We start from the raw sequence: 55,942 nt of genomic DNA on the forward strand, positions 1-55,942 counted from the left end.
GAGAGAATTCTAGTTCATAGGATAAAGAAAAAAGCTAATTTCTCAGCTCACCCTGCTGTAACCAGTAAATAATATGCGTCAACCGATTACCAAAAATAATAATAATAATAATAATAATAATAATAATAATAATATGCGTCAACCAATTAAATCACCTGTAGGGATTGGTTTCACTTGCCTTGTAGAAGCACATTGCATTTGCATGATGACAACGAAACGCTGTCTTCAAAGTTCAAAGTCGTCTTCAACTGTTCATGCCTTCAAGGGTAGGAAGTAGGATCACTTGGGTTGATGTGCATGGAATCGATTCAAACGCTGAATGGTTCAAATAAATACATGAATCTGCTTGTTCCGTGCCCCGAAAGCCTGGCAAAGCCCATTGATTAGATTGTTTGGAATGAAAAAGACAAAGAAACAAGCTGATTCCAACTCTTGATTCTTGAATGGTTGATTGGCGGTTGACCCCTTGTGCCCTTCCGGTTCTTCTCTCCTTCCTCGAAACTCGAAAGCTCAAACGCGGTTTAAATCAAACCCCACAGTACTGAGACTCGAGAGAGAGAGAGGGAGAGAAACCACTCGATTGGTAGTTTAGCTCTCTGCAAGCAAGACTGCAACTAGTCATCCACCCTTGGAGTGTGGAATTGAGAGATTACCTCTCCAACGGAGCACAAATCAATATGTCTCCGATTGCCGGATTCTGACCCACATGCCTTGTCGTCGTCTTCAATCTTCATCTCATTCACTCCCATCTGCCATAAAATGACTTCCAATGCTGGTATTCCGGCTGCCGCGCTTGAATCAATCCACCATTCTCTCTCCGAAATCTGTCTCCCCGACGAAAGTTACTCCTGGGAGAACGCTCGGCGCTTTTCGTCTTACGCCAAGCGGCTTCAGTTAGCGATTAACCAGTTCCTCAGGTTATCGCCTGATAATTGGTCTCCGTCCGTACAAACAGCTCTGAAAGGCATCGCCGGAGACCTGAGTAAAGCGGAAGAGACGTTATCGGTTTATCGTAACAAAAGCAAAATCTATGTTTTGATCAGTTGCCGAACACTTTGTGCAGCTCTGCAAGATTGCTCTGTGGCCATAGGTGGATGGCTGGCATTGCTGGATTCGACTCTTCAAGACAATCCGGATCTTCGCAAGAAGACCGCGGATCTCTCCAGGGATATGAAGCAGCCCCAGTTTAGAGTAAGTTCAGTTCTCAATCTCCTGCATTTCTTATTGTTCTTCTTCTGATTCAGCAGTTTTAAGATTTCTTTTTCTGGGGCTTTGGTTTGATGTAGGTGACACAGAATGAAGAGAGGATCTATTGTACTCTACAGAGAGAGGGCCAAGGTAGGCCAACCACTAAAGCAGTTCGGAGCGCCATGATCATGGACTTGGCTCGAGCGCTGGGGACTGACTCTGAGAACCGCGCCGAACTGGCAGAGCAAATAGGGATGTTGAAGAAGGAATTCGCACACTCCAATTCTGTTCAGGAGAGGCGAATTCTGATGTCACTTGAGAAAACTTTTGATAGTTGGACTGTTGAACCTAGCAACGCAGCTCGATGCTTGGATTTTGAGATTGAAGAGGACACCCAGATTTCACCTTTCAAGAACTTCATTTGTCCCTTGACCAAGGAGGTCATGAAGGACCCTGTTGTGCTGGAATCTTCTCAGACTTATGAGCGCTCTGCGATTGAGTACTGGTTTGAGCGGTGTATAGAGGACGGTCGCGATCCGACTTGCCCAGTAACTGGACAGGTGCTCAAGTCCTTGGAACAGAAACCGAACATTAGCCTCGCTGGGGCAATCGACGAGTGGCTTAACCGGAATATTGATAGTCAGATTAAGTCTGCTGTGCAGTATCTTAGTGAGGATTTGGTTCCTACGCCAGAATGCATTGAACGAATCTTGGATAACATATGTTTGATATGTGAGGAACATCCATCAAGCAGATACAGAGTAAGGAATGCAGGGGTAGTTGTTCTCATTGTAAAGTTGCTGAAGAATGCTTCCAAGAGTATTGGATCAAATTTGAGAAGTAAAGCTCTTATGGTTTTGTTTAGCATGGCCAAGGATGAAGAGAGCAAGGTATGGCTGTCCTATCCATCCCTGTTTTCATCATAATTGTGCATCATTTATAATTGTTTCATAATAAAATTCTAATATTTAAATATGCCGCTTTGCTTTTTGGAATTTCTAAGTTATTTGATATGGATCCCCGACCTAAACTATCCATATTAGACAATGACATGATATTTTTAAGTGGAACAAGAAATAGTAGAAATATTTGACCCAATAAAGCACTTACTTGAAGTTATTATTTACTTGAGACACTAGTATCAGCATTCATAACTTGAGTATATTCTCTCTTATCCTCCTTTCCAAGAGGGCATGATGCAATACTTGCCTACTTGGGCACTAGCAGTAGTGGCAACAGAAGAAGAAGAAGTAGTAGTTGTTTCTGAAATTTCAGATAATTTTTAGTTTCTTTAGGAAACATATTCTTACTTTACTATGGAGCTTATTTAGTCGATATTATGTTGGCTTCTTTTCCTATTTTGGTTATATGTATGTAGCCCAGTTCAGGCCTCTATAAGTCCAGTCCTGTTATGAGTTGATTTTCTTTCCTTCTGTCGAGTCCCAGTTAGTATAGGATTCCAAAAACTCAGCTGGAGGCTCTGAAGTCAGTAAGGAGTTGTTTTAAGTCTTTTATTGGTCAATTAAGTACCCAGTTTGTTTACTATTTGGCTTGAACTATTAGCCTATTTTGAATTCAACTAGTTCACTTCTAGGATTTCAAGCCTGATTCCACTCTGCTTTGAAGGCTTACAGCGGACAACTTATTATGCTTTCGTGCTTCAGTATCTGTTAGTTTCAGATTACTGGCTGTTGAATGCAGTTGATGCCTGTTGGGATGTTAGGTGGGCCTGTGAAATGCTGATCAAGGCTTGGATATGAAGCTCTCATGTCCTTAGAACTGCTTCTTCTAATCTTCCTTATCATTACTGAACTCCCGTAACCAGGCCTTTAACAACCCACATATTCTGTATCAAAGTTAACATGTGGCTAATTCCAGCACCTCACCATACTATTGAATATACTGTTCAAGTGATTGAGATGGTCAAATAGTTAACACATGACAAATGATGGTGCAACATTTGATTCTGCATCATGCCCTCCCTAGGACTGATATTATTAAAAGAAGGTAGGGGTAGAGAATGAGGGTACGGTTGATTGGGATGATCTGTAGTTCATTAGGACCAGCTGATTCCCAGTGTGAAGGTAAAAGATGGTGCAAGCTGAATGAAGTAAAAGGACAAGAACATGGTCAAAAGATTGGGGCCACAAGTGAGGAAGAATATTAATTTTTGAGTTAAATTTGTTGAATGTAGTTAAAACCTTTTGATTCTGAATCCTACATTTTAGATCTAACTTCACATATACGCCCCTCTCAAGTCTTGTCACTCAAAACTTTATCTTGTTACTATACTGAGGGATTCTTATTGTTCATCTTCAGCTAACATGTAAAATATATAAATACATATATCATTATTTTATTTATTTATTTATTTTTTATTTTTATGAAACATTAATTTTCTGTTGTGTTGGTCAGGCTCTTTGCTGCCCATAAGTTGAGACAAAATTTATAGGCTGCTTCTCTCCCTGTATCCATAATTTGGTCAGTGCTAGAACCATGATAACATTTCCTAAGATATTGTGCTTATAATAAATTATATTTGGGTGTTTCATGGAAATCCGTTGCACAATTTTAATGAAAGGGATATGGTTTCTATGGTTTACTCTGCAGTTAACTTTGTAGTCATCTTTAATTCCTCCTGAATTATTAAATCATGTTAGTTTTGTAAGATTACTGTTTTTCATTGAGAACTTCTGATAAAGTATGCATGGTGTTTAGGAAAAAATGCTTCAAGAAGGTGCCACTAGGTTGGCTATACATAGTCTTATTGGGAGCTCAGAGAAAGAGAGAGAGTATGCTGTGAAGTTATTACTTGAGTTCTCCATTGACGAAGCTTACTGTGCAAAGATGGCATCGGAAAAAGGAGCATTGGTTCTTCTCTTGAGCATGGCTGGAAATCTAGAATATCCTGCAATATCTAATCTAGCCGAGGAGATCATAAAGAGGATGGAAAAGGTGGAGGAAAATGTTCAGCATTTAGTAGAGGCAGGAAGATTTCAGCCTTTACTTACTCGACTATGTCATGGTAAGTTTTCTGCTAGTTTTTGGATATTTATGTATTAGAAAATACGTTTGCACATATAAGTTGTTGTTTCATGCACAATTCTAGCAATCTAAGTAAATCTGCTCCCTATGAATGTTGGGCTCGAGATTGTGACCCAAGTGCTAGAAAGCTTCCCCCTTCCCATCTTGACATAGCTGGGAGATTTTTTTGTTTTTTTTTTATTTTTTAAATGGAAAGACAAGAGGAAAGTCCTAGAAAGTATAAATCAGAAAGGAATAGTCTTACATAACATTGACTGATAGACCTTTTTCTGCTGCCTGTAAAATTACAGGTGTCAAAACACATCCAAACATAAGTTCTAGTTATAGTATTGATTATCCTATGGTGAGGCATCAATAAGACCCTTTTGCTCATTCCAATCCTCTTTTGCTATTTGTCCAGCTAGATAACCTTGAGACAAAAATTCACACCCCACCCCCACCCCAACCAAAAAAAATAAAAAAAGTAAAAAAGAAAAAGAACCTTAGACAGAAAATTATGTTAGGAACAAGGATGCTGGTATATGACTATGTCACTATGTGAAACAGAAGTATGTGCGGGAGCAAAAATAGGACTAAAAGTGGAGTGACAAGAATTGACAATAAGGAAATTTCGGTCGAAACTGGACAATTTTTTCTGAAAATTGGAATTTCAATTTCGGGCCTCATATGGACTCAAAATGATTTTGATTCTTGCATACTACCTATTTCAAGCATAATAAACACAATGTAACTAGTTATTTGCCAAAGAAAAAAAAAACCCATTGAAAATTTATCATTCAAGTATACTAACAAATGATTGGTTCCGACAAATGCAAACAATATTGCATACAGGCATAAAATCATCCACATACATGAATTGTTTGATAGAATGGTTACATATACAACAAGTCAACAAAATAAAATGATTGACTAGATCAAGTGATGGTGTCTCACATATATTAAGTTAAAGCCTATATATCATATATACAATAAGAAAAATACATAATTTTAGAAAATGTAAATATGGTAGCAAATAATTAAAAGATAAGTTTAACAAAACACAATCATAGATCATAGTCCTAGGCTAAACATATATTACTTTCAAGACAATACAAGATCATTTAAGGCATGAACAAAACAAAAATAAAAAAATGGGAAGTTTGGAACTGTTGGGTATGGCTCATGCTTCACATTCTATTGTTGCCAGAGTTTTCTTTATAGCTGTTGTGGCTTAGGAGGTGTTTGGAGGCAAAAAAATGAGCAAGAGAGGTGTTTAAAGGCAAATAAGTCATGGAAATTAGGTGAAAATGGGATAGAAATCAACAAAAACTAAGGAAAAACAAGTTAGAATGTTAAAATGGTTTAAATTTCGGTCAAAACCTCTAAAATGGTCGAAATTTGACATTTTTCCAAAATAATTGGAATTTCGTTTCGTTTTTGAAAAATGCAGACATTTCAACCGAAATTGTCGAAATTTCGGTTGAATTTTCTTCTATGATGCTATGACACCTTATAGTGTTGCTTTGGATGGTCCCACAGTTCTATAGACATGATATGGGCTCCTACTATTACAAATAAATGAATCATAAGATTGGTGGGAGTGAGGTGAAACTGCAATTATTGCCACAACTTTGGGCCACTTTATAGAACTGAAGGAGCTTGACATTCTGTTAGATTTTGAAATAGTGAAAGTTGAAGACACTATCAGGCATCAGAGGAAATTCTATGGCCATGAGATTCAAGTATATGTCTAATTTAGAAGTTGAGCATATAAGGTTCCAGAGTTTTGTTATGGTCTTAAACAGGACAGTCATCTTACAAATGTGGAAGAGAAGATGGACATGCCACCATATGGTCAGCTCATTGAGAAGCAACACATCCTGGCCACAGACAGCACAAGCCCAAGCGTAAATGGTTTTTATGGGTCAGATATAGGCCCAAGACTACATATTGATTAGTCTGTGGTGGGGATCTCTTTACTAGTTTTGGCTTCGCTGTGATTTTCTTCATGTTAGTAGTAGTTTTTTCTACTTTGTAATGTCCCTAGAACTTGGATTTCATTCTAGGATTGCTTCCCATTTATTTGGTTATTATTTTTGTGAGGATTCTGTTCTCTATGCAAGGAAGGAGATTTTGACTGCTGTATATATAGCAAGCATCAATGAAAGAGGTGGCTGCCAAAGTCCAGCATATGATTTTGAAGTTAAAAGATAAATTGAGTTCTGCAATTGATAATCTTCATACTTATACTGCTGATCCTATCTATTGCTATATGCTCTCCTGCTGGTTCTTTCCATGGTTTGTGATCGAGTCCACATTATGAAGCCCAGAGGATAAAGATATTACGTATTGAATTTGACCTTGGCAGATAAGTGATGAGGTGCGTATGGGGGTTGTTTTGTTGAAACATGCCATGAAAACTCAGTGCAAAATTTTTCTTAGGACAGTTATAGGCCCATCAATTACAATGGGGTTAAATGATGGAACCTCTTGTAATTGCAAAATGCCAATTCAGTGGCCAAATGATGGAACCTCTTGTAATTTCCTGTTTAAGAATGTTTTATTCATCAAGTTGGAACTAAAGATAATAACAATAATAAAATTTCAAAGTGGTAGTATGACCTTAGGTTGCTTGGTGGAAGCTGTAGCTACCATGTCCTTTTCCTTATGTAGTCTATTCTATGCATAATTTTGTTTAAAGCTACAAAATTCAATAAAAATAATAGAAATGTACAATAAGAATGAAGAACTATAAAATTGGCAAGCATTAGACCAGGGCAACCATTTGATGACCCCATTTAGTTGGGACAAGGCTTCTTGTTGTTGTACATCAGTTCAACCATTTCAAGCAAATGTGGGGTTTTATATCAGACATATCACCATGTCATTTTATATAAATCAACTGTGAGAATGTTGCTTGAGGTGGTATAGCCTTGTCCAATGGTGACCTGTGGATTCCCCATTAGGGAGTAGTAATCTGACTCCAATTGAAGTAGCTAAAGGAGCTACAGCCAGGCGTAAAATGACCAAATGGGAGGTTCTGAGGAATGGTATGCATAGTTTGGGTGTTGTGATAAGTGTGAAATCAGATAGAGCCAATTGGAGGGCAAGGATCCATGTTGCCAACTCCATCTAGCTGAAGATTTCCTGACTTCCTGGTCTATGCTTATTTCCTCTTACTTTTGTTTTCATTTTCTGATCTCACAACTCTCATCCTCGTGTCTTTTTATACTTTCTTCTTCTTCATTTTTCTCCTTCCCTCTTTCTTTTTTTTTAATAAATTTTGCTTACTTTCATTCAGTCTTCCCAACTCTGTTATGCAAGAATCCGTTTAGCCGACTCCATTCAGTTGGGATAAGGCTGAGATTGTTGGAGTACCTTGTTAGTTTTGATTATTTCATTGGAATTTTGACTAAAACTTTGTAAAACTGTCAAGAAATTTTGGTAATTCAGACTGTGAAGTATGCTAGAAGTAGAAAGTCAGTGATGCTTGCGTTGGAAGTATCTTGTTGCCATAGGTTGCATCCTTTTTAGCTCTTCAAAGTTTGCATTCACTACATTGTCCTCCAAAATCCTTTACAGAGCCTGCATTTTTATGACATAGGTGCGGATGATGTTAGAATGGAGATGGCATCATTGGTGGGGAGGATGACTTTGACAAATAGTGGTAAAGAACAAATTGCAAGGCAAGGTGCTAAGATTCTTGTTGGGATGCTATCTAAGCCAGAGGAAAGAGCACCAAGCTTGAGTGCATTGTATAATTTGTCAACCTTGGATGATAATGCTACCATCCTCGTTGATTCTGCTGTATTTCCTGCTCTTACAGATATTCTTTTCAGCGTTGCCCCAGCAGATTTGAAAGAATTGGCGGCAATGACATTAGCAAATGTAGTCTCACAACCAGGGCACTGGGAATTGGCATCTGCTGACAAAGAAGGGGATTCAATGCAGTCAGAAACCATTGTCTCTAGTCTTCTGGAGCTTCTTTCTGTTGGATCCCCGAAATGTCAAGTTGCAATTCTTCAAATCCTTAATGGAATTGCATCCTCTCCTCAAGCTTCAGGTATGGTTCTTGGTTCTTTATTAACTATTTAATTACTTTTTCACAGACAGTTGATTAAGAAGAGTGCTGTACATATGAATAGTCTGATTGGGGGAACCAAGAATAGTGAACTTGGCAATGCTGTTTTCTCAATGTATTTGAATTGCCTTTTAATGTTTTTTAGCCTTTGAACTTGGAATCTGGCAAACACCACCGCCAACACCCCCAACACAACCTCTGCCCCTCCCCTCTCATTAAGAAAAATAGCTTTAGAATTCACCAGAATTCTGTTCTTATGCTTTTTTTTCCCCTTTCTGTTTCATTCTCAATAGTTTTAACCAGATGCTTTAACTGTCATTGACTACAGTTATAATGATTAGAAACTGTGACTAGTGACACTGAAATGATGGAATTTTCTTGTTAATTTTTTGATAACTTGTAATCTGTATGGTAAAATCCATTCCAGTTTGGCAATGTATAAATTTTCATATGGGAGGCAAAAACTTAATTGTTTGTCTTGTTGCTGCTATCTAGCTCTCTTAATTCTTGGATCCCCAAGAATCTCTTAGAAAGATGTCTAATTTTATATTCTCCTACAGTTCCTAATAATTTGGCATCACATATACAGCGGTAGCAATCTTCAGCCTAAATGTTAGCCCAGAAAAACAAAAACAAAAAATTACTAAATTCTCTCGATTGTACCTCATTATGTTGTTTAGTGGGTGAGAGTCAGTTGGTGGTTGAGGATAAGAGGGACTCTGGGGCAGTTCTAGTGGAGACAATTCTTATTTAGCCTTGGTGATGTCCCCTTATCTCGATTCTCTTATCATCGAAAAACCAATTCTCAAAATTTTCAACAAATACTTCAAATAAATGAAGACTTTCTTAACCACATGAATAGGGACCAATATCAAAGCCCAGAATTAACTAGTGTTTTATGCATACAGTTGCAATAACTTGACCATCATAACTGTTGAAGCTTCCTACTTAAAAGCTTAAGTGATTAGAGGAACTACCTCCCAAGTGTGGGTACAACACTTAGGTCCCAATGAACCAGCCAGATCTACCTACTTATGATGTGTCCATAGCTGATACAAAGCATTATTGTTTGTTTGTTTGCTTTTTTTTTTTTTTTTTTGGATGAATAAATAATTATATTAAAGAACCGAAACTAGAGAGAAATACAAAGAGGGGAAAAGAGCCGGGGAGGGGGGGCAAGCAACCAGTCAAAAGGGAGACTAGAAAGAGGATCTAAGACTCCAGGAACTAACAATCAACCTATTCCTTGGAGAGTCAGAAACAGGGGGGTGGAGGATAGTAGTGAGCCTAGAATAAACATCAAAATAGATGGCATTCCAAATCAAGAGTCGGGATCGGGATTTGGAAGTCCATCTTCTCATGTTGTGCTCCCACCATAAATAATGAATAGTTGCAGCAAAGACGAGCTTACCCACATGATCGCAAATCATGGAGCCAGAAAAAGTTCTCAAGATCCAATTCTAATCTTGAGCAAAACCATAAGAACGTCTCAATCTAGGCCAAATAGAAGCAAGGGCTAAACTCCAGATAGGACTGGAAAAGGCGCATAAGAAGAAAAGGTGGTCAATGTCCTCTACATCGTTCCAATAGAGGATACAGCTAGGATTGGCAGGGATGTGGCGACTAATGAGGAAAGATTGTGTAGGGAGGGCTAGGTTAAGGGATCTCCAGAGGGTGAGAGAGTGGTGGGGGATGTGGCTTTTGAACCAAACTAGAGGAGCCCAAGGGACGGGGGGAGGTGGACCTAAGGAGGTTCCAAGCAGAGGTGGTAGTGAAGGTTTTAGTGTGGGATGGGGACCAGATAGTAGAGAAGCATTATTGTTAGTACTTCCTGATATTCTATGCAGCTACTAAATACTGAGATAATATTCTTTACCCATAAAATAAGCAATTCAAGAATCATTTTTCATAGTACTCTCCTCTAGTACACTTACAAACTAGAACTTCTTATTGCAGAGTCTGTGGCTTCTCATATAAAATCAGTCGATGGCATTTCAGTTATTGTATCATTTCTTGGGCACCCAGAAGCTGGCCATAGGATTTATGCTTTCAGGCTAACAAGAATACTCTCCGAAAAGGTGGGCCTAGTTCTAGCTAATGAGATGAGACGTTCCAACAAGCTTCAGTTTCTCAAAGACAAGCTTTTAGACAACCAGTGCAGTGATGCAGAGAGATCAGAGGTAGCATGTGTACTTGCTAACTTACCCCTCTCAGATGATGAGGTTAGAACAGTCTTGGGACCCAGTCTCGTGAGATGGACAGTCACTGCTCTCAAAGAGCAGCTTCATAACTCTGGTGGGAGGACCTCTCGGCCTGCATCAAGTATGATGGAGGGATTTCTTGGCCTTCTGTTGCATTTTGCAAGAAGCCATGATCCAGCAATCCTAAATATGGTTCGAGAGTATCGACTTTTGACCATATTCCGTGAGCAGCTTGGCTATCCTTCACTGCCAAGAGTGAAGCAGAGAGCTGCCCTTGGGTTGAAGTACTTGTCTCAGTCTAGAAGGATGCTTGTGGCGGCCAGTGATTTGGAACCTCCACCTCCCAATGGGTTTTATTTATGTTTTGCATCAATTTTCAGGAGGAGACCTAAGGTCCCTGTAGACTGTCCAATTCATAGTGTCCTATGTGAAGAGGACAGTCAGTTTTGCTTGCTCAAGGGAAATTGCATCAAGCCTCTGTTAGATACTTTGGCAGATGAAGATACCAACAGTCAGATTGCAGCAGTGGAAGCTCTTTCCACCCTGGTTCCAGATAATTCACACGGTCTACAGAGGGCAGTTGATGAACTTGAGCAGCTAGGCGTCATCGATGCTGTGATCACTTTGTTCACGGAGGTCCGACGCGGTGAACTTCAAGAAAGAACACTTTGGATGGTAGAGAGAGCCTTGAGAGTGGACAGTCACTCCCAGAGACACTCTCTCAATCAGGCACTTGTTCGGGCCCTGGTGGAAGCCTTCAAGTATGGGAATGGCAATGCAAAGAGGCATGCTCAAGATGCTCTAACCAGCTTAAGACAGATATCCGGGGTCAGCGGAAAGAACTCGAATCAATCTCGAGGACACAGATGAGTTTACCCTACCATTAATCTTCTGTAGCCATGTATGTTGTATCATTCAAATTTGTATAAAGTAAAGTTTAACGCTTAAGTTTTCAGTTATCTGTGAAAAAAAAAAAATCTAACCAAAAGAAAATAAAATGGTTAAAGGGCAACAGATCAATGTAACTATGGTGAACTGATGGGAAATTTTATTTATTTATTTATTTTTATTTTTTGGCTTTGTATTGTGATCCTAGAGTAAAATAGAAGCAGCACAGAGTGATTAGTTGGCACAATATAGATTTTCAGGGAACGCATTAGGGACTTTGTACAAGTCTGGGCTTTGGACCTGGTACATGTAACTCAACAACTATTTTCCTACGCTAAGTCTTAACTGATAATTTATTTTTTTTTTGGTAAATATCAGTTACCTCCTCTCTTAGTTGGACAAATAGCACTTACACCCCCTCTTAGTTGAATAATATCATTTACCTTCCCTCTTACTTAGCAAATATATCAAACACTTCTCCTCTGTTAACTTTCTCGGTTAAATTTAACTTTTACCATTAAATATTTTTCTAAAACTCAAACTACCCTTGGCTATATATATATATATATATATATATATATATTTTAAATCCTAAATTACCGTAATCACCCTAACAGTTAAAATTCTAAATTAACCTCAATTAAAATAATTCTTATAAACCAAAACACCATAGTTAAAACCCAAATTATCTTTAAATATTAAAACTCAAAAATACCCTTCTTTTCTCAAAAAAAAAAAAACCCAAGATAGTAGGGGTGTCAATTTTCAACCCAAACCGTTAAAACCGGACCGAACCAGACTGTTATAGCCCGAACCGATCCTTAATGGGCCGTAATTGGGCTGAGGGTCCTCAGCCCGAACGGTTTCGGGCTGGCCCGGCCCAGCCCGTGTGCGGCCCGTCAGCCCGTTAGTCTTTACATAAATAAAATTAAAATATTAAATGTAATTAAATTTTGTTTGGAATTGTTTAAATGTAATTAATGATCCATGAATTTCGGTGTTTGAGACGTTGAGACTTGAGTTTGAGTAGTTGAGACTTGCTTAAGTTTTAAGCTTTAAGTTTTTAATTTTCAAATTTCATTTAGTTTTATTATTTTAAAATTTAAAAGTCTTAATTGATAACTCTTAACTCTTAAGTCTTAATCTTAATCGTTAACTTTTTAATTTTCAAATTTCATTTAGTTTTATTATTTTAAAATTTAAAAGTCTTAATTGATAACTCTTAAGTCTTAATATTAATCGTTAACTTTTTAATTTTCAAATTTCATTTAGTTTTATTATTTTAAAATTTAAAAGTCTTAATTGATAACTCTTAACTCTTAAGTCTTAATCTTAATCGTTAACGTTGTTTCAGTTTCAGACTTTCAGTCTTTAACATTTTCGCTTTTGTGAAATCAGGCATCAGGGTTTCAAATTTCATTTTCACCGTTTCATTTCCAAACCGTTAGTCAACCCGATCCCAAACCGCACCAAACCGAAACCGCACCGAAACCGTTATCTTTTAAATGGGCTGGTTTGGGCTGGGGGTTTTTCCCGGCCCGAAACCGTTCCAAACCGCACCGTTGACACCCCTACAAGATAGTAGTACGTGTTTAAATTTATCAACATACTTTTTTTTTTAATTGCATTTTTTATTTTACTTGATAGTAGTACGTGTTTTTTTAATTGTTTGATAAATTTTTTTTTTAAAGGGTATGTTGGGTTTTTAAAAATTAAAGATAATTTAGGTTTTAAGTATGGTATTTTGGTTTTTAATAATTATTTTAATTGAGGGCAATTTAGTAGTTTAACTACTGTTAAGGTGATTACGGTATTTTAGGGTTTAAAATAAAAAAATATATATTTTTAGCCAAGGGTAGTTTGGGGTTTTAGAAAAATATTTAACGGTAAAAGTTAAATTTAACCGAGAAAGTTAATAGAGGGGAGGTGTTTGATATATTTGCTAGGTAAAAAGGGAGGTAAGTGATATTATCCAATTAAGAGGGGGTGTAAGTGCTATTTGTCCAAGTAAGAGGGGAGGTAAGTGATATTTACCCTTTTTTTTTTTGTAGAAGTCTTAACCGATAATACAAGTGAACTTTCTAAAGTAAAATTCCAATTTAACATTTGTTAATGATCAAAATATCTAAAGTTGGACCGACCACGGTTTGGTCCGACCAATGCATAATTCGATGAACCGGTCAAATATAATTGTCTAGCGGTCTGACCATAACGGATAAATTACGAAGATCGGTCATCAAAGAACGAGAGTTCTATTTGCAACAAACCACCGAACAGATGAGGTCAAAAGACTCTTTGGATAAGAGTCTGGAATGAACTCATCAGCAAGACCCTGAGCAGGACTCAAGAGTTCGAGCAGGGACTTAGGCATCAGCAAGAGATTGAGTGGAACTCAATCACTAAAGAATAGGTTAACATCTTAGAGCCTATATAAACAGATTGAAAGTTGAGAGAAAGGTAAGCAATAGTGAATACATCATTCCTATTCATTGAGAAAGGTAAGCAATAATGAATACATCATTCCTATTCATTCTTTTGAGTTGATCCTTGCTAACTTGCTTGTCAGAGACGTTCCTCGACCAACCCGGTCGAGCACGTTTATTTGTAGGTTGTTTGCTTGTGCTGCCGGACAAGATTCTGCAACAACAACACTCAAGAGCCACAACACTCAAGAGCCACACTTGAATCAGACGGTTCTTCATAAGAAGAGATCACACGCAACAGAGGTTGCTAGCATTGAGATCATAAATGGATGATTTTATTTTTTTAGTTTTATTTTTTTTTCTTTTTCATTTTTTTCATTTTGTGAACATGGATGAACTATTCCTATCGTTGCTTTCTCGCATTAGCAGCTTGATACTGACCCTTTATCTGCACTGGGATTAATGAGAAGGATCATCATTTTTTAAATTTCTTCTTTTTCTGGTGAAATAATGATCATCCAATGTGGCCATACATTTCTGTAACCATCAACTCAAAAATAGTCTTTTTCCAATTAAGTTTGATGAGATTGGCCTCCTAAACCAAAACGGAATTACTAAAACGAATGGAATGACAACAACTGAAGAGATTATAAATCCATCAAGAAACTATTTATCATTTTCTCAAACAATAATTAATTCAAGAAAATTGAGTTTCACAATTTGAACTGATTACGTACAATGCATGTTTACTGGGATGGAAATGCAATCTATAAATTGGTTGCCATTTTGAACTGATCATCATTTGACAATCACTTTTATGCTAAACTGAGAGGAGATTTGGAAGATTGGCAGTTCAGGTACTCTGTTTAAACCTCTTATACTGTATATCTGTTTCATTGTTTTTTATTTACAGAGCTAGTGGTAAGGTTATACTCAATTGAGAGATAATTCTTCCACATTCAAATTCGTGAGTGGGACATGCATGCAAAATCTGATTTGATAAAGGAAAGTCCAAGGAACACGCGAGAAATTTGCGGATTTGTTTAAAGCGTAAAAACCTTCTTGATCATCAGGATCTTCTGCAAATTTGTTTTGCAGGGATACCCATTGCTCATCTCTTGTCCATTTATTTTTTTCTGGGCTGTTATGAATACATATTCCGAAAGGAGATGGCTGATAGATCTCCATCTGTGATGAATTGTGTATTCTGAACAGTGACGTTTGGAGTTCCTTGTTGGATTAGAATTACTTCTATTTAATTTAGAAGATCAAAATCTATCTTGCATTTTCTAGGGACAAATATATTCCATTTTTTTCTAGTAAACAATGAAGATCACTTTTAATTTTAAGTACCTTACATGTTTTTCATTTTGGGGGGTAAAATGTCTTTCATTCAACAATACAAAAAGACACCTAATCTTGGGCATACATAATTCCTGAAGTTGGGGAGTAGACCAAAATATCCTTCTTGAAACCGACACGGCCTTCCGAACCAGCTGTCAACTACACTGTTATCACTGAAAACTTACAATAACGGATACAATATTTATTATATGTTTCAGATCTAAAGATGCTTAATGAAGAATTTGATAGTGATAATATGCCAAATTTTTTTTACAATGATAGATATTTCTTATTATTTAATACTTGTTATTATTTTATAATAAATGGGATCAATCCATTGTTTATTTACACATGAAAAGCTACATGGAGAATATTTTGAAAAATATATACTAGAACCCATAAGGCTTGTGAACTTCAAGATCCTTCAAAAGCGTGGTGTCAGATATATATATTTTTTTCATTTACATTAATAAATCTGATCTTTTCCTCTTAACAACTTCTATTACCAATGTATAAGCATATGTTAAAATCATTTGTTAATTTGGAGTGGAGACATGCACTGTACTAACTTTTTATTTTATTTAAATCCATTAGCATTTACTTTTTTTTTATTATTATTAAAATTCATAAATATTTAAATAACATGAGCCATATGCGTGGGGAAACATGGTCTCTAAACTTAGAGAACCAGTGGTAATACATATAAAAAGATCCTCTGTTTTTTGGTTGGTAATAACATATAGAAAGATCTTCCTACCCAAAAAAAATTAAATATGAAAACATTTTTTTGTTTTTGTTCTTGGGAAACTCATATAGAAAGATTAAGAGTTAGATATTTGCTTTTCTTTGAGAGTAGAGTGGGACTTTTTTCCTATTTCTATATGAGTTGAAAATTTTATGAACAGCTGGTATAGATGCTTAGATCCATTCCTTGTGACTTCTCCAATTGAGAGGGGTTGAGAAAAGTGGAGCTTGGATCTTCTATTTACATGGTTTGGAAAGAATTTTAATATATTCTTCTAGTTCTGTGATATGTGTTTAATCCACTCATCTAGTTGTTTTAGATTGATTACCGAAAAATAGAAGAATCGCCAATGCAAGATTGGTTGAATGGTAAGATTCATGCTTTTTAGTAGAGAAGTCGTGGGTTCGACTGACCCCTCATATATAAAAAGCCCCTATTCCAAAACGAAGAAACTTGTACCCGAAAAGAAACCTCTTGACCTTGCAATGTTTTTGTCTCATTTAGTTATTTATTTCTCTTGTTTCCCTTCCCTCTGTCTTTCTATTTAAAATTCTTAGGAGTTAGAATCTTATTACCAAAAAAACATAAATTAGGATCCACATGATATTAGATTTAATCGATTTTTTAAATGTTATTTTTTTCCTTTTCTGTACATTATTGTCTTTTCTATAAAGTATTGCATTTCTTCAAATATATATGTTCTTTAAAAAAACACACATATAATACAAGCTGCATACTTAACATATCAAACATAGTATTCATTATTTAATCTATTATATTTATTAGTAACTAAACGATTATTATTTATAATTCATAACTTATTATCATAATCAATTATTCATTAATAAGAGATAATTTTTTTTTTCGATAATAAAACAACGGAGTCAAGGACTCAAAGAGAAACTACAAGGAAGCAGCATCACAATCCGCCTCCTGAAGGATCTCCTCCAACCCGTGGGGAACATCCTAAAAGAACATCCAAGAGCTAAGTATAGGCAACTTAGCTAAGCTTTTAAAACCTCTTCAAAATTCTAGCCGCATATAACTCTATCATCGATTGATCTTATCTCCAACCGATCAAAAAGAGTTTGAGATATAGTTAAAGTGTCAACAAAAGTTGCAGAGTTTGATTGTAAACAAGTTGTAATTTAAATTCAAATAATATTAATATACATCTCCCACTCACTAATTTGACTGTGGAAGAATTCTCTCTCAAATGAAATTCGAACTCTAATTTATATTGAGATAAAATCAAGTTATATCATTCAACCTTGATTTTGTCCCATTAAAGTGAGTTTTTGCATTGAATTTTTTTTTTTATTTTATTTTATTATTATTTTTTTTTTTTTAGGGATCAAATCAGGTTGAATTATTTAACCCTGGTTTTATACCGTTAAAATGAGTTTTATCCGAAAAGTTTCTAGTTTGTTTTGAGATTAAACCAAATTATATTATTCAACCCTAACTTTGTCCCATTAAACTGTGTTTTTGCTTGGAATTTTTTACAATCTATATTGGGATTAAATCAGTTTATTTAACTAACTCTAAAGTTGTTTTAGTGCCTCTTTCATTGCAGGTGAAGGTCTCCTAATTCAATGATAAACAATATTTGCCATTTTTAGTTTAAATTGTGGTAAAGGTTGTATATAACCAAGGATATGTGAGTTTTTTTTTTTTTTCTTCGATAAACAACAATCTTATTCAAAGCCTGTGGGAGGTGGGGAGAGTGAACATAATTCCACTAACCACTTAACTTAAGAGATCTGCAATTACATTAAAACTCTGAGGCATATAGACAAGGATATAGTGTACAAAGTTATCCACCAAACCATGGATAGATGAGTTACAAACAAACAAACTGTAGATGAAAACAACCCTATTTTTCACATGCACTCAAAATGAAGTATATCATATGCATGCAAAATATGTAAAACACCAAATCCACCAATAGGAATACAATGCATGTGTGTTTTGATTTTGCTACTTGATGGATTTTATAGCGTACGATGGTAGGTACAGAGTGTGATAGGATCGAAAGTTTCAACCATTAACAATAATGGAACATGACTTGTTTGTGGAAATTAAGAGACATCATAGTCTCCAACTTTGAAAATTAAGAGACATCATAGTCTCCAACTTTGAAAATTAAGAGACATCATTGAGATTTCAATATCGACTGTTCGTCTTGCTTTCAACCATTTGCGAGCAGACGGGGGACAGTCGAGATTTGAATCTCCACCATTGGCAGAAGTTGTTGCGCATAATTTAACTTAAAATTTGTTTTAATACCTCTTTTATTGCTGGTGAAAGTTCGTAATTCAATGATAAACAATATTTGCCTAGAGTTTAAAATCTGTGGTAATTATTTCCTACTTTTGAAGTTGTATACAACCAAGGGATACATGAGTTACAAATAAACCATAGATGAAAACAAACCTATTTATCACCTGCACTGAAAATGAAGTATAGCATATGCATGCAAAATATGTAAAACACCAAATCCACCAATGGGCATACATTGCATTTGTATTTTGATTTTGCTACTTGATGGGTTTTATAGCGTAGGATGATAGAATAGGATATGATAGGATAGGATAGAAAGTTTCAACAATAATGGCACATGACTTGTTTGTGGGAGTTAAGAGAGACATTAGCATCTCTAACTTTGGAGGTTCAACTACAATGCCGCGTATTTAATATGCAGCACTGTGCTGTCAACGGTTGAAATCAAAACCTAGAAGTTGGCAGTAAATGTTGCGCATTAAATGCGGTGCAGCATTCAAATCTATTCACCAATATTGTCGATGTTTAATTTACCATAAAAATTATGTTCCAACTTTTTCATGATTAGTACCTACTAACTTTTTTTTTGTTAACGGTAGTTTTGTTTATCAATTACAACACTCTGGCTTTAAAACAAGATTAGTTCACAAGATCGGCCTAGTCATGGCAGAGTCATATTTTTTTCTTATAAATTATTAATACTTACATATGTATAACTCATAATAAAAAAAATTAAAATAACAAAATAAAGACATAACATATGAATGTATTTTGAGTCTGTCTTAAAACAAACATTTTGAAGTTGAGGAATTGATGGGTTTTGTTTTTTTAAATTTCTTTTTTGAAATAAGGATTTATTGTTTTGTTCAACTCTGATATTTTAAGAACCGGATCGTTCGCAGTTAATTGTTTATGCTTCTTTCCTTCATACCCAGAAAAAGAAAAGAGAAGAGAGAGCCCTTAACGCCTCTCTCTCTCTCTCTTTCCTCTGCCCTACTTCCTAAATATGTTTGAAACCTGAGGACCTCCCAGTCTCTCTCTTACTCACTCCTTCCCTTCCCAGTGGAGTAAAGCTATAGGTTTTCTCCACCTTGGGTTCTGGGTATTTAATGGTGAGTTGGGTTCTCTCAGAAATCAGAATGTGGTATAAGATGCCTTTCGTAACCCTTTAAGACCTAAGAAAGGGTGCTTCTTTAACAACCTCATTTAGAGTTTCCGAATGAGAGGGCGGAGCTCTTGTTCGACCAACAGATCTCAATCGCGTTCCGATCTGTGTTTCAGGTGCTTCCAGAGGTAGAGATTGGGGAACCGAGGTGAGTGAGTACTCCAATGGCAGTCCCATCCATTGATGAAGCGGACAAAGGAGCCATGAATATGGTCACCAATGGTCTCAATGTGGTTAATCATGAGGAGATTGCCAAAAACAACGAAGACGATATCGATTTCGATCCAGGTGCTCCACCTCCGTTCCGAATAGCCGACGTCCGTGCCGCCATTCCCAAACATTGCTGGGTTAAGAATCCATGGCGCTCTATGGGCTACGTCTTCAGAGATGTGGTTGTGGTCTTTGCCTTGGTTGCTACTGCAACTTACTTGAACAACTGGGTTGTATGGCCTCTCTACTGGATTGCCCAGGGGACCATGTTCTGGGCTATATTTGTTCTTGGCCATGACTGGTAGTTCCACCCTTTTCTTTTATTTCATTTCATTTTTGTTTCTTGTTTGGAATGGATTGGAATCCCCTGCTCTTGATTTCCACCTTGTTGACATAGTTTTGTGTTTTTATTTTTTACTTTTTATGATTATGTTGCTGGTGCAGCGGCCATGGAAGCTTTTCCAACAATCCTCGGCTAAATAATGTGGTTGGGCATATTCTCCATTCCTCAATCCTCGTCCCTTACCATGGATGGTATGTGTTGTTAAAGAGTACCCTGTCTTGTCTTTTTCCTATACTTGTAGGAATAATGGATCTCAATCTAAATTTTGATGAATGCTGCAGGAGAATTAGCCACCGGACACATCATCAGAATCATGGGCATGTCGAGAATGATGAATCGTGGCATCCAGTTAGTTGTTCCCTTTGTTTGTTTCTTGGTTGCTTTCTCATTAGTTTCTCAATCATATTTATTTTCTCAACTTGTCCATCGATTCTACAGTTGACCGAGGGGATCTACAAAGGGTTGGATGACTCCACCAAAAAGCTGAGATTTACTCTGCCTTACCCATTGTTGGCATACCCAATCTATCTGGTGAGTATTGTGTCTTGTTTGGCATTGAATGCAACAACCCCGAGAGCGTTTTTTTTCCCCCCCCCCTAAATACAGAAATTCTGATGCTAGCTTTTCTCTCTTGGTGGGCTGGTTAATAGTGGTACAGAAGTCCTGGAAAGGAAGGATCCCATTTCGACCCAAACTGTAGCCTCTTCACTCCCAGCGAAAGGAAGGATGTGCTCACCTCTACAATGTGTTGGTTGGCAATGGCGACATTGCTAGTTGGGTTGTGCTTTGTTTTTGGACCATTTCAAATGCTTAAGCTCTATGGGATTCCCTACTGGGTACAAGTGTTACCCTAATTTGCTGAAATTTCAACCATTAATTTTCAATCCACTCTCTGTTTTGTTTTCTTATAAAATGTTGATTATTTTATTTTGCTTTTGAAATCTAGATTTTTGTGATGTGGCTGGATTTTGTGACCTACTTGCATCACCATGGGCATGAGCAAAAGCTTCCTTGGTACCGCGGAAAGGTTGGACTGGATGAATTTTCAATTCTTCAAATTCATTGAATATACAAATTAAATGCAACCTGCTGCAGTTGTGGGACTCTAAATTAACTTTCTCAATTTAATATTTCTACTTGTTCTTCTGCACTGGACAGGAATGGAGTTACTTAAGGGGAGGGTTAACCACTGTGGACCGTGATTATGGATTGGTTAACAACATCCACCATGACATTGGAACCCATGTGATACATCATCTCTTCCCACAAATACCACATTATCATCTAAAAGAAGCAGTGAGTAGTATCCCATTAATTTAATTATGAGAAAGAAGCATCAAAGCATGCAGTGATGTGAAATTAATTTTTGTTTTCTGTGGTGACAATGCATGCAGACTGAAGCAGCTAGGCATGTTCTTGGGAAATACTACCGGGAGCCAAAGAAATCTGGGCCTATACCATTTCACTTGATGGGGAATTTGTTAACTAGTATGAGAGAAGACCATTTTGTTAGCGATACAGGGGATGTTATATACTACCAGACCGACCCTCAACTGTTTAAATCTTCAAAGAAGAAGTCCGAGTAGAATCCTGATCATCGTACGTGAAAGCATTATAAGCTGAAACATGTTGGTGGAAGGAAGGAGGGAGGGTTAACTGATTAATGATGGTATTTATAATAATTATTCTAATTTCAAGCTGAGATAGCCTGGCGATGATGTCAAGGAGAGGCGACGTGCTTGTTCTGTTGACAAAGAAGATGGTGCATGGCCCCTAGATATAAAGCAAATATAGGTATTTTTCAGTTTAGTTTGTATGGAAGCATCTGTAATGGGGTTTATTATCTATCTCTGCTGAAACAAGCAGATTTCTTGAATTGTTTTTCAGCATAAGCTTATGTATGATGAATTAGTTCTTCTTCATGTAATGATAGGCTAGAAATAGAAAGAAAGGAAGGAAGGAATTGAAGTATTTTAATTTCTATTTAGACTTGCTTGCTTTGTTGGTGCTTTGCTTGATGCTGTTACTAGTTTTCTTTTCCACATCTCAGAGGCCAGAGGCCCAGAGCCAGCAGCAGCTTCAACCCATAATGTCATATGTGGTCCACTCCTAAATTGTATTTTTTTTTTTTTTGATTTGTATTGTCAATTCAGATTCAGAACCCTATAATCTTCTCTCATAGCTTACTTGTTTGATACAGACCACCTTGGTCCACTTATGTCGGCTGTGACTGAGAAACCTTTTTTTTGGGGAGCCTTGATTGGTTTGGTGATGTGTTTGTTTGGAGAGAGACCCATATGCGCTTTTTGGGCTTTATTGGTTTTAGGGTTTGGGGGGACAAGCAATCAACCATGCACCGCCCTACCCCATTCTATTAAATCCCTTTTAAATCTGTCGTACACTTTTACCAATCAATCTTGGAGCCAAGCCAAGGCAACACTGCACAACAGGCATCGTCCATCCACCAGATCCACTTTGTCTTTAATTGGTAGCTATCCACCCTTCTTTACATTATCAAAGCTAACCGTTGCTTGCGCTGGCTTAGACAGATAAAGACCAGACAGAGAGAGAGAGAGATAAGGTAGGCAGTAGCACTAGTACGACACACCCCCTCTAGTCACTTTCCTTTTTTTAAGGCTGTCAACACTCCACAGAGATCCCAAATTGGATATGGCCACTTCTACCAAAACAAAAGATATGGCCACGGGCAAAGTATAAAGTATCGGTATGTATCCATGTTAGATGCAGATGATACAATATATTACATAATACAATACAATACTTGAGACAAGACGATACGTGTCTTGAATCACATGACCTACTTTAAACCTTACCTGTAATGTCTTCATAATGGAACAGTTGGTTGGACACAATTTATTTACTGAATTTGAAAAATAGAAATAAAATTTAAAAAATAAATTTTTCTATAAAATTTCAGTGTAGTTTGTTTGATTCACTAGAATTAGAATTGACAATTAAGAAAATTTGTCTACATGCTAATCTTCTCACTCTATTTCTTTTCAAAATTCTAATAAATTGGTAAAATTTGTATAAACTTATAAAAAAACAATAAAGTAATTCTCACTTTTAAAACTTTTCTACAAATTTTTTTTTTTCTCTCACCTTATTATATATAAGACAACTTTTTCAGCAAGTATCCGGCATTGCTAGAGGAGTGCCTCTTTTGCGTTGCCTCTTTTGTTGGGCTGTGTCGGAGGATATTTTTGTTTGTTGCCCACACAATCAGTGAGTGACAGTCACAAGAGTTTTGTTTCAGCACAAAGCCAGCAGGTATTGCTCCAAGAGTAACAACTTTTCCACGCACAATGAGATTCCTTTCATCATTTCGCCGGACTCATTACTCATAACTTTCATGAATTTTCACCCCCAAAACAAGAAAATTTTACTTTCGTAAATAGAGAGGAAACTAGTTAAATAGTGTTACGCACCTTACCTCAAAAGAAAAAAGAAAAAAGAATAGGATTAATTACCATTACGCCAAGTAACAACTTGTTCATGAACATTTTCAGGATTATTGATCCCTCGATCCTGCTAACAATCAATCATCCATGACCGACACTACTCTTGACTCTTCAAATGGGCTTTGTCTTGTCCTCCACCAAAGCTGAGTGTCGTCTCATTGCCCCCTGCTAGCTCCAATTCAGATTGTATGGCTGTGATCTCATCTTCGCGAACCATGTGTTTTCTTTTTCACTCCCCAGGGAAAATGGAAAAGATCCCAAGGAGATAAAAAGAAAGCCTCAACAAGGCATCAAATTCAATAGCAAAATTTGATTACCCTTTTTTTTTCTGGCAGAAAGTAGCAGAACTAGATAACAGGAAACAGCAACAAGTCCTCTCATCTCGAAAAGAACAGATACATAAACAATCCCCCAAAATTGAGATCCCTTACCCCAGCGCCAAAGGCAAACCCAGATGATTCAAGAGAAGTGAATGCCTGCCTCGTTAAACAGGGAAAGCAAATACAGGAAATCCACTTGCGTGAGCTTGGAAGACCTCTTCTCCTCAAAATCTCCTTGTTTCAACACACCCAGCACCTTTTCTTTGAAATCACACCCCTCCACGACTGCATCCCCATCATCCATCTCCATGTCATCATCATCATCATCTCTTCCATCCTCCATGTCCATATTGAGGTCCTCATTAGCCTATGCCATAGTAGAGACGTCCACAGCCATATCTGGATCCTCTGAAGACCCTTTATGTGAGAGCTGTAGCGACTGTAAAGTCTTGTAGTTCTTTTCGAGCAAAGAGAGGACAGATTTCTGCCTAGAAATGGAACCCAGAGTTTTATTCTTTCGGTTGAAACAAAGCCTGACTAATCCATCCCACTCCTTGAAATTCACTGGGGGAAGTGGTTTCCTTGGCTCAATTCTGACAACAGAAGAATCCACTTTAGGCGGAGGACGGAAGTTGTTTTTACCCACTTTAAGGAGATGGGAAACACGGGCCAGGAGTTGAGTGTTCACTGAAAGGCGGCAATAAAGAGTATCTCCTGGCTGAGCAACAAGTCTCATGGCGAATTCCCTTTGAAACATGATGACGGCACACCTGAAGGCTGGACGATGTGACAACAATTTGAAAGTGAGGGGAGAAGAAATTTGGTAAGGTATGTTTGCCACACAGATATCAAAGTAAGGAAGATCACACTTGAGCACATCTCCTTGGATCACCTGCAGAAAGTAGAAACCAAGGTTTCGCAAAGAATGGTAAACTTTGATTAGTTAAGCAGTAGACAAACAGGTACACTAGTATTGTAGAACAAGCAACAGAGAAAAGTACGTTCAGGGAGATATGAGGACGACACCCCTATAAACGTAATTTCACTTTGTCACAAACAGACGAGCAAAAATTAAATACACCATGTTGTGAAGAGAAAATTTGGTTGCCTCTATGGTATTTTCTTAGTCTCCATGACACCCCTGAGAACGGAATACTGTTTGTGTCCAAAGGTGAACAAAGCCCCCATTCAATATTTTTTCAGTTAGATGGGACTTCAAAAAATGAATATTTTGACGAAAAACGAACAATCATGACAAAACCAAACAAGATAGTGATAAGTAAGCAATATACAAGAAACAAACTAAGAGCCTGCTGATAATCTCTAGTGGCATTCTTTGAGTGGAAATTACATTGCCCATCCTTAAAGAGACAGTTTGTGGGTCATGGACCAGGTATCAGCAAACCTCAAATGCCTGCTAATGGAGGTTAAACAAATCTACAAGAGGCAATTAGAGGATGAGGAAATAAATAACATGAAAACAACTCTTCAGAACACATGTATGGAGAAACAATTCATCAGAATGACATCTTTATGGAGAAATCATTCAACAAAAAGTGAATACATGATCATGGAATGAGGGCTGCAATCCTTGTCAACTCCAAACAACCCCCTCCCCTCTTTTTCCAGAAACAAAGAAAAAATCCAGTGAACAGATAAAAAGGAATGTAGCCTAAAAATATATTTATGAGACCTGAATTGATACCTTCAATCGATTGGAATGAGTCCCCTGAAAGCGACGCTGCAACTCAAGAACCATGCGAGGATCCAATTCAACGGCGATCACTGACTTACCAGCCTCAAGTAATTTCTTTGTAAGGTTACCTGTACCAGGACCAATTTCAAGGATAACATCCGTGCTCTTGATTCCTGCTTTCTGAACTATAGAGTCGACAAGCAGAGGGTTCTTGAGGATATGCTGTCCTTTTGATTTGTGGAAAGGAATGCCTCCCTGGAAAATTGCAACTCGCGCAGGTTTTTCCTTCCTGATCTTTCCACCCGCCATGATTAAGCAGTGATTTGAGTGTGGACGGGAAAGAGTTGAGAAGATAAAAGAGCTTTTACTTTCCAGGCATTCTCAGCTCGCTGCTACCTACAAAGCCCAGGCCATTATTGACAACCAAATGCATATGGTATGTTTTGAGTATTAACCAATTTGACTTGAAATTCAGTAATACTTTTAAAAAGTTTGGCTCAAAGTTGAAACTGATAAGTTTATGTACTTGATATTCAGTACATAATAGGTGCATAATCCAATTAGGGCAAATAATATCAATTTATAGAAAGGAAGCATAGCCAAGTCAATTAAGCAGTTATATACTCTATACTAAATGTCCCCCCCTCTACCCTGGAAAAAAAATGCCATAAAATTGATAGATAAAATAAATCCTTATATTAACTCAAAATTTTGAATCTTTACATCCACAAAATGATGCAATTTAGATTGAAGCAATTAGAAGAACTAGGGGCAAACCTAAAATAACCTTAAGAGAAAATGTGAGAAAAGCTATGATTTACTTAGGCCTTGTATCTAGTATGGCCTCAAATGGAGCTGATTGAAAGGCAAGGATCCATGTAACTAACCCCATTTAGTTGGAAAAAGCTTGTTGTTGTTGTTGTTCCATCCACAAAATGATGATTACATTCTTCTAATGGAATCACAATTTGCATAATGAAGAAAGATATGCAAGTGTTTACCCAAAAAAAAAAAAAAAAAGATATGCAAGTAACAAAAATAAGATTAATAAATCCTTTGGTAATTATTGCCTGCTCCATTATTAGGGGGCTTAGTAATGGCTAAGCTTGTTGAAGAAATTAGTAAATAAATACGGAATGCCCAGCACATGGGATGGAAGCAGTAGGTTCTCCATGGACAGTAGAGGAGTTTGGAAGGGCACTCTGCAAATCCTTTTACATCTAACCATTATTTATTTTTATTTTTTTTCTTTCGGTAAGATTCTATCTTACTTGATAGGCCTGTTTAGAAGTGGGGGAGAGCAACAAGTGGGGTTCTGAAACCCCATTTTTTGTTTCCTAACAACAATCCCACCACTGATGGTACAGCTCTTGTGATTATCTGAGTACCGATTCATGGGATAGGATAGGGCAGATTCAGACGAAAACTTAATGGAACCACACTTGGCAGTTAGGTGAGTGATTGTGAGAGGATTCTCTACCTTGCATTCAGCAAAGAACAATGCTCGAGTCTTTTAAGGTTGCAAAGCGAGTGACAGAGTTCTGGGCTTTCTAGTTAAATTAAGAGAGTATGAACATTGAAAGGAGAACTGGATTCAGGCAAAAAAAGTTAGGATGTGGAGATGTTCAGCAAAAACTAAATCAAGAAAAAGAAAAGGGATCCAATTTGTTAGAAAAAAATTCTTCCAAAAAAAATATATATACTGACAATTTTCAGATTGTATATGTAAAACCAGGAAAGCTCCTCCCTGCCCACCACCAAACAATTTGAAAAAGTTACAGAGTTTTGGATTTTCAGCAGTGAGCTGTTGTGGATTCAGCAGAGATGATGTGAATTCAGAAGCGAACCTGGTGAACTTCACATACTGGTTAGGCAAAATAGACTTTTATCTTCTATGTCAAACAATAGGTGAGATGTAAATTTTTTTTATACCTGGTGGTTATTCTGTTCCTCTGATAATTCCCAGATTTGATACTGTTTGCATATTCTGCCATACAGTGTTAAGTTTTGACAACTTCAGTAACTTCCATAGTTGTCATGGCAACTGAGGCAAATTTGGCCAGTTGGGCGGTGAGGCAATGAAGTGCCTCAGCTTCAAGGCGGTTAAGGCATTTGAAGTTATATTTTTAGTGTACGTCCAGTACACTCTTATTCATCATAAATATACATATATATATATATATATATATATATATATATATGAAAAAACTAACATTAGGCTACCTTAAGTCATCCAACAGACCAAAAACAATATATAGTAATTCACTAGGTCCTAACTCCTGAATAAATTGTAAGTAATTAAGTAGTATTAGATTTACAGGGGGGGGGGGGGACCCAGTAATTCATAATTTATATAAAGTAGCATATTATCATCAACTGTTCAGTTCAAGATATTAATAAATTTAAAAAGAATCAGTAATTCATATCAGCAGGAGTCTACACTATACCACAACCAAATTATAGCAGGAGTAAAACAAATACAACTGGAGAATAGCAATTAACAAACTACAGCAGGATGACTGAAACTGGATATTGCATTAAAAAAAATGACTATTGGAGTTGCAGACTCGCAGAAAAAAAAATTACCTATTCGGCTGAGAAGAAGTTGCCGGAGCCGGATAAGAGAATTGCCGGAGTTTTTTAGAATTTAACCTTCTCGAAATTGGACTGTTAGGATGTTAGTGTTTCAAGAAAGGCGGAAATCTGGAAGTAGGATTTTTAGGTTTCAGATTGGGATGAAACCTGGTTATAGATTTATAGTGCGCGAGAAGTTCAGATTTCAGAGAAGGGTTCAATCCAAAATTGGGCCAATTTGGATGGCTGAGCCTCAATTCCTAAAATTTTGGACAGTTCAGTACGGGAGTTGGAGGCTGGGTTTTGGGTCTAGTCTAGGGATTGTGATGGAGATGTCCTCAAACTATTGACGAGTTTTTGTGACTAGAATGGCTGGGGAAATTTAAGTTGCAGGGTTTAGGGTTTTAGAAGGAAGTCAGGGTTCTAATAGATAGATGAGTCTGTAACATGGATCTATATGTTCCGGAATTTAGGTTGAACAGGTTTGTTCAGAAAAGAGGGGCTAATTTCTAAGGTTTAAACAGAAGGAGGTTCTTGGCTCAATCATTCAGCAGGTCAGGATTGAAGGGAAAACCAAAAAATTCTAAGGGCAAGAAAAGGGAAGATGAATTGTCCTGATTCTCCTGAAGGCTTGCTTCACTTCACTGTTGATATGATCTTAAATGCTGCAACTTGTAGGGACGATGACAGAAGACCGATTCCAGTAGTCGGTTCAGAGAACTGGATTTTAAAGGCCAAAACTCTCCTTAAAAACACCAAGAGCTTGCAGCCTGGGTTGGGTTTAAACACCAAGCTTCAGCAAAGAGTTTGAATAAACTTGACAAGCCTAGATTAGATTATAAACACCAGACAAATCCAATGCAGAGAGGACAGCGGCGGCAGTGCCGAGCAATTGGGGATTTTTATTTGCTGCACTAGAGCAGCCTGCACCCATGGTTCAAACTTTTGCCACGCGTAGAGAAAAGAATACAACGGCTAGAAGGGAAAATCCTGGAATATGAACGTAAATATGATTTTCTTTTTTCACGTTCAAAGGTTTGCTATTATAGAAATTTACACAAGAAAACCCTTACTTCCTTCTCCTGAGCCGACGACTCTACCACGGCAAAGCTGCGAGCATGCAATTGAGAAATCGAGGCAACGTTCGCTATTTCGTCAAAGGCTGAGAATACTTCTTCGCCCACCTCAAATCCCCATCTCAAGCTTTTTTTCGTTCATAAACTTTTTAGTCTTTGATTTGTCGAGTCCCCTAATTAAGGTTTTTCCTCTTGATTCGGCTGTGGACAGAAAACTCGCGAGTGGAGGTATGAAAACGATTTTTCTCTATCTCTCTCTTTGTGCTAAAACCAACTCTCTCTCTCTTTGTGTGTGCTAAAAACAATCTCTCTCTCACGGATCTTCTCTTCTTCATGGATCTGTTTCGAATTTCCCTTTCGTGCTACCGATTTTCAAAAATCTCTCCATTGCACGGCTTGAGAATTTTCTAGGCTGAACTTCACTGCCTTGACCAAATGTGAGTGGTGAAGTCAGGTAGATTGATTCGGGTGCACATAGGATTTGGGAAATTGAAGATTGAGTCGAATAGAGTTAGGTACTTAATTTTGTAAATTTAAAAATTTTAAACCTTAGATGTAAAGATAAAATTTTATACCTACATATATATACCCTACAATTTTTCTTAGAACTGTGGGATTTTTTTCTTTTTTACGATGTAGCCAAATCTTGGCTTGCTGCTGCCCGTAAGTAAAAATTCAGCAATTGGTTTCTATAAATCTCTGAAGTTCTTAACAAATAAATATTTGAACTACTAATTTTACCTTTATTAATTTATTTTTTTATAATAATTTTATTTTCATGCCTTCATTCTATTGTTTCTTCTCTCTAAGTTGAGCTCCAAATGATCCGAACCTATGCTTTGCAAAATGGTATACCAAGCTGTCTAAGCTCTCTGGGTGACACAAATATGAAGACAAGAAATTTCTCAACCTTTGCTCATTAATGAAGAGGCAAGAAATATTTCTTATTTGTTGTATTTTTTTTTTTTAGTAAATTATTTGTTTGTTGGTACTTGTGACTAGCAATAAATGATTTGGTGTTTAAAAGAAGACTTTGGACCCTTGTTGATGTAGCCCAGCGAGCCTTTGAAGCCCATATGGAATTTTGGTCATCAAAGAAGCCCACAGAAAAAGTTAAGCCCTGCCCACCAAGGTCAAAATATCAAATACTTTGGAGGCCAGTTGGACACCATCGAGCCCAGGTACTTTCAAAATTAATTGTGACACGGCCTATTCAAAAGAAAAGCAATTGTTAGGTTTGGGCTTAATCATTAGAGACCATATGGTAAACATCATCTATGTGGTCTCAGAGCCTGTAATTGGATCATCGGCATTTCAAAGGAAAGCTCTAGCACTTTGATCATCTCTCTTATATGGCCTAAGTGAAAACCTTTAACACATTGTGGTGGAATCAGACTGTCAAGAGCTCATCAATCTACTTCAAAACCCTCAAATTAAGACCAAGACCTTTGTCTGTTGACCCCATAATTGCAGATATTCTACACTTGCAATCCCTATTTTGATAATGTGCTTGAAGCTTGAAGCCAATCGGGATTGCTAGATGTTGGCGAGATCCTGGGTTATGTCTAATTTGCAAGTGAATTGAGATTGTCTAGTAGTAACGGTTAATGCCCTTCAGGGACTTAGAACATCCTTAGATACAAGAGTAGGCGTCTAATAGTTGAAATTTCTAAGCTTTTTGTTTTGTTTAATGTTGTGTTGTTTAAGTTTATTTCTAGATCATATAATATATTTTTAGAGTGTCTAAGACTCTAACCGAGGCGCCAGTCGTTTAAATCTTTGAAGACATACGGTTAACAAGGACAAACCCAAAGTCAAATGCCCCTTTCAAATGCTCTTTGAAAACTACTACTACAATTATGTTTGGGCCAATTTTGTTAGTTGTGGGCTTGTAGCCTCGCCTTCCCTTTAGAGAAAACTTGCAAAGTAGAGGAGCTCCATTATAGACCATGAAAACAGAATCGTCTACTCAAGGGAGGGAGATTCTTATTCTGACCGTACCAAGTAATCTAATTAATGGGTACCGTTAAGTGGGGCTTTTTTCCCACGTCCAACATTAACATCAACTTTTAAACATGGAGCCCGCTCACTCGACCATTTCTAAGCTTTATCTGCTGCTGCACATTAAGTTGTTAACTGTGATGTGTACAGTCGAGATCGAAATGAGACTCGATCTTAGTTTCTAGTTTCGATCTCAACCGTACGAACATAATACTTGCATTTAATGTGCAGCACCGAAGCAATTTAACCCCTGCCATTTATTCCCTCGCTTAACATTCAAATTTTCCCTTTTGGCTTTTCCTACGGTTCTTTGATTCCTCTCTTTCTGTGCTGTGCTGCTTTCCATTACTCTGCTTTTCAGTTCAAATTCACATCTCTCCTTCACAATTCTCAGAAACAACACTGTTTCCTGAATCGTCTCGTTTCTACGCTCCATCCATGAAGTTCTCGTTCTGTTTTTCTTCTTCGGACTCTTCTCCCACCTCTCCCTCTGATGGAAATCTGCAAGCTACTTCCCGAATTCGGAAGACCAAGTCCCGGTGTATCTTACGCCGTCTCCTCTGCGGAGGTAGTCTCCCTACCCACCCGTGTGACCAGATCAAAGAGTCCTCCCAGTGCGAGGAGGAGGAGGAGCTTCTTCAACATCAAGATTCTTCAGAGGTTGACAAGATCGAAGCTCCTCCTCCTCCACCACCACCACCACCACCACCAGCAGGGATCGTTGCCAGATTAATGGGTCTCGAATCAACGCCGGAGCTCAACTGTATTCCACCAGGAAAGCCCCCAAATTCTATCGGCCGTAGCAGGTCGTTGAATGCAGCGGAATTCTCATCTAAATTCGACAAACGGAAGCATCGTATGGTCGGGAAGTCTGTGTCGTTTCGTGACCCTCCCACTTTCATACTGCTTGAGACTGCTGATTTCTTTCTGCTTAGCTTTGAGAACGTTTCAGAAAAATTCAAGGATTTGGGATCCAAGGGGGGGAAGAAATCCGATATGGGTTCCGAACATTTGAAGCAGAGGAAGGTGGAGACGAATGAAAAGGAAAGCAAAACAGAGACAGTTCTGGCGAGGAATAATAAGAATAAGCAGAACAAGAAACAAGACAAAAAGAATGATGACAGGAAACAGAGGAGGAGAATCTCGGATCCGTGTTTGGCTTCTCCTGGCAATAATATTGACGTTTACAGAAAGTTTCCCAACTTAGCGAAGACGACAAGTCCACCAAAGCATAAACAATACAAGGAATTACTCACAGCTCCAAAGAAGCAGCACCGCTTGCCGCCTCTCATGAAATTCGAATCCGAATCTGACTCAGAAAACTCGAGCCCAGTCTCTGTTCTTGATGTGGGTGATTTCTTAATTGATACCAGAACTCCTTTACCAGGTTTGTTTCCTCCATCCAATGCACCTTCGCATAATTCAGATTAACGTTCAAAGTTCTTATGAGAGTCTCGAAATGATCTTCTTTTTACTCATTCATCTTAATTTCTGCCTTGTCCTACATAAACGTCCACGACAGAGAAAGAAGTGAAGCCTGGAGGGTCAAGAGGGATCGATGTGGAACTATGGAGATGGATCTGCAAATTGGCAAAAGACGAGGTGGTGCATTCAAGTAAGATTTCAAGAAAGATACCAAAGCAAGAGGAGGTGGCAGAGATAGGAACCGAGTTTGGTCTACACATAGTTGACCAACTTTTGAATGAGATCATATATGAGCTCCATGACTGCTCTGCTCATGAAGAAATTGAATCGAGCTGCTCCTCTGCTTCTGTTTCTTCTCATTCCATCGTAGTTTGTGAGTACATTACCTCAGGTCCTCAACAAATGTATCTTCTACCCAATAATTGGGAGCCAACTTCCATTGGTGTGAGTGAGTGTCAAATTTGAACTTTAAATCTATATACTTGTTTGAGGTGAAGTACCCAGAAGACGAGCTACGAGCTTGATCTTGGAGAATCTGTAATGTCCCTTATACCAAAATAGAGTTGTAATATGCTAGGAATGTTATGGATATATCATATGAAAACACCTTGTTTTTTTTGGTATTTATTTTCGTTCTCATATTTAAATCGAGATATTCAGTTCTATGTATATTTGGTATTTTCATGATTCATAATACACAACCTGTATTTTGGGGGAGAATGCGTGGCTCTTTTTGGGATTTTGCTTAGGTTTAGTGTATTAAATGACACAATATGGGCTGTCGGATCGAGATCTTGATTAGAATCTCGGTCCGATGATGGTTCAACGCATTTATGGCATTGAACTCAATCAAAATCCCTCTTTTTAGGCTAATTTTAATATTCAGCTGCCCTAGTCATTACAAGTTGAGGCTATGATGGGAAAGATTCAATATTTTTAGAAATAAAATATTTAACCTAGGTTTAAAGTATCGGTATCGAGTATTGTATCCGTCAAATAATTTTAAGAGACGTATTGTCCAATATCGTCTATTTATTGCTTTGACTAATGTATTTGAGTGCAATTCAATGGAGAGACGAATCAAGATATATCGTATCGGTTGGGTCAAATATGAATACGTATAGGCTAGGTCAAATATGGATACGTATCGGCTAGTATCATGGGATACTTTAAACCTTGCATTTGACACATATTTCTTCCAAACCCTACTAGTCTATTCTCACCTTTATCTCACAATCTCTCCTCTTTTTGTTTCTTTTTAATTTCTTGGAATCAAAGTGCAAGTCTACTCTTGTCTCTCCCTTTCTATTCCCTCTTCTATGGCTAAGACTGAAATTCATTCTCGTCGTTCTCTCTTTGTTTTGTTTTCTTTGGATAATTTACAAATCAAAACAAAGGGGGTTTTCAAGATGGAGAAAAAGAGGAGAAGAAATCAAGGGAGAACAATATGTTGCACTAACGGTTTTAAACCACATAGTAAAGGGGTGGTAGGCCCACCTGCAAATATTAAAAAAAGAACAAGAATAAAAATCTCAATAGGCCCCATGTAGTGAAGGGAGCGCAGTGTTCTCCTCTAATAGAGAGCTGATCGGGACTTGAAGAGAAGAGACCGTTAGGTTTGAAAAAAGCCTTTTTGGAATCAATTTTCATTAACCTTTTCAAACAACTTTTTATTTTGATAAAACTTATTTTTTTGTTTTATAACTAATTTTGAACAATAGTTATCAAATAATCTCATTTTTTTTACCAAAATATTAATTTCTTTTAAATAGGGAAAAATGAAAGAGTCAAAAGACCCTAAGAAAGCTTGTCCATTGTCTTTCTTATTATATATTTTTTTTCTTTTTCTTTTTAATATAGATTTTGGGAGAAGGTTTCTTAGTCTGCCATACAAATTAGATGGGTTAAATTTTATAGATTTGAGATCCTACAGTAACTCTTTACCCCAAAAAACCTAAAAAGATCATACAGTATCTCGGTTAGATGTGAAGCTTTAAAAACCAAAAACTGCTTCAAACCAATCCAAACTACCAACTACCAACTACCAAATGACAAAACAAAGGTACCGTACACCATAAAAGCTTTGGAAATTGTTCTCACCATAAAAACATTGAATGGATTGGATTGGATACACCAACCATCCACCTCATTTTTAATGACTAAAAATGACTACTAACCGTCTGGTTTAATTAATAAATAATAATCAAGGTCTTTCATAAAAATAAAATTTATAATTAAGGTCATCAACAGTAGGAGTAGGACACACACCTGCAGTTATGTTAATTGCAAGACGGAAAAAAAGAGTTCTACCTATTGAACAAGGTTTGAAGGGGTGGGTCTTCTTCATACCTTCTTAATACCAATTAAACCAAAACGTTTGGTCATCTTAAAACAGAGAGAGAGAGAGAGAGAAAGAAGAAAGAAACCACATCGTTGGTGGTGGTACAAATCAATGGTTATAGACTCATGCATCACTATTAGAGATATTTCCACTGAAAGGCCAATTATATTGAAGGGATGAAAATGTTAAAATAATTAATAATTACCATTGAAGGGTTGTTCAGTTGCGTAGTTGATTTAGAATAATCGACTTCTCGTGGTGAAGAGGTAAGGAGTTCAATATTCTTTATGGTGTATATATATATATATATATATATATATATATATATGTAATAGTCCCCACCCTTGATGCTAAGTTACCAACCTAAAGGACCCTGACCTCGATTATGAGAGGGCATTTATGGAAAGCAACTATTAGATTCTGGTGAGCATGATTTTGAATCAGATTCCAACCGTTATTTGGCAAGTCAAATGAGCTCAATTAAGAATAAATGCAAAAGTGATCAGAGTATGAAACCCCAACATCCTCATCAGAATCAAGGAATCTGGGAGGGGAAGGACCCTTTCGAATCAAATCTGGCTTAATTTTAAGGCATTTTGGCTTGTTTCCTCCCCCAGAAGGGCACCAGGATAATCACGGCTGTTCTCAACCACTGGGCTCGTTCCTATTTTTCTCTTTGAAACCCGTGTATCTCTCTTCTTTCCCCACCAGCTCTCATATCAACACAGCCAAAGATCACACAAGATAAGCAGACTTCATAATCCGAATAAGTAGTGACATTCATATGCAACAAAGTTATAATTCGATTAAGTAGTGACATTCATATGCAACAACGTACAGTTAAAAAAAATAATAAAAAATTACAGTCATTCAAATGATATTATGAACAGTGTCAGTGACGGAGTTGACTAAAACCAACTCTCACAACCAATTTCTTCCATGTTTTATACACCCTCTTCAACTTTCATCTGCTACGCATCTCTTTCTGTTGGTCTTCTCAGCAAAACCTACAAAAGAATGATTACCCTTGCTTCCACAACCACCCCCCACCAGAAAACCAAAAAACACACCTTTCAGAGTATGACAATCCCAGAACCGGAGGAAAAAATAAAAGAGAACCACGAATGTAAAGAATCCCTTTCTTGGGGTAAACCCAAGTTCCAACAGAAACACCTTCTTTAAACCTAGAACTAAGATTATACCAGTTTAATTCTGACGCAGTGCTCACTGTTCTTCCTGCACCAATTTTTCTGTGTTCCCCGCGCTAATCACATGTAAAGAATGTTAATAGAAATAATCATAACAAAAAGGAGCAGACGAAGGTTATCAAGTGTCACTAGCGGCAGGCTTCAATAAACCACCATCTGCTCCTGATCCATGTAAAGTTGCTCCACCCAGGGAGATGTTGTCTCTGAACTGACCCCGTTGTTGCGATGATACTGCTCCTGCTCCTGCTCCTGCTCCTGCTCCTGCTCCTGCTCCAAATCAAATGTCTCCGCCCCCACAGACTGGGGATCTTTCATCAGGGGCTCCACCCAAGAGAAGTCTGGCTCCATTGAGTCTGCACTGTTATTGCGGTTACCGTTTCTGAACCCAAATGATGCTGATTTCCTCAGCTTGTCCAGTTCCTCTCCTTGAACACCCCAGTCCAACTTCCCACCTGGTGAACCCCAATCAGAAAATGTTGAAATTGGACTTGGAGCACTGGAAAACCCAGCATGGCGACTAGCTGGACTGAAACTCTGGCTCCGGTTTGCAAAGGCAGCTGATCTCAAATTCATTACACCAGCAGCTGTGGCTGCTGCTGCTGCTGTTGCTGATGGGTCAAACCCAAACGATGAAGCCATCCTCACTGGAGAGGAAGGCACATTGGTTGAATAGCTAGATCGAAGCTGCTGGTTCATGTTCTGGCGCATCTGGACTCCAGATGGAGATTGCAATGGCGCTTGCAATGGAGGAGAACTAGCAGCTTGCAGCGACAACCCATGTAATTGAGACAACATTGAAGGATCAAGAGATCCAAAAACATCACCAAGATTAGCAGGATTCACCACACCAAGCCGACTGTACTCCATGGTTCCTCTACCAGGTGATGCAGCAAAGGAAGCTGCAGCTGCCATGGAATTGTTCCAGCTGGATTGAGAAGACAGGGTAGACATGTCGTCCATCAATTGTTTCCGCTGTCGTGAATGCTGATTATCAAAAGCAAGCAATTCTAGCTCCAAATCCGAATCTCTCGCACTCGATGTAGTCTTCAACCGGCTCCCAGGGAGCTGTAGGATTGGCGGCACAAGACCAGGTTGGTTCTGCCACAGTGCACCCCCGTTGGGAGAGGAACAAGTTGCAGATGGTGACATTGGTGGCGTGGTAGTAGGATGCATCATGCCAGATGGACAACCAAGCGCCAGAGGGCTCATTGAGCTCATGTCCATGGAAGAGAAGCAAGCGCCAGATGACCTGGGTGATGGCACAGCTGACCCCGTTGAGGCATACAAGGGACGTAGCTCCTCACGCTTGTGAGCAAAGAAGCACACCCTTCGATTGCAGTTAGTTTCATCATTGCACAGCCTGGTCCGGTACTGTGCTGGATGGAGCCAACACTCAAACACGCCATGTGCATATTCACAGGCATCCCCGTGCCTGCAAGATCCCTTGCGGAATTCCGGACATGGGACACAGCTGTAGTGATACTTCCTTGGGTCACGGCGCCTTGCGTTCTCCCCTGGATGAACAAATGGGCACTCAGTCCAGTCATGGGAATAAGCCCTCGAACAGGGCTTCACCTTAAAGGTGTACATCCTAAACTCATCGGTCCCGTACATCCCATTCTTTATGTCTGGGAGGGATAGGTCAATTGGGTACTCTTTCTTCTCGGGCTGATCTTTATCTTTTGGAGCCTGTAGCGTCTGCAGCAACTGTTGTTGCTGCTCTTCTTTCTGTTTATCAGTCTCATCGGTAGAAACCCATCCCTCCTCAATATTGCTACTTCCTTCCAACATCATCTCCAACACCTTCCTCCTTGAATAATGGGAGCACTTCAAAACTGGAGGAATTAAGTCACGGGGGCGATTCCCATTTGCATCAACGGAATTAGCATCCGCAGATACATCTAGCAATTGCTTGACAACTTCAGGCGATGCAGCAGAACCACCAGCAACAGCACAGTGGAGGGCAGTTGCACCATCGGAACCACAAGCCCGATTGACATCAACACGGCCTGTTTCAATGATATATGCCAAAATCTCAGTACTTGCGTACATGGCAGCGATCATGAGTGGAGTTCTTTCCTCAAACCCCATCTTCTTTGATCCAATACACCTTCCGTACCAGAAGCTGGTCTCGTCCACATTGCAACCTTCTTCTTCCACTGCACTTCTGAAAGTAATCAGATCATCTAAAGCCGATGCTTCGAGCAAAACAGAGATCGAGCTAACAGAAAGAAATCCATCCTTTTGCCTCTGAGATTCTTCTCCTTCCATGAAAAACGCAGGCATATTGGCTTTCCTCTTAGAACCACTGCACATGGAAATTGTTGTTCTTCTCCGTTTACCTTCTCTCAGCAGGAACTACAGGAGCAAAATTTTCACACCCGTAAAATAGATTCATCCAAAAGAAAGAAAGAAAGAAACAGAAAAGAAAAGAAAAGAAACCGACTGTGGTAGCAGTAGCTGTTAAGAATTTGAAAGAAAAAAGGATCCCTTTTAGGGAGGGGGGTTTGATCAGGACCGAAAGAATGCTTTCCCATTGTTAAAAGTATAGGATACCATCGATGACCCATTATCAAATATGTACTAATACTATGAAGCAGAGAAGAAAATTCGTTTTAGGGTTTGAAAGAATTTAAGGTTGTATACGAAATAGTCAATTTAGTCGAGAGAAAAATATCAAACCCTTTGGCATCATTCAAAAATCAATCCCTAGTGACCAAATTATCTCAAAAGAAAGCCAAAGATAGTCAAAGAGATGAATATAATTAAGGTGTTTTCACTTGAGAAATCTCTGCAAGTTAGACCCGAAGGAGGACCAACAATCAAGAAGATCAGCATACCTTGGCACAGAGACTATGTAGTTGACGGAAGACCTCGATCTATGTTTGCAGAGGAGCCTCTCACACTTTCATCCCTCTGAAGCCCTCCTCTCTTATATATTTGAAGGAGGAGAAGATGGATGAAGCAAGAAAACAGACAAGAATCCAAGAACTCTTTATCTTGAGTTGGGTACCTTCCGTTGCTCCGTTGAGTTGGGTCAAAAAGGCAACGAAGCTACCGCTCCCCTCTTCTTCTTCTCTCTCTTCCAAGTCCAACCCCTTTCCCTCTAAATGAAACTCAAATTCAACCCAAATTCAATCCAAATGAGACTCACCCTCACCCGTCTATCGCAAAAATTTAACGGTCGCAGTCAAGCTTGAACGACACGTGTGGGTGAAGCATCTAAAAAGACTGATTTGGTTGACCGGGTGACGAGAAGAGTTTCTTCCACGTGTGACGTGGCAGTATCTTGGCCGTCTAGCTCAACTCGGTCTTCTCTACAGCTACGACGGTTTCAGAATGTGTTCGAAGAAGGAGAAGTAGCTTTGAAAGCTTTTCGGAATTTGGTCAAAATGAATACGCGTTTATAGAGGATAAATGGATAAAATGAAGACCGGTGTTGTATCGTATAGATCCGATCCTACCGTTTAGAAATGTACACACACTAAGACTCGCGTTAGATTAGAATCTTTTTAACGTCGATGAAGCACCAAGAGCCATTCCCCGTGGCGGTTCGTAACCACTAACCATACCACTAGTGTGACTGGACAGCTGCATTAGGCACTAATCTTAATCTTAATGTAAATCTAAATCTAAATCTAAATCTAAATCTAAATCTAAATCTAAAATATTAAAATAAATAAACAGCTGCTAAATGGATTAATGTCTATTATAATTCCTTTGGATCTTAGAGGAATTACACTAAGATTCCATTTGATTGGCAATCATTTGGATTTAGAGATTCTTAATCGGACGGTAGAGAGTCGTACTCTTTTCACATTTTTTTCACTATATACATTTAAGATGGAAATTCATTTCTCTTGTAAATAAAAAATCTAAACTCAATCATTTTAACTAACCTATGTAAAATTGAAGGGATTTGAGATGAAAAAAAGTCCGAGAAGAATTTTTTTTTATTAAAATGACTCATTTTCTGACGATTGTGCTGACATATCCAACACAAAGATATGGTTTCAACTCAACTATTTGATTGAATCGGAAAAAAAAAACAGTCAACTATTGCATGCATCCTAAAGATGCACCAATAGTAAAGAGGATTTTTCTATCATTATATATTATATAGTATATAAATCAATAGTTTTCGGTCTTTGTTTTTGAGTAACAAAATCTTTTGATAATCAGATTAAATAAAATTATAAATTAATACATCGTAAATATCATGATTAATTTGTGGATGTGCTTTTCGTATAGAGTTAAGACAATTTCTTATCTAGACTCAATAATATCAAATGAGTCTTAGATTTAAAGCTCACCTTTCATATTTTTTTCCCACCCTCCCCGGCCCCTCCTATCCTTTTGTTAAGGATAATGGATGTACAACTATGAACAGAGAAGAATACAAGCAAAGCATACAAGAGAAATTTAACGTGGTTCGGCAAAATCCTGTCTACGTCCACCAGAGAGAAAATAAGTTTCAATATTTCTAATAAACCACATACAACTCTTACACCTACAAAGTATTACCCTTTGCTTACCATTAATCCTTATCATCAAGATGGGTTCTCCAATCCTCTACAGGGATTGATTTCTCAATCTCCTACAAAGATTGATGCTTATAGGTTATCTTAAAGAGACTATTTATAGAGAAACCTAAAACTCTAATCCTAATGTAATTATAATTTTATTCCAGTATTAGTAATTGACCTAAATCTTGTTTTAATTACAAATACAATCAAAACCATAATTACATGAACCCGTAGAATACAAGACGTTCAACCCAACACCTCTAGGGTTATAGGACTAGTTCTCGTGACAGTTTTGATGATTGAAAAAAAACACTATCATTGATCCAATATATTCTAATATTGCATTGGACGGTTTTGTTATTAATTCTCTTTGCACAAAGCACCCTATCCTCTGCGACATTTTGAAAGGTCAGGTCAAGAATGATGTGATGTACTTGTTTGGTGTCCTTTCATTTAGCATGTCTTAATTGCTCTTCTTTACCTAAAAAATAGATGTCTTAATAGCTCGTTATGGTTATTAAAATGTCACAATTCACAAAAGGTGTTAGGCAAAGAGTGCAAGTAGCAGAAGAAGAGAAGATTACTGTGCAACATGGACAAACTGCAGGTTGCTTTAATGGTTTTTGCCTTCCTGATCGGATGGAGATCACTGGCCTTATTACTTGGCTTTCATTTTGTTGTCTCTGGTTCAGAAGTTGTCTAAAGTATATTTTGGTAGTTGTCTCTTGCCCTACTTGTATAAGTTGTTGAAGTCTTATATCCTCTGTGAAGTACAACAGTTGCCTTAGTTGCTGTTGTGGTCCAGGAGATTTGCATGTTTATATACTGTTTGCCTACTTATAATATAGAAAGGTTTGTTGTTCTCATCTAGGGGTGTCAACGGTGCGGTTTGGGGTGGTTTCAGGCTGAAAAACACTAGTCCAAACACGGCCCATTAGCAAAATAACTGTTTCGGACCGGTTTCGATTGGTGCGGCTTAGGTTCGACTAACTAACCAGTTTGGGCTAACGGTTTAGGTTCGGGTTAACTAACGGTTTATGGTGTGTAAGAAAAACAACAAGAAGAAACAATTGAGCATCCTACAACAAAAGCGAAAATTAAATGAAAAGCAAAGTTGCATGCTATTGGTCATTTTCCATTAAAAAAATATCCACCCATTCTATAGAAATCAAGAACCTAGATATTAAGTAGTAAAATGACTATTTGATCTTTGAATTCATGCTTAATTTTTTTAATTGTCTATACCGACTACCTAATGGTAATACAATGATTCAAATACTATTTAATGTAAAATTACAAAACATGTTATAACGGGTTGCGGTTCGGTTTCGGGTTGGTGCGGGCTCCACAACCCTCAGCCCAATTACAGCCCATTAAAGTTCGGTTCAGGCTATAACGGGCCAGTGCGGTTCGATTTTAACGATTCGGGCTATAAATTGACACCCCTAATCTCATCAAGTAAAAGAAAATAAATAAATAAATGATAGTAGGACACTTTTGTAAGATTCAATTGGACATGAGGTTCATTAATTAGACTAGTTTAAGTGTATCTTGAATATATTCTTAGGGAGATTTATCTAAATAATAGCAGCAAGGCTTTGCCATTGGCCCGTAAGAATTCAAACTCTGACCTCCTATGTGAAAGTGTTGATCTTCTCTGCCAACTTAGCCATCATTGGAGTTTCGACCCAAATAATTTTATTAATGAATTAATTCAGTTTGCAATTTTCATGCATTTTTCTTTTTTCGAACAAATATGTCAAAAAAACTATACATAAACACAATGGAGTTGTTCCCTCATTTTAAAATATATATTGAGAATGAGACAACATGGAGTGGATGGAAAGAGACGGGTACCAAATCATACAAAGTAGAATCTTTTCTTCTTATTATGTTTCGAATTTGTCATTATTGAAAGAAGACAATTACAAACTTGAAACAATTTATTTGAGTGCTGGCTTTAATTTATATACCAATTTCACCTTTTTTTAGGTTGTAAAGTTAATTTACAGCATACCTATATATTTTGCGTGATTAAATGGTGTTCTTGGCATTAAGCACCCACATGAACATTTGAAAAGTCCAGAAGAATGCCAATCTCCACCAAACTAAATAAATCTCTATTGAAAAGCATTACCTAATGTTCTATCTATTGTCATCTTCTGGATTATAAACATAGAATATATAGAGATGATCTTCTTCAAATGGTTTTCCATAGAAAATTATTGTAGCATTCTGCCCTGGCTAGGAAGCCCTTCAAAGGTGGGTTGTGCTTCAGTGCTACGCATTTAATGCCCAGCACGGTGAAGCCAACGGTTAAGATCGAAATTTCAGTCGAGATTTCGATCTCGACGTTCGCTGCATATGCTGCGCATTAAATGCGCAGCATACAAGTCACAGCGTCCAAAGATATTGTTTAAGGAAGTACATGATGTTGCTTACAAAAATTAATAAATATTTTTTAAAATATGTTTCATTAAAAAATGTTTTAAGAACATAAAAATCTCAAACACAAGAAAATTACAAACAATCAAACAACACAATTTTTTTTTTTTAACCTAATCAAGCTGATTGTATTTCGATTTGTATTTAATAAGGGCTTGTTTGGTTATATGAATCCAAAGATTTAAAATCTCTAGATTCATGAATCTGAGAATTATACCTGTTTGGTTGTAAAATCTGTAGATTTATGGGTAAGGGGTGAAATCCAGATATTTCAAAAAAGCTATACATTTACACATTCATAAAAATCACGTCGAATTGGTGTTTTGCTGCATGAGATGGTGAGTACGCGATGCGTATATGTTGGACGTGTTGCTAATAAGGCTGCTGATTGGATGTCTAAGTTTCCACTCGATTTAGAGTGCTCTTGGATGTTCTTTCAGGATGTTCCCCACGGGTTGGAGGAGATCCTTCAGGCGAATTGTGATGCTGCTTCCTTTTAGTTTCTCTTTGAGTCCTTGACTCCGTTGTTTTATTATCGGAAAAAAAAAAATCACGTCGATTAAATAGTTTTTTAGGATGAATCCACAGATTTCATTCCACAACTAAACATTTAATTTTATAAATTATGACTCCACAGATTTGAAATCTCCAGACTCATGTTACCAAACAGACCCTTAAGATATTTTTTTTCTCTCATTCTTTAAAAATGAAAATTTATATTGGAACTGGTTTCATTCTTTATTTTACATCTAACTTTGGTGATTGGTACACCTTGACCGAAAAAACTATGATCTGAAAATATAAAAAGATAAAATTATTAACTCTTACATTTTTAAAAGTTAATATTCCTTGCAAGTTGTTCTAATATACCTTAGACCTTAAGAATCTCTTGTTTTTTTGTAAAATATATCAAATGCTTTTGGTAATAAAAACTAAGAATCTAAGATGCGCCATCCTACCTGATATGAATCAGATGCTTTCTCTACTTCTCACCATCAAAGCATGTATTGAGAAGCTTATACTTAATCATGTATCACTAATTTTAAGGGGGTACAGAGTTATTTAATAGAGATTAATTAAGTGCCATCCATAAAGAAATTGATTCATTTTTAATTGTGTTTAAAAGATTAGTTAAGGGTCATCTTATGGCTTAAGGCACTAGCTATGTCATTTTTTTACAACTACAAAATGATATTCCCACCCGAAAAGAGGGACAAGAAAAATATTCAATAAAGATTTGATTGATATATAAAGTTGTAAAGGAAACTTATCCTTATAAGAATTTGTATAAAAGATAGTTATGCTAGATTCCCTCCTCATTTCTTGGTTTCCTCTAGATCTTTGTTACATCATTAGGTGAGCTTTATGAGCTTTCAAACTCTTGGTTATCTTGTGGATTAAGTATTCTTTTAATTGCGTACAAGAAGATGAATCTCTTTCTACTAGAAATGTGATTGTGTGATTAGACATTTGATGGTAACTAGACCGTAAATGGATCAGATTCGAATCAGATACATCAGTATTGAGATCTGAATTCGATTAGCAAAACAACTATCCGCTATCCGAATCTGGCAGAAATGTAGAGAAGCCATCCGAATTTGAATCTGAAATTTTATCGAATATCCGACGATAATCCGATTCGATAAGCTGTCCGATTTATTGATTGGTGATAATCATTTTTTTGTTCCAACTTCCAATTTCCGATTATTAATTACCAATTTTTGAATCCGACTATTAGCTTCTTTTTTAGAGAAAGCGTTTAATACAAACGGGGGTTGGTCCAAGTGGTAAGCAGCTTGGTTCACTTAAGCAAGGTTCCGATATCGAATTCTTGTGGATGTAAAAAATTTCCGCTGCGAGACTCACCCACCACAGTCAGGTGTGCGACGCTGATCGAACAGGTAGATACAGAGATTCTTTATTCACTTATGCAGTGATCTTTCAATTTCTTTTGTGGCGTCCTCATAGTTTATATACTTTTCAGTAATTAAGTCACTTGTAACCTTTTATTATATATTATGTTAGTTATTTGGAAATGGGTTGGTGAACTAAATCTCTTAGTTGTTTGACCTCTTGTTACACATTCTCTCTTTTTTTTTTTGGAAAGGGCAAAAAATGGCGAGTGCATATATCATTGTCATTATTGATAGGTCTTAATTATAAAATCCATCATCTATGAATCAAACAATGACAACAACAATCATAATCTTATCCGATAATAAGATTACTTTTGACCACAATTTCTCATAATTAATAATTTTTGCATGGTATTTTTGTTAATTTAGAATTAGATATATGAATGGATTATTTTAATATTATTTCATCATCACTTTCTTTTTCTTTCTAGAATTTGCACCTAAAAAAAAACAGCATTACAATCCCATAAATTTGTTGTTTAAATTTACGTATACGTGCATGTCTCAGACTCTCAATTAATCTTTAAATTAAAATTAATATATGTTTAACAAGAAACTTAACAATTAGAAGCAAAATTAATCTTTTTTTTTTTTTTTGGTATAACAAGGGATTACCATCCATAAAATGGAAAGTATATCATGTTACTTTTTAAGTTCTTACGTTCAAAAAAAGAAAATAAAGGTTGTTTTAAAGAAAATTGAGCGAAACTTATGATTGAGGTGTGTACAAAATATTGTTTAATTAAAATATCTTAAAATGAAAATCGATGAAGTTTGGTGTAGTATCATTACACGATCGATCACCAAAGTGAGATGTGCTGGACAAGTTTCAGACCTTAATCATATATGACATTTATGTGAATTCATTGGTTTGTAGTTTCTTAAGGTTTTAGACAAGAAGATATCCATTCGTTCTTTGTTTTATACATATCAAGCACTTGGTTGTGGTTCTCCTCTGATTCTTGGGGTTTCTCCAAACCCATAATGCTCTCGGCAAAGGTGTTCTTGGCTTCAGTTTTAACAATATGATGCGTGAGTATTCTTGCCTTGTTGAGACCGTGTCATTCACAGGTGCCTTTTGAGTTGTTTGATCTATATTGATGTTAGATCTTTGTGTTTGAGTTCTTAGTGTTGGTGAGGGGTTCCTAAGTGTTCTTGTACTATCTTTGATATTGTTTTAGTTGTGCATTGTGCTTTTGAGTCCTTTGGACTCGTCCTTGATGTAGGTCACTGACTGAACTGAGTAAAAACCTGTGTGTTTCTTGCAAGTGGTTTGTGAGATTATTCGCCGCGCTATTATTACAATCTCTAGCAAAGCTCTAACTGACTTTCCAACTTCCATGGTTGAGATCTCCATGAGGAATGAGAGTATAGAATAACATCTCCCAAAGAAAACTGGTGATTGTCTTGTCTTCTTATGTCCATTACTTCTTTGCTATTGTCATCAATCCATTCTTTTAGCCTTTGTAATGTCTCTAGCAACGTGATTGGTAGATTGTAGAAAATAGGCTTAAACCTTACTTGGAGACTCTCATTTCCCCAGTACAGTCTGCATTCATTCCAGGTAGATTTATTTCTGAAAACGTTTTGGTAGATCATGAAGCATTTCATTATATTTCTCACAAGAAGGGGAAGAAGTTATTTATGGCGCTATTAAATTGGACATACAAAAACGCTTATGATCGGATGGAATGGAAGTTTATTGAGAAAGCATTAGTGGCTTTTGGGTTTTTGAAAAAGTGGATTGGTATGATTATGTCATGTCTCACTTTTGTCTCATATCAGATTCTAGTGAATGGAGTCCCTCAAGAACCAATTACTCCCACTAGAGGCATAAGGCAAGGAGATCCTTTCTCTCCTGCTTTGTTTGTCTTGTGCTCTCAGGTCCTAAGTGCCACGTTGATGGAGGCTAGAGATGCGGGAATTATTTGTGGCATGAAGATAAGAAATAGAACTAATCCTATTACTCATTTATTGTTTGCAAATGATAGTATTATTTTCATGGAGGTACGGTTGAAAGAGGTGCATAATCTTAAATCATGCTTAGAGTTATAATGCAAGGCAAGTGGTCAATGTATTAACTTTCAGAAGTCTAGAGTCGCTTTCTCTCCTAACACTCCCAAGATGTTCAAAAGATGGTTTGCAAACATTCTGAGGATTCCCCTCTCTGCTGGTCCTAAAATGTATCAAAGTCTACCTACAGAATTCAGGATTTCAAAGGTGGAATTATTCAAGGAAATCAATGAAAGGGTGCATAATAAACTTTAAGGATGGAGGAAGACATTATTATTTAAGGCAGGAAAGGAGGTGATGATTAAATCAATGGTTCTATCTATGCAAAATTATGCCGCATTGCATTTCAAGTTGCTAGAAGCAAATTAAAAAAGGCAACCACTCAATTCTATTGGGGGTAGGGGGAAGGTGGATAAAGCAACGATGTGTTGGGTTTAATGGGATCAGATGTGTAGAGCAAAGGATGAAGGGGGATTGGGGTTCAGAGACCCGTCTCTCCATAATAGAGCTATGTCAGGAAGGTTAGCTTGGAGGATTTGGTCCAATCCAGAGGAGTACTAGTCAAAACTTTTTAAAGCTCTTTATTTCCCTCACTATGACTTCTTAGAAGTTTCTTTGGGTTCATAGCCATCATGGACTTGGAGAGGCATTTTAGTTGGGAGAGAATTTTTAAAAAATGGTTAATGTGGAAGGTTGGTTCAAGTGAGCATATTCACATTTGGGAAGACTCTTGGTTTAGTTTTACATGGAATTTCAAGGTGCAACCAAGGTCCGACATGTCGGCCCGTGTCGCCTTGTCGGACCCTGGCAACACGGCGACTCGGGCGACATGTCGCCAAAAGTCGGTCGACTTTTGGCAAGGGTTCGATGAAAAATTGAACCCCTGTTTCGAAGGGTATTTCAGGTCATTTTGACCTGAAATTTGACGTATAACCTAATTTGAGGTCAATAAACACTTTGGGAGTGTTATTTTGACCTAAAACATCACCTAACCTAAAGTTTATAGTTAGCACATGTCCGGCTATATGCAAGCAAAACTGGAAGTTTGGAAAATTCATATAAACTAATGTAAATATGCAAAGAGAACACAAATACACAATTAGTAAAGAGATGTACTAAAAGTTTACAATTCATTATACAATTATGTTGAGTATGGCTCATGCTTCACATATTGTTGCTGACGGACACGGGGTCCCGCTCCCCGGTGAGCGGGCGGGGGTGTGGGGGCAGCGCCCTCGGAGCTTTTAGAGGCCCTATGTCACTTTGGCAAAAAGCGAACTAAAAATCGGAGAAAAACAAACGAAAGGCTGTTATATGGCAAATGTAGCGATATATCGCCAATTTTTCGGTGATATATTGACTTGTCGGCGATATATCGCCGACACAGGGCGATATGTCGCCGATATTTTGTATATATCGTGTCGCTGGGGGGAGTCGTGTCGCCCCTCAGCGACATGGCGACATATCGCTCTGTGTCGGCGATATATCGCCGACACAATGAACCATGGGTGCAACATCAAGAATTTCAAGGAAGCTCAAATCTGACTAAGGTTGGGGAATTAACTAATCACGAGACTAGAAAAATGGAAGTCTCAGTTAGTTCTTCAAACGTTCTATGATGATGCTGCAAAAGAAATCTTGAAAATACAGTTGGGTCTTTTTCAATTGAAAGATGGACTTATCTAGATGCTGCTAGAAATGGGATCTTCACTACCAAAAGTGCTTATCACCTCCTTACCAATATCAGAGACCATTTGAATCAAGGTTGATTAAACCTCTCAGTTTCCAGACCAGATGTGGAAAAATGTCTGGAGCTGTATTGCTCCCCCAAAGGTGCGTAATTTTATTCAGAGTGCCTATATATTCTAAGGCATTGAGCACGGGAGTTAACTTAGGGAAGAGACAAATGGTGAAGGATATAACATGTCCAAGATGCTGCTTATCTGAAGAAACAGAAGATCATATAATTATGGATTGTGCATTTGCAAGAGCTATTTGGTTTGGGTAAGATTTCTCCTATATCGCTCCATCCTTGAATCCTGAGTTTACGAAACTTGTGTCAGATTGGTTGAAATTGGAAAGCGCAGGTCAAAAGAAGGGGCATCAAGCAGGTTTAGCGGCACTAATCTGCTAGAATTTGTGGCTTTCTCGCAATGACTTAATCTTCAAAGGAGTGGATTTGACGCCATCCCAAGTGTTCAAGAAGGCTCTCAATTAATTTGAGGATCTTTGTAGTTACAACTTCTCTTGGCTAAGCCTTCGATATTGGGTGATGGGAGAGGAAAAAAGAAGGAAGTGAGGTGGATTAAGCCTTCGGATATTGTGGTTAAACTAAATTCTGAGGCAGCTAAGGTGGGATCAAAAGGGGGGTTGGGGTTGATTGTTCGAGATTCTAGAGAAATGCCTCTAGTGGCGGTGTTTATTCAATCTGGCTTCACGGAGGTGCTTGAAGGAGAAACGTTAGCACTAAGAGAGGGATTACTTCAATATTTGGCTGAGGGTTTTGAGGTGATTGAAGCTGAGATTGATTGTTTGCAACTATACAATGCTATTGAAGACAATATTCAAACCCCTTTTTGCGTGGACAGTGTGATTTGGGATATTAAGTACTTGGTTGGGAAATTTGTAGGTTGCAAATTTCTTTTTTTTCCCAAGAGAGACTAACAACGTAGCTGACTCTTTGGCACGGAAGACTGTATCCTTATCGGGGAGGTTTGACTGGCCTATTTCCACTACTTGGTTTACCAAGCTTTGTAACAGACATTTCTCTTGTTGCTTTTATTGAATGAATTGTGGTTTACCCAAAAAAAAAAGAATCCATTCTTTGAGAGGGTAATACGTTTAGTTTAATTAATAATAGAAAACGAATTTGCAGGAATCCATGGAAGTGAAAAAAAGAAAAAGAACGCCAGATGGAGGGTAGAAAGATATTTTGAGGATCTGAGAAGCTCTTCCATCGCTACCTCTCCTGCAGTTGAAACATCTCTGTGAATCCATGCCATTAAGTCCCCCTTTTCAAACTCGAATGAAGCTAATGTGATACAACATAAAAGGAAATCCCGAATTCCTCTCTAAATCTCTTCTTCCCTGGTTTCAGAAACTAATGGCAAATTCATGTTAGGTAGTAGAGATTCAAGAATGGTTTTAACATATCCGTCCATGGGATACTATCATCAAACAACCATGGAAGAATATTTTTTTTCGTTCAAAGGCTGATGCAACATGTTCTTCACACAATGCAGAAGTTCTTCAAAAGAGCAACAAGGGAAATGTAGTGGGAACTCAAATCGGATCAAGGTTCTACTTGGGTCTTTTATGGGTAAAAATATGAATTCTATCATAGCCCTTGGATCAGTATATTCCAGATGGCAAGCTATTAGGCCTCTCTGGGCACTCCTTAGAAGATATCCTCTAAGAAGAGGAGCCAAACCTGACCATATCATTATGTTTGTATTGAATTCCATTTTCATCAAAGGTCTGGAATGAAGGAAAGGTTTACAACTTTGCTGAATATGCATGCACCTCTTGGATGAATTGACTGTAAAATTGCTCTTCCAGTTGAGAAACATTTTCTTTAATTGATAATGCTAGATAATTATATTATCTTTGACAAAGGTTAAATTAGTAAATGGGTTTGGTTAAAATGATCATTGATCAATGGATTAATTCATGTTATATATGTTCATACCAAGAAGTGGTTAAACTAATTAAGTACATAGAAGCACAAAGTAGTAGGCTGATACAATCTTTTAAGCGCCTAGGGAAATTTTACAGTGCATGATCTTCACATCTGAAACATTTTACAGTGCATGATCTTCACATCTGAAACCATAGAAAGTAGGGAATCAATGAGATTGTTTTCATATAATCAAAATCCACCACCAAAACAAAAAACGTATTGGGTTAACAAAGACAACAGAAACCAAAATATTTGATATTTCAATTGCTAGGTTTATAGTTATCCCTCAACTTTAACTAACACTTGAATTGGATATGTTTCAACTTTCCCCCCACCCCCACTCCGGGATTTCAGCTCCAACATGTTGGATATGTACACTACTAGAGCTGAGAACCCCCTTTTGTAAGCAAACCCATGAGATTTTCTTTCCTCAAATCATGAGTTTCTCTCTCAATCCTTATTGGACACCTCTAGCTCATATATTTCTGGGGTCCTTATCAGTGATCATATTATCCCCCCCCCCCCCCAAAAGAAGGGAAAAAAAACTTATCATGTTTTGAGGGAAATATTTAGCAATTAATAGTAGAATGAGCCAGAGGGCAAATCAACCACTGAAGTTCTTGAAAACTAATATGGTCAGAAATGTTCACATGCACTTCATAGATGAACTAGGAACTAAGAATGGCATACCTTTTTCTATGCATGTCATGGTAACAAATATAGCTGCTGGAAAATCATGAATTCACATTTTCTGTTCATGCCAGTGTATCTTAAACATGCGTTTAATTTCCAAACAAGAATAAATAAACAAAAATATTGGTTTAAATTTCAAAATGCTGTAGCTAGATTTGCTAACAGTAAGTTTTCCATCCATGGGTAGAGAGTAGTGTGCTACAAGTCTCAAAGATCTTTTCATTAATCCGTATCAGAAACACACTTGCAAATCTCAAAGAATTTTTAATCCATATTACACAGCCCCCCCCCCCCCCCCCCCAACACACACACACAAACAAACACAGTTTTTCCATTGAAACAAGGAGAGACACACACACATGCAGTTTTTCTATTGAAACAAGGAGATATCCGTACAATTGTGATAATAAGGACTTTGTCAACTCTTAATGTCTCCCACCAAACAATATTCCATTGATGAGAAGAGTAGGGGGAAATGGATAAGGGGGTGGCAGCAAATGCACCTAGGAAGATCACTTCCCATAAACTAATCCCTCACAAAGCCCACAATCAATTTGGAGCCATTAGCAGAAAACTAGTGTACGAAATCTGCAACCACCCACTAAAAACAATTGAATAAGAGTGCAATATACATTCAGAAGCATGTCTTATCGAAGTGGAAATCTTCCAGAACCCACCTTCCTGTTACAAGAGTCATCCAATATTATCACCAAGTTCCCATTTAATTTCAATGTTCAAATGATGATTACCACAGCTCATTAATGTAATTAGCCATACAAACCCAGTAATTAATGCTAAAGAAACCCAAGAGACTCTCCGGAAAGATAAAGAGTCCACCAATACAAAATGGGTCTCGATCAACATTTTGGAATGAACAACATCTTCTGCATCGAACAATTTCCATTCTGCAGTACAGGAATGTACTTCTGTTTTTTTTTTTTTTGGGGGGGGGGGGGGGGGGGGGGGAGTAAAAAAGTTGATCGAATCTCAAATTGAATAGATTCTGTGAAAAACAGTAATGGTTGCTAACTGTCATGAACTTTTTAGAAGAAGAAAAAAAAAACTCCTGCTTTATTCTATACCAGAACCTGCTACTGTTCTATATCATGCATTGGCATCTCTCCCAGCTGTTATTATGCTATACCAGTGCATGCTAAATCTTATTTGTAGGGTTTATGAAAACCCTGATTGATCTACTCATTATCAGTCTTGCCAGTATATGAAAAAGGCTTATTGCCATATAAAGACATCTACTTAGAAAAGAGCTGCAAAGGGCATCTGCAGATACATGTGAGTGATGATGTGAAAAACATTTTCAGGTCAGAAAGAATAAATCTGGCACTTGTCTGTGCTTCACCATGCACACACGCTGCATGAAATAGTCAGAGACTTGTAGCTGGGAAAGGATTGACCTTTTTCCCGTCATTCCTTGGGCTAGATCTACTTCATCACGAACCCAGCTACAGTAGAAAATGGTGTTTGGAGCCATCTCTGCATGATATAACAAGATCTGTTTGATTTTATTATTAATTTTATATTGGTTAAAAAGATATAGCCTAACGTTTACGCGTTTAGGTTGTAGTAAGTAGTAAGGAAAGGAAGGAGGGAAGAAGATGCATAGAGAACTGTTTGATTGTAATAAACTACAAAAGCTAGATTAAAACAAAAAACAAAGAAAGATACAGAAACACTAGAAACGAGAGAGTTCCAAGACAAACCTCAGGAAGAGTCTCTCTCGAAAACAAAGAAGCAATTAATGAACAAATGAGAGACAGTTGCCGCTAGCAGCTTCTTCCTCCGACTAATAAACAAGTAAAACAACTTTACAAGTCCTCCTCTCGCCTTAGCTTATTTAGCAGAGCTGTGATGAGAGCATCTCTCTTCTCTGCTCGGATTTCCTCTCGCATCCGACGCTGTTCTTCTCGCTCCCTCCATCTTTTATCCAACATCAGCCTCTCCTTCTCCAAAGCTTCCATGGTTTGTCTCCATTCCATCTCCTTCAACCTCCTCTCGTTCTCCCTTGCCTCTACAGCTTCTCTCCATTGCATCTCCATTTGTATCTGTTGTCTCATGAAGTTATCTAATATCTCCTGCAGATTATTAGTGTTATCACCACCACCACCACTAGTGCTAATAGCCTTTCCCTTCCTCTTCTTCCTGGTATTACTAGCCTTATCGTCATCGCTATCGTCGTTATCGTCTTCGTCGTCGGATGACAATCTCACCCCTTTCTTTTTAGAACTACTGCCACCTCCACCGGAAGCAGCTGCCGCAGCGGCAGCAGCAGCACCTTCAGCTTCCAGCCATAACATCCTTTGCATCCGAGATGTGAAGATAGCCTGCAACTCATTGTAGAATGGGAATTGTAGACGCACCGATTCGGGCTCTATGGTTTCACATCCCTGGATTCAAAATCATCATAAAAGAAAAAGACCAGGTCAAATTGTGATCAAATAAAGTGATATATTATGAAGTAAAAGTGAAGTAAAAAGGGGTTTAGATCGACTAACATACTTTATAACGGGTGACGAGATTCTTCCACTTGCACTTGCACTGCTCAGAGCTACGATTATAACCCCTTTCTTTCATCTTAGAGGAGATGACTTCCCAGAGAAGTTTATTCCGTTTCGTCTCCATGAAGTTTTGATCCAGCTCGGCCCTGATCATCAGAAACTCCTTTGTCTCTTGAAGACTCCATTGAGGGAATCGATCTCCTGTATCCATCATATTAACACTTATCAGATGCTGATGCTGATGCGGATGCTGATGAACTCCTTCCATGGTTCATCAACAGATGTTTGACTAGTTAAGTTTTTTTTTTCTGTGAAGCTGAAGTCGTGATGTCAAAACACGATGGGGTTGGTAGGGCATGAATCCTTCTCGTCCGAAGCGCAAGGCGGTGACATAAAGAGAGAGAGAGAGACAAAGGGGTGGGAAGATGGAGGCACAAGGGAAGAAGAACGGTATTTAGGGAGGGTTAATCTATTTATATAGGAATGAATTAAGGTGTGAAAGGAGAGAAAAGAGACCTTGGCAGTTAGCCTCCCTTCTTCTCTTCTCCCTCGTTAGGTTGTGGCAAACGGAGAGTTGAGAGAGACGAGAGAGAGAGAATCACCTTTCTTTGAATTGTTCTCTCTAAAGTCTAAATTATGATAATTTTTTTCCTTCCCCTGTGTCTCATCTGTCTACGCGGAAACGAAACATTTCTTGAACTTCCAATCTCTCTCTCTCTCTCTTCCCCGGCCCTCTCTATCCTTTTACTTTTCCATTTGTTCCCATTGCGTTCTCATGGCGTCAGGCTTACGATATAGAATCCAGCTGCTTTGTTCAACCCTTCCACCCCATCATCAGGCCCTATCAGATATCAGGGATTCTAAGTGGATTTTCAGGAGAAAAAGAAAATCTAAAAGAAATCTAATATGATCTAATTAATATTCCAGATGTCTTTTTCTATTTCATTCCACAGGAGAATAGAATGTGCTTGCTTCTATAGAATAGATTACTTGCCCAGTAAGTCTTCAACGGAGACCCCAGGTCCATGTGAACTGTGAAGGTCTCTCGGATTGGAAGACAAGCTTCTCTTCTGCATTTTGCGTGTGTGGATTTGTGTGTACCAAATCTGGAAACTGTACGTAGGCCGTCCATGACTCGTTCTTTCTTTAAAATTGCATGGATTCATCACCATTAATTTTTTTTTTTTCCTTTTTTAAACTCGAGAGATCCTGGCCGTTCGCTTTAAATTTTTTTCTCCTTTTCCTAAAGTAAAAAATAAAAAGTATAGACGCGTTTTACGCTGCTGGTCCCTCCTGACCCACGTGCACTGCCTCTTCCCACGTGGCTCTCACGCAGTGATCTCTAGAAAGGCTTTTGGTCTGACTGGACATACATGTAAACGGCCGTAGATTGGCCCAATCGAGTGGGCCGCCGGGTCTTGGGGCCGTATGCTCTGTGGTTCACATTTCGCGCTGTTCTCACCGACTTGGTTTATTGCTGTCACACCAGAGGCTTACAACTATCGTCAGCTCATTCTCTCACGCTGCATCCGCCGCCTTTTTTTTAAATAAAGGAATTTTGGGTCCCACTCATCTGCAGCCGTTGGTTTTCTCATCTATTCTTTCTAGGGGCGTGATGGTTCTGTTTTGTGGGTCATCGGTCAATCTTTGAAGAGAAGAAAGTCCCACGAGTGGACCCACCGCTTTCTGCCCACGCGGTTACAGCGAAGAGGTTACGTTGGCGAATCACGTGAGGTCGAGGTCGTTGGTTTCTTGCGTTCTTGGATAAACAAAAAAAGTACACGCGGATTCATGCAATGCCCACCCGCGCTTGACAAAATCAAAGTGGTGGATCCATTACCCATTGGAAATCAGATGAGTTTGTTTGTTCGACCCGATAAGGTTTTGAGGGGTTTCCTTTAGAATGCAAGATCTCCGTTGTGGGTCCCATTAAATGCGTGGACTCTCCAAGTCCTTACCTATGCAGCAGATAATTCAGAATTGGGTTCCACTCGGGATACTCATCATCTCTCGAAATGACCTTATTACTTATATTATTTTAGATATTAAAACAGTGGATTCCCTCTCTATGGATGTAACTAATCTCAAACATTTCAGATTAAGATGATTTCATTATTGTGGTGGTTTGTTGTTATTTTT

General features: G+C 37.8%; 4 protein-coding genes and 2 pseudogenes across 7 annotated transcripts; 3 read left to right on the forward strand and 3 right to left on the reverse strand.

Annotated features, from left to right (window-relative positions):
* The first annotated feature begins 204 nt into the window (after positions 1-204).
* Positions 205-11,940, forward strand: LOC149028183 (U-box domain-containing protein 44-like). The gene is made up of 5 exons (XM_089169019.1): positions 205-1,191; positions 1,287-2,078; positions 3,907-4,213; positions 7,817-8,275; positions 10,250-11,940. The coding sequence occupies exons 1-5, from the start codon at positions 760-762 to the stop codon at positions 11,362-11,364; spliced, it is 3,105 nt and encodes a 1,034-aa protein (XP_089025145.1). The 5' UTR covers positions 205-759; the 3' UTR covers positions 11,365-11,940.
* A 7,161-nt stretch (positions 11,941-19,101) lies between these two features.
* LOC149028184 (temperature-sensitive sn-2 acyl-lipid omega-3 desaturase (ferredoxin), chloroplastic-like) lies at positions 19,102-21,882 on the forward strand. Its single transcript, XM_089169032.1, has 8 exons — positions 19,102-19,853; positions 19,997-20,086; positions 20,177-20,243; positions 20,334-20,426; positions 20,546-20,731; positions 20,842-20,922; positions 21,054-21,191; positions 21,290-21,882. Exons 1-8 carry the CDS (start codon positions 19,507-19,509, stop codon positions 21,479-21,481), a joined length of 1,194 nt encoding a protein of 397 aa, XP_089025158.1. The 5' UTR covers positions 19,102-19,506; the 3' UTR covers positions 21,482-21,882.
* A 1,483-nt stretch (positions 21,883-23,365) lies between these two features.
* LOC149028185 (ribosomal RNA small subunit methyltransferase-like) lies at positions 23,366-29,537 on the reverse strand (annotated as a pseudogene). The gene is made up of 3 exons (XR_016175624.1): positions 29,041-29,537; positions 25,403-25,789; positions 23,366-24,589 (listed from the first exon to the last, which is right to left on the reverse strand). The product of XR_016175624.1 is annotated as a ribosomal RNA small subunit methyltransferase-like (transcript).
* A 1,858-nt stretch (positions 29,538-31,395) lies between these two features.
* On the forward strand, positions 31,396-33,068 carry LOC149028186 (uncharacterized). Its single transcript, XM_089147862.1, has 2 exons — positions 31,396-32,431; positions 32,567-33,068. The coding sequence occupies exons 1-2, from the start codon at positions 31,483-31,485 to the stop codon at positions 32,932-32,934; spliced, it is 1,317 nt and encodes a 438-aa protein (XP_089003988.1). The 5' UTR covers positions 31,396-31,482; the 3' UTR covers positions 32,935-33,068.
* A 2,195-nt stretch (positions 33,069-35,263) lies between these two features.
* On the reverse strand, positions 35,264-39,098 carry LOC149028187 (zinc finger CCCH domain-containing protein 66 pseudogene; annotated as a pseudogene). The gene is made up of 2 exons (XR_016175626.1): positions 38,859-39,098; positions 35,264-38,376 (listed from the first exon to the last, which is right to left on the reverse strand). The product of XR_016175626.1 is annotated as a zinc finger CCCH domain-containing protein 66 pseudogene (transcript).
* Positions 39,099-50,556: 11,458 nt separating this feature from the next.
* Positions 50,557-54,458, reverse strand: LOC149028188 (trihelix transcription factor GT-3b-like). Of its 2 annotated transcripts, XR_016172115.1 has the most exons (3): positions 53,805-54,458; positions 53,009-53,692; positions 50,557-50,740 (listed from the first exon to the last, which is right to left on the reverse strand). XR_016172115.1 is itself a non-coding variant. In XM_089147879.1 (2 exons), exons 1-2 carry the CDS (start codon positions 54,069-54,071, stop codon positions 53,114-53,116), a joined length of 846 nt encoding a protein of 281 aa, XP_089004005.1. In that variant the 5' UTR covers positions 54,072-54,458; the 3' UTR covers positions 52,271-53,113. The 2 variants fall into 2 exon arrangements, 1 of the variants encoding a protein (XP_089004005.1); XM_089147879.1 differs by lacking the exon at positions 50,557-50,740 and having other exon boundaries at positions 52,271-53,692.
* Between the last annotated feature and the right edge of the window lie 1,484 nt (positions 54,459-55,942).

This window comes from Hakea prostrata, chromosome 1 (assembly GCF_041222555.1).
Source record: "Hakea prostrata isolate BN-2017 chromosome 1, UWA_Hpros_2, whole genome shotgun sequence".
Lineage (NCBI taxonomy): Eukaryota > Viridiplantae > Streptophyta > Magnoliopsida > Proteales > Proteaceae > Hakea > Hakea prostrata.

Bases quoted from the DNA above. Each gene is read 5' to 3' on its own strand.
- LOC149028183 (XM_089169019.1), top strand. From the start codon at position 760: ATGACTTCCAATGCTGGTATTCCGGCTGCCGCGCTTGAATCAATCCAC. The intron at 1,192-1,286 runs GTAAGTTCAGTT...GGTTTGATGTAG, and splicing joins TGAAGCAGCCCCAGTTTAGA to GTGACACAGAATGAAGAGAG. The intron at 2,079-3,906 runs GTATGGCTGTCC...CATGGTGTTTAG, and splicing joins CCAAGGATGAAGAGAGCAAG to GAAAAAATGCTTCAAGAAGG.
- LOC149028184 (XM_089169032.1), top strand. From the start codon at position 19,507: ATGGCAGTCCCATCCATTGATGAAGCGGACAAAGGAGCCATGAATATG. The intron at 20,732-20,841 runs GTACAAGTGTTA...TTTGAAATCTAG, and splicing joins TCTATGGGATTCCCTACTGG to ATTTTTGTGATGTGGCTGGA. The intron at 20,923-21,053 runs GTTGGACTGGAT...TGCACTGGACAG, and splicing joins TTCCTTGGTACCGCGGAAAG to GAATGGAGTTACTTAAGGGG.
- LOC149028186 (XM_089147862.1), top strand. From the start codon at position 31,483: ATGAAGTTCTCGTTCTGTTTTTCTTCTTCGGACTCTTCTCCCACCTCT. The intron at 32,432-32,566 runs GTTTGTTTCCTC...CGTCCACGACAG, and splicing joins TACCAGAACTCCTTTACCAG to AGAAAGAAGTGAAGCCTGGA.
- LOC149028188 (XM_089147879.1), bottom strand. From the start codon at position 54,071: ATGGAAGGAGTTCATCAGCATCCGCATCAGCATCAGCATCTGATAAGT. The intron at 53,693-53,804 runs GTATGTTAGTCG...TTTTGAATCCAG, and splicing joins ATCTCGTCACCCGTTATAAA to GGATGTGAAACCATAGAGCC.